This window comes from Cucumis sativus, chromosome 4, assembly GCF_000004075.3.
Source record: "Cucumis sativus cultivar 9930 chromosome 4, Cucumber_9930_V3, whole genome shotgun sequence".
Lineage (NCBI taxonomy): Eukaryota > Viridiplantae > Streptophyta > Magnoliopsida > Cucurbitales > Cucurbitaceae > Cucumis > Cucumis sativus.
Genome location: NC_026658.2, coordinates 19,786,436 through 19,857,480, shown reverse-complemented (window position 1 = coordinate 19,857,480; position 71,045 = coordinate 19,786,436). Strand labels below are relative to the sequence as shown.

Sequence of the window (71,045 nt, the reverse complement as noted above, 5' to 3'; positions counted from 1 at the left end):
TGGCTTCTTAATTGTTTTGTTTGACACAATGCTTCATGCAGCAAAAATGTAATTCCGTTGGATCAAACTCAGCCGCCTCGCAGTCGAAGATCAATAATAATTTTGGCTTCTACAAGGTCTTTGATTAAGAGAAGTTTAATTTATTATTTTGCTAATTTGAAATGAAGGATGTTAGATATGTATTGTACTTAATTATGTGATTTTCTATTGTTAATGTTTTATGTTTATAGTTTCAATCAAAACCAAATACAAATGTTGGTTCTGCAACATACACAGCACCGGAGGTTCTACGTGGGAGAGAATATGATGGAAAGGTACAATAATGCTTAATTATGCACTCTGAGAACGATAGATTAAGAAATAGATAGCCTTAAATTCAAACATATATCTTAGAAATGGCTCTTATTGGCTTTTACTCCTGTGATTTGTTTTGAGTAAATGTGTATTTCATTGAATAATTTCTAGTAATACAAAGTGTAAATATACACAAAATAATGCAACAACATATAAGGAATGAATAAATACAGTAATATAGTCGAAGATTATGGTTAAATTACTCTAAACTCCAATTGTATTTTAGATGGCGGATGTATGGTCATGTGCAGTTACTCTGTATGTTATGTTGGTTGCTGCATATCCTTTTGATGACTCGGACGATTCTGGAAACTCTGAGAAAACTATTAAGGTCCATTTCTTCCTCTCTTTCTGTATATATAATAAATAATTAGTTCAGTAAAAGTGATCTCATCATCTTTTTCACTTTTATTTGGTTCTTTTGTAGCGAATAATGTCTGGAGACTACAAAATCCCAGACCATATTCACTTATCTGAAGACTGCCAACACCTACTCTCTCGCATGTTTATTCCAGATCCCTCAATGGTATTTTTCTACATGACAAATTTATATGTGTGTGTGTTAATTCTCATTTCTTCTACACAATTAGTTATTCTAATTCACTTTGTGTTAATTTTGTTTGATGATATTTTTTAATCCAAGCTTCCAAGACCCCTACCACATACATGCAAACAAACCTATTGAAATTTAGTCCCAAACATATAAAAAACATTTTCACTTTATCTTATGCTCAATACTATAGTAAAAACAAAAGAAAAAACTTGGAAAGTTAACTATTACTGCAGCTACTATATGAGAAACATTTTGAATAACTGAAGTATGTCTCTTTGTTTAACTATTATTATGAGACGTTGGATTATACTGCTTCTCTTCAATGTAATGTAACTCTTACACTTGCTCAATAAAATACGACAGAGAATTTCGATAAAAAAGATCACGACTCACTCCTGGTTTTCAAACAACAACTTACAATCAAAACAAATAGAACCAACCTTAGAATTGGATAATCCAAACTTCTCTCATCAAAGTGTGAAAGAAATCAGGAACATCGTGATAGAAGCAAGTAATCAGTTGGCCCCATGAGATCATCCACAGCCATCATGGCCTACGTACTGATAAAAAAAATAAGAGAACATCACTGCACAGAGTTTGAGAGAAGTGGAGGAAAGATGAAGAAGCTGAGTTTGTTGTATGAAAAGACTGGAAGAAATTCTTTGGCAAGTTGGTAGAAAAGATTTTATCACAATTTAGACACCAATGATCATGGTATGCCGTCTTTTATATTATTGTTGAACTTGATTACTCTTATGATCTGACGATAGTATTAAATAATTATTGTTCTCCAAAACTACAGTCATAATTAGCATAAGACATTATTGTCAGACATTCAAGTTCTAAATGTGTTCATATATTGCTGGGGATTATCTTTGAATTAAGTCTAAGCTACAAATTACTTCTTTATTAGCTTTGGTTTTGTAAAGTATTGGAAGATGTTTTGAGTTCACTTCTCTGTCTGTGTTTATTTGCAAGAAGATTGAGTTAGTTTGTATGTGGGAGTTCCCTATATGAATCTACTGTTTGAACATCATATTCATACTCCTTAGTTATATTTATTCTAATATATTGGAAAAATACGTACCTTTATGCTCATAGGTTTGTCGACTAGTTGATTTTTCTTTTCGTCCTAAGTTCTAAAATCTCATGATTTTTTCCTTTGTTTTTGTTTAATTTCCAAGTCATCCTTTATTTCTTACAAGATAATATTTTTAATTTAGTATCTAAAATCTAAAGATGTGTATTTTCATCTCATTCATTTTCTTCTCTTAAATACTCAATTTCATCCTTCCTTAATTTTTAAATATAGTTATAATTTGTTAATTATAATTTCATCTCATTGAGTTTGGTCGAATAGTATTCATATATGATCTTTGTCCTTAAAGGTTAGAGCTTCAATCTCTCGTCCTAGTTAGTAAAAAATTTGTTATAATTGAAACTAAACTTTCTCTCTTCTTTTTATAGATTGAAAATTATTCACAACATGATTGTACAAAATTAATGAACTTAATATTAATATCAAATGTCATAATTAAGCTTAAAGTCTAATTTATTACAACAACAATCCAGAACCAGCCTCAAAACGAACCCAAAATCATTGAACGAGCTCAAATGGCCCAGAAACCACTAAAATTGGCCTCCAATGCTTCAACATTGGACAAAACCAACTTGAACAATTGCGTCATGCATACATGCATCATCTTTGGAAAAATATTGATGAGCGTCAACACTCATCTATTTTTTGGGCAAAAAATTAGATGAAATGCATAGCCTAGTGTCATTACCCATCCCAAACCTCCTCGATTCTTGGTTTGAGAGACAGTGTGAAACCATTAGATGTCCTTCTCTACTCAACATACCTGTTGTCCCTAACCTCTAATACATTTACTTGAATAACTTGCGGAAACAAAATAACACAGCTCTAAAGAAAGATGTACTTAAACAACTCAAGTGTAATCCAATATTATAACTGATTGGGAACTATGTCATGGACTTAGATTCAATAGTTTTGTTCGTAAAAGTTACTATAGCAAGACTTCACTAAGTCAGGTCACTGCGCTAATGCACTATCAAAACTTTCAGTATTGCTTGCTTTTAATTTTGGTTGATGAGTCATGGGTCATAATCACAACATGCGAAATACTTCACTATGCACCTCTTCATCGTATTATACTTAAGTCCTCGTCGAGTATAAGTTTTCCTACGGCTCGTCCAAGTGTAAGCGAACAGTAGGTTTATCTAGGTGATCCAGAGTCGAACATAGAGAATTGTTATAGATGTTAGTTTTAGCTTCCACTTATTGTTTAGGCTTTATGGCTGTTAAATTAAAGGAATGTAACACTAACTACAACTACTTATTTACAGCTCGAGACTCATACGCAGAGAGTAAATTAAGCTAAGAGAGAATGAGTTAAACTAACTTGTATGCAGATGACCGGTGAAGGAAATTCTATGTACTATTAAATGCTTAGGTGTTGCGATAACCTTAACGTGCTATATTTGCATAATGGGCACATGATTAAGGCGGTCTTCTCTTGAAGTGTTTAAGCGTCACATTGTTCGCCTTTGGGAACACAAATGACTATGCTTGCTTAGATAAATTATACCTAGAGATTGAGACTCATAATACTTATACGGCTTCTCGCTTAAGGACGACAACCTCTCAGTGCCTATTGTCTGCACTAGTTCACTTTTTGGAATACAAATGTTGGAAGCTACCTTGCTAAGGTGAAGTTTGTTACCAAACTCCTCCTTGCATGCATTATTCTTATCCTTGCTACTTACCCTTCAAGGCAGTTGGTGACTTACATTGGCCAAGTGATGAACATACCTCAACTAATGCGATAAGGTTTAGTTAGAATAGCCCGCTGCAGAACCAACCCGAGAAAAACCAGCAGAATCCAAACAAACCAAAACAACTTATCTTCCAGTTAAATTATATAAATAAATAAAAGAAATGGGAGCAACAAAACATAACAATACTTAAACGTCATTCGTGTTTTCTATGCAATATGTATATGACATGAACAGTAGAACGAACAGATGGAAAACATGTAGACTATTATTGAGAATCCGCTTTGTATATAATCTGTGTTTGGAGGTATAATTGCTTTATGGCGGTTTTGTGTTTTTGGGTTTTGAGTAGATTTTGCAGAGTTGTTGATGACAGATAAGGGAATAATGGAGGTGGAGCTGAAATGATAAGAGCACTTTATTTATGAACATGCTCACCAAGATTATATATTAACTGCATTTTTCTCCATTAATTACTTATGAGTACGGAACTTATTTGTAAGTATATGATCAAACATAAATTTTCAAAGGTGCACATGAAGAGAAGCATTAAGCATTTGCAAGAGTAAATATTCCTTCAAATATGGGACTGTTATCACTTCCTGTGATTACATCTGATACACACCCATTCCTGCTGTCTGAATCAGAAAGACCCGATTCATATAATAAATTAGAGATGTAATTCCAATTGTCCTTCGTCGTATAATATATTGCCCTTCTTCTCGTATCTCAGTATATGCCTACAAAACACAACAATACATGAACTTCAAAATATATATATCTACAAAAAAGGGTTTAGGAAGCAAATGAAATTGTTGTTTTATTCACTTTACTGCTATCTCATTTTTTTAATAATTTAAATTTCATTTCTACAGATTCAAAAACTAAAATAAAAGTTTAAAAAGTTAAGAAAGCAAATGAAATGGAAAAGAAAAACTATCAATTTTGCTGACCGTATTGTCGGAAGTCGATCGATTCCAAGGGTTGGACCATGCTGCCATCCAATCGCAATGTTGGCCATTATTATTTACACCACGATATACGACAGCAGCAGAAGAACCTGTGGCTGTTCCGGAAGTTTCGACATGAAGGAAGCCACCCCATTGACCATTTTCAATCCGAGTTGGATAAGGACCAGGTCCAATATGACCATGCCAACTATGATCGGTAACAAAAAATCTATGGGATCGCCAGTAGCATTGTAAATTAAGCAAAGAGTGGAGACTCCAGTTCCCCATTGTTTTTTCAATCCTTCCACATAATCTCTCGAGCATTTTTATCTTTATCCAAGTGCGAGTACATGTGCTCTATCTTGACGTCTTATTGTCTTTCCTTCATATTCAGGCATGCCTTTTAGAGTTTCATCAGTGATCGGATTGCCAAACACATTGTATGCTATCTTCAAATAAAAAAAAATTATTAGATATATGGTAGACAATAAAGTTTGTAATGTAAGTCCAAAATGGATAAATAAAATTTTAACCTAACCCAAACTAACCATGTTATTTTACTATATGATGTAACTTATTAGGTAAATATTTTTCAGTTTCTTTTATTCATGTAAATTTTTCTAATATATATAGGATAAATGAAATTAAAAATGACACACATATATAGAGAGAGTGAGACAAGTGTTTAAATCTTACCCATGTTTTGTGTTACATATTTATAATGGGCGTACCCACACCAAATAAAAATATTTAAAGAGATAGTTGCAAATTTAGTCATTAGATGTAAAATAATTAAGTATATAGCAATATTTTAAAAATTTTGCAAATATAATAAAATTTGTCAAAGTCTATCAACGATACAAGTCTATCAGTGATAGTTTTGTTTTATTTGCAATTTTTTTAAAATGTTGTTATATCCTTAATTATTATTTCTAAAATGGTTATCAATTATCGCTACCCATATTTAAACCTAAATGAAGAAGAAAGATAAACAAAGTTATATATTTTTAAAATATAAATGTGGTCTGTATGTCGCAGTTTAGTAACTTTAAATTGAAGGATTTTTAAAAATAGAAAATTTGTAAACTATTTTTTTTTTTTTTTTTGAAAAGATAAGTTGGGTCATGACCCCATAGCACCCTTATCATTCCCGGTTCATTAAATATCATCATATTAGAACAGAAGGCGGGAGAGTACAAGGGCTAGAGACAAGCCCAGTAGTTGTACAAAAACATTTAAATTTAAAGCAATAGTACTAGTGTTGTAATTTTTAAAGAAATCAGAACTACTAGCCTATAAGCCAGTGGGATTTTTGACATCTTCCCAAATCTCTCGAGTAGTTCTATCCTTGTTCTGGAAGATCTTGTTATTTCTTTCCATCCATATGGTCCATTACGCAGCAGCAATCAAATTGAAAATGATGATGCATTTTTGCTTTTTTGATTTGTGTTGCATATGTTTTGGCATAATGAAGATATATTAGTGAAATGGTTATGCCAATTGATCATATTTTTTATTTTGTCCCAGATCACCTTTGTGACATCACAATTGATGAATATGTGCTTAATGTCTTCTGAAAGCTTTTTATAGAGGTAGCACCAATTTGGATTTAGGCAACAATTTGGTAGTCTTCTTTGGAACTACTAGCCTATGCTCCTTAGTGGTCTTCTAGGGTGAATATCCCAATCATGAAGATGTTGATTTCACATATCTTTCACATTTCCATTTTGAAGATTTCAAAGGGCGAAGAGATGAGCCTTGTATATGGAGAGCGAAGATTTTTCATTCCAATAGTCATTCCAGAAGGAAATTTTATCTCCATTGTTGAGTTGCCATTTGACATTTGCCAAAAACCAGTCAATCCCTTTGATAATAGATCTCTAAGGCGCCTTTAAGCTGCTGTATTTTCCTTTTGTAGGAAATCCACTAAAAGTGTCCTTTGTGTATTTGGCAGAAATCAGGTTTTTCCATAGAGGTTGATTTTCAGAGATGAAAAGCCAAAGCCATTTGCTAATGAAAATATCATTAACTTTTTTATTTTGTTACACGTGCTGTAATTATTTTGGTGTTTTGTTATATTTATGAAAATTAACATTTTTTATTGGTTATAAAAATTGGTAATATATAAATAAAATTTTGAGAAATTGCATAAGGTGCCGTTTTGAAAATATGATATAGCAAATATAGCACATTGTTTTAGAATTTTGCAAATATGGCAAATTTTCACTTATAAAAAACTCTCCATCTTAAATTTGTTATCATTCTTAAATTACCCTTCAATAACTTATTTATCTTCATCTTTTTATTGTCCTACTCATTATTTATTTATTCTCACACTTTTAAGGCCCTAACTATTTATTTATTTTTATACGAGAAAAATTATTTGTTCCTTTTGTTTTAATCTTGATGTTAGAATTTTAATAGAACAATAATTGCAATATGGAATATAATGGTTGTCGATCAGAGTAATTTAACTTCATTTGTGATTTTATTTTTTTTTACTTTTTTCGATGTGTATTTTGAGTTAAATATGATTTCAAATGATTTTGTTTTATTTTTTAACATTAATTTTGTTTTTGTTTTACTTTGTCTCAGTTTTATATACTAGTGTTGTGATATACTTATATTATATGTATTAATTGATTGATATACTTACTACGTAATTTTTATTTTTTTCAAAATTTATACGGTTCATTATAATATTATTAAATATATGAATTATATAACTCAGTGTATCATTGTCAAAGTATATCAACAATATATTGTTAAAGCATATCAGAAAGTGAATTATTATCAAGTATATGAATCAAGTTTACAAGTGTATATCAATAGTATATCAAGTGTATAAGTAGGACTTTAAGCATATCAAATGTAGTTAATCAAGGGGCACTTGCAAAAATGACAAAATAAGTTACAATAATTAAGTTCATAGCGCACATACTTTATTATTTGCGAAAATGGCAAAAACGAAGCCCAACCCACACATCAAGAGGTAAAATGTCACAAATGTCCTCGTTACTAATATGTGTTTGATATACCTTATACATGTCTCATATACCTAATACAACACCTTGATACAACTGATACTTCTTGATACACCTGATACATTTGATTGATACATTTGATGCACCTGATACTCTTTGATACGCTCAATACCTTTTGATACACACCTTAAACATTACTAATATATGTTTGATACACATGATACATTGCAGATACATTTAGTATTCTTCACTTATACAACAGATTGATTAAATAAACTTGATATGCTTAAAGTCCTACTTATACACTTGATATACTATTGTTATACACTTGTAAACTTGATTCAATATACTTGATAAATATTCACTTTACTGATATGCTTTAACAATACATTGTTGATATACTTGATAATGATACACTGGGTTACAACATTCATATACTTAATAATACTCTAATAAACTACATAAAATTTGAAAAAACGAAAATCATGTAGTAAGTATATTAACCAATTATTACATATAATATAAGTATATCACAACACTTATATATGAAACTAAGACAAAGTAAAACCAAAAAATAAAACAAAATCATTTGGAATCAGATTCAACTCAAAATACACATTGAAGAAAGTAAAAACAAAAAATCACAAATGAAGTTAAATTACTCCGATCAACAACCATTATATTATATTTCATATTGCAATTATTGTACTATTAATATTTTAAAATTAAGATTAAGACAGAAAGAATAAATAATTTTTCTAGTATAAGAATAAACAAATAATTATAGTCTTAAAAAGTGGGAGAATAAATAAATAATGAGTAGCACATTAAAAGGAGTAAGAGAAATAAGTTATTGAATGGTAGTTTAGAAATAATAATAAATTTAAGATAGAGAAGTGAAAATTTTGCCATATTTGCAAAATTCTAAAACAATGTGCTATAATTGCTATATCATATTATCAAAATGTTATCCTATGCAATTTTCCTTTAATCAATCAAATGTATAAGTGAAGAATACTAAAACGAGGAGTATTATGTGTGTATCAAGATATTTCAGGTGTTTATCAAAAGGTATCGAACGTATCAAAGAGTATCAGCTGCATCAAGTGTATCTATCAAATGTATCAGGTGTATCAAAAAGTATCAAGTGTATTTAAGGGGTATTAGATGTATCAAACGTGTATAAGGTGTATCAAATGTATATCAGTAACGAGAGCATTTGTGACATTCTATCTCTTGATGTGTGAATTGGACTTTGTTTTTGCCATTTTTGCAAATTATAAATTATGTGTGCTATGAACTTAATTATTATAACTTGTTTTGCCATATTTGCAAGTGCCACTAAAATTTTGAGTTATATGATTAATTAATGCCTTTAAATATTTGCTTGTATGATATCTTTTAATATTAACTTAAAAATTAAAATTCACCAAATTTTATATACCTTACACACCTCTCAATATTCAAAAAAAACTAAAAATTTTGAATTAGGGTAAGAGGACTCGAGTTGCGAATTTCATTATACACTACAATTTTGAAAATAAAAGTAAAGAGTGAGTCAAGAACATAGCTACCCAAGATGAAATTTACTTTTTTCGTGTAGTAAGACGGTTACAAATATTTTCTGGCAGTTTGAAGTTAGAGGTTCCTTAACCAAATTTAGTTGCTGAATATCTTTTGTACCGTTTGCATATTCTTTTGTTTCTTTTCTTTATACCACACTAATTTGCAAAACTTCCATTCAACTAAATGCTTAAACAATTCTTTTACTTGATTACGTTTAGAAACTCAACCTTCAAATACATATTTATTAATCTCAATTTTAAAGAAACATTCGTCAAATTTGAATGCTTTAGGAACTCAGCTCCAACATACTTACTTATAACTCATTTCTAAACTCGAAACTCACGTCTCATAAGTCATTTATAAATCTAGTATTTTTAAAATATTTTTTCTCAAAGCATGCTATAAAATATAATTTAGTAGCTTAGGAATTCGTTTAAAACTCATATTTGTCACTCACAAACTGTTGGCCTAGGTCCTTGGTGTATAGGTTTACCGTATTTCCTCTTCACCCGCTAAAATAAACCATAACGGGGAATTAAAACCCTAAGTTTGCTAATTCCATGACGGAAAAAGTATGGCACACAAAAGATGTCATTTCAATTTCTAACTTAAATTTCAAAATTCACAGTTCTATTTCAGCAGCTCCTAACTTTCTCAATTCTTAACTAAATTAAGTAGAATTTATATTAAACTCTTCATTTTCAAGTTCTCTAAAACATACCTGAAGGAACAAAGACCTAAAACTAAACGGATTTGCCCAGAATTTCCCCGAACCAGTGACAGGTCCAAAGTATGCATTTTCAAACATTCTTTAGCTTCCTCTTGCAATTTCACCTATTTCCAATCAAATCATTTTCATCTCAAACGTTCGTCATAGAAATTGTGAGCAATTGAATCAACTTTCTAACCTGACCAATTAGAGCTTTTAACTCCACTTCTACAGGCTAATCAAAGTAAGTTCTCAGCTTCGCCTGTAAATTAACCAGGGGTCTGTCTTCTCCTTCAATTTTTATCAACTTCTCATCAGCTTCAGCTCAAGAATGCTTCAGTAAAGTTGTTAGAAATTGAAATACCTTTCTAACTCGACCAATTTTGACTTCTAACTCTACTTCTATAGCTTGAAATCACCAAAACACCAGGATGCTATCAAGGAATCCGAGAAACTGATATGCTTGCTTTCTTTCCCTCTTCACTTCAGCTTCCCGAGCTTCAATCTCTAAAATTTTCCAATATTATAGAAGGAAACATAGCTTAGGTTTACGGTATGAGATCGGACTTTTAGATGATGAAGATGATGACTTCAATGTCGACATAGAAACTAACTCAGTAGAGCAAACAGAAATTGCAAGTTTGATTTTACAATTTTCGTGTGATTATGTGAATATTTGATGTTACATTCAGAATTGTTTATTTAAATGAACAGTTTAAATGTATATATTATTCCATTTTCCACGAACTTGTTTGGTTGAAGTCAATGTAAAGCATCGTATCACCCATCAAAGAGAGAAAGAAAGAAAGAAGTAGTTGTGAGAGGGGAGATTGGTATTGGAACAAATTACAAAACCAAGTAAAAACAAATAGAAAAGAACAAAAAAATAGTCAAAATTTGATGACATGGGAATTGGAACAAGACAAGTGAAAAACAGAAACAAAAAAGAAAAATAGTAAACAATTAATGGTAGAGAGGTAGGCCATTTGTTGATTTCTGGGGAAGGCCAATATTTTGTATTTTGAAGCTATATTGCTATTGATTTCTGATCTGTTTTGTTTCTTGTTGGTTTAGAAATGGAGAAGTACGAAGTGGTTAAGGATTTGGGTGCTGGAAGTTTTGGTGTTACTAAACTTTTGAAGAACAAACACACCAAAGAGCTTGTTGTGATGAAGTTCATAGAACGTGGTCCTAAGGTTTAATTTTCTTTCCTTTTACCCTTTTCAAGTCAAACCTAATTAGTTTTAATTTCTTTGTTTCTAACTATAATTAACATGGAGGATTTTAATTTGATGGTTTTATTGTGTATTCATAGGTTGATAGTAATGTGGGAAGAGAGATTATTGACCATAGATTGCTTCAGCATCCAACTGTAATTGGTTTTAAGGAGGCAAGTTTCCTTACTTATTTGTTTATTTTTGGGTTTAAAGGATTACTTAATTATAATATCCAATATCATGTTTGGGTTTGTTGTTTGTTATGTATGTCAAAATTTAAATTCCACTTATTGAGAGGAAGGTGAGTTGAAGTTGAAATTGAAGTTGGGTTTTAATTAAGAATTATGCAGGTTGTTTTAGGGGCGACGCATTTGGGTATCGCGATGGAATACGCTGCTGGGGGAGAGCTTTTCGACAAAATTTGCAATTATGGACGTTTTCACGAAGATGCGGTGTAATATCTCTCTCATACTCTATCATCATTTGGCCCTTTATACTCCCCAATTCCTTTACATTCAATTCTTAAATTACCCATCAATCCATCCAAAAAGCTCATGTCCAACTTATGCATGTTTATTTCACCATTTTTTTCTAAGTTTAAAAGCTATCACCAATAGTAACTATATCTCTAGTATTAGTGATAGCTATTGATAACTGCTATTAGTTGTAATATTGATATCTGCTATCAAAGATAACTTTTATATTTTCTATCATTATGAGTGCTTTCTCAAGTTGAAGGCTATCATTAATACTAGTTATCAATGTTAGCAATTGATACCTACTATAAGTATATATACATATTCACGGAGGGTACAACCAATTAAAAAGAGCGCTTAGTTTTGGTATATTGGAATATTGATTCTTCTAGATTTCAGATAATTGAGTCACCTATTACACACTTGTCGCTTCTTAGATACTCCCACTTGGAAGGTAACTCTAATTTGACATCCATTACATCACACAAACTTCAAGCTAGATGAGATCCTCTCCTAGACTCTCCATTAATGAGCATTAAGATCAAACACAAACTAAGCAATCGATCTAATCTCCACCGTCTAACTCATTAATTTATCGAAGATACTTAAGTTAGAAAAATGTTTCTTGATTAGAATCTCAAATCGATTTTACAACCTAACTTAACCCTCTTGCTACTAGCTAGGCCATCTTCCCCTAAACCATTACGTACTACATGAATTTATCAAAATCATTCACACAAGCAAGATTGAAGAAGACATTCAAGGTAAGGTAAGCATTCAGATTTCATAATGTTCAACACAAGAATCTCAAAGAAAATAAAGGAAGAAAATCAGTACTCTGAATCCAAACTAAGCTATACTTCTTAGCCACGCAATGTCAAATCATAGGGTTGCATGAGCTGCTGAGACGCTTACATGCGTGCATCACTTCCGTCAATGTTTGGAGCGCCGCAGTGCCACAAGGGAGCCCCACACGGCACCTTGGACTATGCATCCAAGACATCCCTCTGGGGAAAAAGCATTGTGTCACACTAAGTTGGCTGATCAACCCCTTGGACTTCGAATATCTACAAAATCAAAGGGAAAAAAGCGATGACTACATAACAAATTGACAACACAAGTACAATTGACGTCCCTTTGTGCTATATGGTGTAATAGTATTATATCATTCAATAGACTACGTGCTCTGACATTTTAACTTCTAGATTAAAAGCAGTGGATTGGAAACTTAAAACCTCTTTTATCTCTAGAGGATAGCTTTAAGAATGTTGAAGGGTTCTTAAGCATTAAGGGGTGCACCATGAACAAGGAGTGGGGTCCAATACCCTAGAAAAAGAATTGCTAGCTTTGTGAGACTGTTTTAACTCTGTGGTCTTATTTGTTACAGGCAAGGTATTTCTTCCAGCAATTGATTACTGGAGTCAATTATTGCCATTCAATGGTAGAATCAAAAACATACTAAGCCTCATATATATGTGGTTTTTCTTGTTTATACCATATTTTGTTTGACACGATGCTTTGCAGGAAATATGTCATAGAGATTTGAAGCTCGACTATATCCTTTTAGAAGAAAGCAAAGTCCCACGGTTGAAGATCTGTCATTTTGGCTATTCCAAGGTCTTTCATTAATTATGGGAATTTGATTTGCTCATTCCAAGTTAATATGTTGTTTCTTTCATATTTTCTCTGTACTAGCTCGCTACTTAATTATGTGTCGTTGTTCTGTCAATTTGTTACGTAGTCATCTCTTGTGGGTTCTCCATCATACGCTGCACCGGAGGTTCTATCTCAAGAACACTATGATGGAAAGGTATAGAATTTTATCCACATTTCAGATAATCCAACAATCAAACAACTGCAATTAGTGGAAAAAGTTTTTTAAAAAAAGATTATATATGTTAGTTCAAACTCTAAAATGCCTTTATTGGCTTCTGTTTGGCCATGTTTTAGATAGCAAACATATGGTCATGTGGAGTTATTCTGCATGTTATGTTGGTGGGTGCATATCCTTTTGAAGACCAAGATGGTCCTAGAAACTTTCAGAAAATTATTCAGGTCCAGTACAGTACAGTACTTGCCCTGTTGTACTTGTATAGTATAATTTCTGTTAAGTGATCGTCTTTCTCACATTTGTTTTTTCTTTTTTGTTCTGCAGCGAATAAAGGCTGCACAGTACAAAATACCAGTCAATGTTCGCATATCTCAAGAATGTGGACACCTACTCTCTCGCATCTTTGTTCGAAACCCATCAAAGGTATTTTTATATATTTGCCAAAAACTAATATGCTTTTGTCGTTTCCTTAATGACTTCGAGTTCTATTCTATACAAAATCACCTCCATCCATTTTGTAGGCTTTGTATTTTTTATATTCTGAACTATAAATTCAAAAATGGTAACATGGTAGTTGTAGGTAGGGGCTTACTTAGATGAGCCTTCATAAATGCTATACAAATAATAATTAATTAGATTAAGGACAGTCTCTTTACTGGGAAATTTGGGATTCTCTTCATTCTACAAAGAGATTTCATCTTCTTTTTATTTCATTTCATTCTAAAATGAATACACACACCACTTACTTTTGGTTAGTTATGAGAAAACTTCAGTTTTTAAATGTGGTATAGTCATCTCCTTTGAACTTAATATATACTTTCATTAAAGATGTTGGGTTACATTGTTTGTCTTCCATGTATTTCTCAATTCTCAACATAATACCACAGAGAATTTCACTCAAAGAGATCTTGAGTCACCCATGGTTCCTAAAGAATTTGCCAAGGGAACTGACACAATCAGCCCAAGCGATCTATTGTCAGAGAAACAATACACCAGCCTTCACTCTTCAAAGTATTGAAGAAATCATGAAGATCGTGGGGGAGGCGAGAAACCCACTCCCTTCTTCGTCAACCATCAACAGCTTCAGAAGTGGTATTGAAGAGGACGATGAAGAAGGTGAGGGAGAGAGCTGGAATTGGAATTGAAACAAGACAAAATAATAATAATACTAATGATAATAAAGTTAGAATGTTTGAGGTCTGATAAACATAAGCATATGGGGCTTGATTATTGTGTGCAGATATGGATAATTATGAAGCTGTTAAGGAGTTGGGGGCTGGAAATATCGGTGTTGCTAGACTTTTGAGACATAAACACACCAAACAACTTGTTGCCATGAAGTACATAGAACGTGGTCCTAAGGTTAATTCTATTCATTTATTTTCTTCGCTTTCAAAAGTAAATTTTTTTAATGCTTATTTGTATTGGTAGATTGATGAGAATGTGGCAAGAGAGATTATAAACCATCGATCGCTTCAACATCCAAATATAATTCGTTTCAAGAAGGCAAGTTTCTCTTAGGATTTTCTTTAATCTATCATCATCATGTAATTGGCAAAGTTTTGGTGACATTTGTGCAGCAAAATGTGTGTGTGGCTTTGTTGTAATATCCATGTAAAATGTTTGATTCTCATCCGTGAGAAATGGATGGAGTTGTTGGTATTAAATGCATCAAATTTTATTCAGGTTAAAAGGCAGGGGAACTGAAAAATGGATTTGAAGTTGACGTTGAACTTGCAGGTTGTTTTAACTCCGACGCATTTGGCGATAATGATGGAATATGCTGCTGGAGGAGAACTTTTTGAAAGAATTTCCAAAGCTGGACGATTTAGTGAAGATGAGGTCTGTTATCTACTCTCTCTCTCGTACTCTATGAATATTTGGAGATACTCTCCAAGGTTGAGATTGAAAAACTTAATAACTCAAAACCTTTGATATCTCTTGAAACTGACTTCGATCGGTGTATGGAGCCTGGAGGCCTTGGCTTTGTGAAATTGGTTAATTAACTTTTTGATCTTACATTTTACAGGCAAGATATTTCTTTCAGCAGTTGATTTCAGGAGTTGATTATTGTCATTCCATGGTAGAATAAAAAACATTCAAAGCCTCATGCGGTTTGATTTCTTGTTCATAAATATTTGTGCGATATTTTATGGGACACAATCGTTTGCAGCAAATATGTCATAGGGATTTGAAGCTGGAAAACACCCTTTTAGATGGAAGCCAAGCCCCACGCTTGAAGATCTGTGATTTTGGCTTCTCCAAGGTATTTGAGTTTGACAATTTCATTTGCTCATTTCAATTAATTAACATATAGGTTATTTCTTTCATATTTCTTTATTTTCATGCTATTACATTGTTAGTCTGTTTTCTGTAGTCGTCTGTGTTGCATTCAAGACCAAAATCAACTATTGGTACTCCAGCATACATAGCGCCAGAAATTCTATCAGGACCAGAGTATGATGGAAAGGTGATTATATATGCAAAAGGAAAGCTGAATAACATTTCATATTATATTTCTGTTGCAAGATACATTCAGCTAGATGACTGAATACATTTTGAACAATGAACACTGCATTATGCTAATGTAGCAAGAGTTGCATGCAGTTTGTTTCCTTATTTAAGCAAATATAAAATAATTAATGTTGTTAGTGTATGATATCATTAGAACAATTAAAAGAACAGATTCTCTTCATTCCAACTTTAAACTCTGAAATGACGTCTACTTTTATTGTTTTCTGTTGGGTCGTATTTAGTTAGCAGATGTATGGTCATGTGGAGTTACTCTGTATGTTATGGTGGTTGGTGCATATCCTTTTGAAGACCAGAACGATCCTAGAAACTACCGGAAACTTATTCAGGTCCCTTACTTCCCCTATTCTCTACTAATTTCAGTAAAGTAAACATCTCTTAACCTCACTTCCTTTTTCTTTTGTCCTTCTGCAGCGAATAATGTCTGTACAGTATAAAATACCAGACTATGTTTACGTATCTCAAGATTGTCGACACCTTCTCTCTCGTATCTTTGTCCAAAATCCTTCAAGGGTATTTTTCTATCACAAACTAAAATCTTTTCTTCATATCCTTAATTACATAGAGAGTTCTACTTAATACAAAGTTATCTTCATTATGTATAATGTGAGTTTTATTTTCATTATCTGAGTTCATTTTTAAGGTTCATGATCTAGACACAAGTAATAATTACACAAAGACCCATCTCTCTAGCACTAGGTAATTAATTAATCTAGTTTTTGTAGGAAACAAGCCAAGAAAAGATTTGGTAGCAGCTAGTTTAGAGTTTCAAAATGTTAGAAAGAAAACAAGTGACGCTTTAATTTCAACAATTCAAATGATTATTCCTATTGATAGGCTCGAAATTCAAGATTTGATTGATCTTCAATTATAAAATATATATGTTGAAATCCTTTTTATCTAGATAGTTTGACTTGAATCCTACTCTCAGTTCAAGTAACACCTAAATAAATGAATTTCTTTGTTATGGATTCTCTTCATTCTGCAAAGAGATTCCGTGTGCTTGGGTCTCTTTATTTCATTCTAAAATGAATTCTTATCTTCATTGAGATGTTGAGTAATACCGCTTCTTTTCCATTTAATTCATACACTCTTGGTGTAAAACGACAGAGGATTTCAGTAAAAGAGATCAAGAGTCATCCATGGTTCTTAAAGAACTTGCCAAGAGAATTAACAGAATCAGCCCAAGCCATCTATTACAATAGCGATAACCCAAGCTTCTCTGTTCAAAGTTTTGATGAAATCATGAAAATCTTGGGGGAAGCGAAAACCCCGCTCCCACCATCGACAACTGCCAAAGGCTTCAGATGGGGAACTGAAGAAAAGGATGATGAAATGCAAGAAGAAGAGGAGGAAGAAGAAGATGATGAAGACGATGAGTATGTTAAGAGGGTGAAAGAAGTTCATGCGAGTGGAGAATACTTAGTTAGAAACAGAACATAACATGGAGTCGTGCGTTGTTATAATATTGTGGTTCGTTGTTGTTATGTACACATAGTCGTGTTAAAGTGTCAGTCAATGTTGACATGTTTATATATATGTGGTTGTGATGGATGGGGTCTTTTGCAATATAGTTATAGAGACTTGATTGCCACAATGGTTTGATTAGTTAGGACACCCATAGAGCCAATGATGTAGGCGATTTTCTTGCGAATAATGTGTGACAGATAGTGCCACACTATGTAAAAGAAATGTGAATTATGTAGGATATGTCCCCAGATTCATTTCAGGTTATTTAGTTGAATGTTTTGATGCTTCAAAATTGGTGTTCAACGCCATAACAGAGGAAGAATTAAAAAGTTGTATTGCGTCGTCTAGTCTGAGTTTCAAAGTCTTGAATTGAATGCGGCTTCCACAAAGCACACGAAGGATGAAAAGATTTGGCCTCAACATTTCTTCACAATGGATGTGCTTAAATATTTCTACTTATGGATCTAACTTGTGCTTAACATTAAAGATTGAATATTAATTAGTATTCCATTTATAATTTTCTTTCGCTCTTGTTCTATTTTTCCTTGCAAAATACTAAGTTGGCATGGTGAAAAGCAGTTAAAAAGTGCTTTATTTTCCTTCAATTTTAGTCTTCATTTTACTTAATATTGTTAGATTTGATACTGTTTGCCTAGTAAACACTACAACATATTTGACTTTTAATGTCAGTTAAAAACTGACATTACAGATTTTCAAAGTCCAATGGATGGCCGGCATCAAAGAAAGTATTATAGGGATCTTCAAATATTTCTCTCTCAGTCAAATCTACTTTGCGTTAATACTTGTGGAATAAATCATGAGGACACCAGTGAACAACATGATTGTTTGGTTAGTGAAATGGAGATGAACGAATAACGTGGTTGAATTGCACATCTTTTTGTCTATTCGATATTATATTGTCTCAAAAAAATTATTTATCTTATTTATATTTTGCTGTTGAAAACAATTATTTTTTTATGGTTATGGATTTACATTTCAAGATATTTGTGGTTTTATAATTGAATTATCCAAAAAAAATAAATAAATGAAATTAATGTTTAGTTTGAAGTAACTAAAAATTGAATTAATGTTTCGTTTGAAATAACTAAAAAATTAAAAAATTAATAATTTCAAGATAATGTGTGATTGATTTTAAAATATATTTAAGAAAAAAGATTCAAAATCCGTGTATTTGTTTATGATATTAATTCATAAGGTTTAAAAGTCTTTTATGGTAATTTAACTTAAGTATAAACATTTTTAGTATATGACAGATCAAATACAATTTTTCATATAACATTTACAATGAGGTCAAATCAAACAGGTAAGGATTTAAATTTTAAACTCATTTTAAAAAAAGAAATGCTTTTTTTAAGAATTGCATTCTAAAAAACGTTTTTTTTCATAAGCAATCCAAATAGACCATGAAAAAATCTATTAACAATTTCTTAAATATATATTATAGACATGTAGGTAAAAATAAACATACAACGATACAATTTAAAATAATAAAAAGATAAATATAAAGATACATATTTTCAAAATTTATTAGAAATACTTGGAAAATTCAAATTTGTCTGTATTTTCATAATCTAAACATATAACTATATTTCAAAATTGCCATATATTAATTGAATTTCTTAAATATAGATTAAGGATGGATAGAAAATATACCAATAAAGATATAATTTAAAATAACAAAAACATAAAAAAATAAAGAAATATATTTTCAAAACTTATTAGAAATACATTATTTGGGAAAATCAGTATTTTCGCAATCTAATTAAAATATATATATTATAGATTAATTAATTATATAATTCAGAAATCTTATTAATTTGTGAAATATATTTATTAATTGATATGAGTTTTAGTTATGGAAGAATGAGATAACTAATTGAGAATTTGAATTTTGATAGTTAGATTTTAACAAATTAATGTTTCTAAAATATATTTACCAAATCCACCCACCTTTTCCCTTGATGGATCCATTAAAATATTACTTACAACCTAAATTCGCTCGTCCACCATTTGCTAAAAATCTTATTATCGCCAGTTTTTTCTATATTTTCAATAGCCACTTCCAAATTTGTCATTCCTACAAATATCTCCTCTGTATCTATATAATTATCCCCCTTTGTATCTATATTATTATCATAAAATAGTGAGAAAAAAGTATGATGGTTTTTCTTTCGATACTCGAATTTTCATGTAAATATATGTGTTATTTGTCTCAACTTTCACTACTATATCATAGAGACAATGATAGGAAACACAATTTCATAGCTTTTCTCGTTGTCTGCACCGCCAGAAACCACCCAAAACCATCACTTGTCGTTAGAGCTACACGTGTCGACCCATCTTGTTCAGATGTTGTTGCTCGACCTAGTTGTGCCACCTTTGCCTTCATTTGTGGCCTGTAGTGTCCCTCACGTGCCGATTCATGCGTTGTCACTTAGTTTCGATCGGCCACCATCGCTTTTGTATTCAAATATGTGTGCCCTGCATTCAATAAAAACAAATTTACATTTTTGCTTTTTCTCGACTTTCTATTGCACCATTTTACTACTTTCATACTTTTTCAAAATTCTTAATACTATATGTGAATTCATTTTACGTATAACAATTGCACTTAAAGTGGATAAAGTGCAATTTATTTATATAATCAACCACCCTATAACATACTTTAACTGTCACAAAATGTGTGAGTTGAGCATGCATAAAAATAAAATAGAGATTTGTGAATGTGTGGTTGCTGAAATTAGTCATTGGAATCGGTCGCATGAAGGTGCTTGTCGAAGTCTAAAATCGATTGTTAGACGTACGGTTGTTAGATGTGTCAACGAAGATGAATGCTCGCTCCAGTAATTGATCGTCGAAGTTGTCATTGGAGCAATTGTTGAAGCTCGAAATTGGTCATCGAAGTGGTTGTCGGTGCCTCAAATTAGTCGTTGGGAGTTGTCATTAGAGTGATTGTCGAAGTCGAAGGCCAAAATTGATCGTCAAGGTTGTCGTTGAAGCCCAAAATTGGTTGCTAGAGTTGGACATGTAAAAGTGATTGTCGAAGTTGATTCCATAGGGTGGGAACAATACTTGCTGACCATGGTCAATAAATGGAGCATTAAAAGCATTAAAAAATACCAACTCTGCTCCACTAACATTTAAAGATGGCGGTATAAATAATGAGTTGATATATTACAACAATTAACGCAACTCATGTTGGTAAGCAGACTAAAAAATCCTAACTAGAAGGAGTTTACCGAATATAAAAAAGAAAATAAAAGAAAAAACCTCTTGGATTCCTTTTGTTGATCTAAGAGCGGGTTTTTTAAAAACAAAGAAACTTTCTATGTTATTGATTTATGGGCGGGTTTTATAAAACCAAAAAAAATTGCTTTATACATTATTTTGTTAATTTAAAAAGTAAAGTAAAGACCTTTTGTCAGCATTAGTTGACTTGAGATTGAGATTGAAGATGATCTGATGCCCAAACATTGTTCAGTATTTCAAAGTTATTCTTCTCATTGCTATTAATTTTTGATTGAATAGTAATGGAGAAGTACGAAATTATTAAGGATTTGGGTGCGGGAAGTTTTGGTGTTGCTAAACTTTGCAGGGATAAAGACAGCTCAGAGCTTGTGGCGATAAAGTTCATAGAACGTGGTCCTACGGTTAAATTGATCTCTTCATGATCTGATCCTATTTAGTTCATTATTGCATTTCAAATGATTGATTGATTTTCTTTTTGATGATCTATGCTCTGTTTATGTATCCACAGATCGACGAGAATGTAGAAAGAGAGATTATTAATCATCGATCGCTTCGACATCCAAATATCGTTCGTTTCAAGGAGGTAAGTTGTTTGTTCGTTAATTTCTTTATTTACTTCTTCTAATAATCTTGGTATTTAATTTGGTTATATATATGATTAGTAAAAAAAGTTTATATATAGTATGAAAAGGAGAAGAACAAATTAAGGATGGATTTGGATGTTTTTTAACTTTTGGTAGGTTATATTAACACCAACCCATTTGGCTTTGGTGATGGAATATGCTTCTGGTGGAGAACTTTTCGAAAGAATTTGCAAATGGGGCCGTTTTACAGAAGATGAGGTACACTATTCCTATTGTTTCAGTACTCTTTTATCTTCACTCTCTTTATTAATTACTATGAATTGCTGCCTCTCAGCTGCCTTTATTTTTCACTACTTTTTTCCTTAGGAGAGTAAGATGTGATTTCAGAACCTTGACTGTATTTCTGCTAATTTTGATTAAATCCATTCAAATCGCTTTTACAATCCATGTTTTTTTCATGCAACTTTTCAAATCAATGTTCATTTTTAGATTGGTGTGATTTTAGATTTAACGTTGAGAAAATTATCATTTTAGTCGACCGTGACAGCATATCTTAGTTTAAAACACACATTATATCAGTACTACGTAGGTTTTAAACCGATATCGTAGTTTGTGTTATTAAGGGTCTATAGTGTCGGTTGTCTTTAATGTCGGTTTAAAACTGTCTTTTAGATGACAAAAATTATAATAACAGTGGTTTTGGACGGATAACTGACATTGAATATCATCTTCAATGTTGATTTTTCACTTGCTTTTTATCAGTAACTGTCCAATATTTAATGTCTAATATCATTTCGTTATTGATAAAATATAAAAGGGATAGTTGCAAAATCGAGATTCTGCTGATAATCCACGACAACTACATATGTACGTACATTTGGTATTCATTTTGTTTTTTTATTTGTAGACTATGACTAAGGATTCAACTTCTCTATTTGAGAAAATGAAAACTATAGTAATAAATTGAATTTTAAAACATTGATTTGGTTAAGAATTAGTGGTGGGACTAGGACCTGACTACCATAGAGAAGAATTAGTAGATTTTTGAGATTGTAGTTTAATGAAGTGCTCTTTTGATCATCATATTTATTACAGGCAAGGTATTACTTTCGACAGCTGATTTTTGGAGTCAATTATATTCATTCCATGGTAGGTCTAAAAGATGCAAATATACTACACCTCAAATTGTTTGTCGTTTAAAGATGTTAATTATATCATACTTTTGTCTGATACAAAATGTGTTTTATGCAGCAAATATGTCATAGAGATCTGAAGCTAGACAATATCCTTTTAGATGGAATGAAATCCCCATGCTTGAAGATATGTGATTTTGGCTACTCTAAGGTTTCATTAACATATATATATATATATATATGAGAATTTTATTAATTTGCTCCTATCAAATGAAATGAATATGTTCTTATACTTGTGCTCTTGTATATGTCAATTTGTTTTAAGTAGTCGTTTCTATTGCATTCAAAACCACAAATAAAATGTTGTCTTTGCTTTGCAACATACTAAGCCTCATATGGTCGTTTATTGTTTAAAACTAATGTTATAAATATTTTCGTTTGATACAAACTGTGTTTTATGCAGCGAATATCTCATAGAGATTTGAAGTTGAAGTTAATCATTCTACATGAAAGAAAATCCTCAGAAATGAAGAATTGTGATTCTGACTGCTTCAAGGTCTTTAAATATATATATGACTTTTATTAATTTGCTCATTTTAGATCATGAACATGTTCTTATACTTATGCTCAGCTTGTATTGTCCATTTGTCTAAGTTGTCATATCCATGTTACGTACATTGCATTCAAAACCAAATACAAATTAATGTTGTTCTGCAACATATATATACTAAGTCTCATATGATGACTTCTTGTTTAAAAGGTTCAAATTATATTTTGTTTGACACAATATGCTTTATGCAGCAAATATTTAAAGGAAATATATTGCTACAAAGTACCCTTTCAGATGGAAGCCTAGCCGTAAAGTTGAAGGTCTGTGATTTTGGCTTTTCCAAGGACTTTGAATAAGAGAATTTTATTAATTTTCTCATTCGACCGAACATGTTGTTATACAAATGATTTTGCATTGTAAATAGTTTTGCATTTAAATCCAAATACGTTTTTTCTCTCCAATACTTAGCCTCATATGGCTTTTTGTTTAAAAATCTAATACCATATTTTGTTTGACACAATGCTTTGTGCAGAAAATAACATGGAATAAAGATTCGATGCTAGATAGTATCCTTTTAGATGGATGCCCTGCCCCACAGTCTTTGAAGGTATGTGATTTTGGTTTATCTAAAGTTTTTTAGCTAAGAAAATTTTAAAGTCGATCAGTTACCCATACCATACCCATGTGATCAGTTTGAAAATGTTTTGAAGTAAATGTGAAGATAAAAAAATATCCTATCCACACCTATGTGCAAGGTTATTGATTATAGTAATAGCTGTTAAGACGATCTGTCACACCCCGCCTCGTGCACCTATTTACTCGACCTGAGATGTGGCGTGAAGTCAACCGATGTCATTTTTCTTCTGAACAACATCAATTGACCCTAACTACTACTATTTTACAATGCTAAACAACTTAGGTAAATTAAAACTTATGCTGCGGAAATTAAGGGAAACAACTTGAAACACTTTTATACTTTTAACCGGTAAATGCCATTGATTACAAATTTTACTTACTGACAAAACAAAAATTAAACAACTTAAACTTAATACAAAACCATGTAGATGATAAGATTAAAACTGACCCTTAAGGACTGTTTGGGAAAAGGAAAGGAAAGGAAAGGAAATCATTTCCTTGTTTGACCCATGGATTAAAGTAATGCCCTTAATCCTCTTATTCCTTCTCTTTCTTCATTTATTACTCTACTTTTCCCCGTTAATCCTTTCATTTTCCAATATAATCCTTCTCTTTCTTCTCTTTCCTCATTTATTTCTTATTTTTCCTCATTTATTTATTCTTCTCTCCAAATTAATCATCTTATTTCTTCTATTTCTCAAACAAATTAATCCCGCTCTCTTCTTCTTCATTCTCTGTGTGTCAAACAAATTAATCATCTTCTCTAGTACATTGCTTATCGTTCTCATGAAGAAAAAAAAATTAATAAATGAAAGAAAAAATATTAAAAATGAAAGAAAAATAAATTGGTAGAACCATCGATAAAATATAATTTTTTATTGTATAAGATTGATGATACAAACTTAAAATACAAATTTCTTTGTGTATTCTATTTACTGTACAATTTGAAGAAACATACTTTACATAAATGAAAAAAAAAATAATACAATTGGTTTGTATTGTGTATTATGCGTACGGTCCAAATTTTTTTATACAAAATCAATTTAAAAATTAACACATATTTGCTTTGTGTTGGGGTTAAGTAGAAATGAAGTATAAACATTATTTTAATACAATTTTTCGTCGTTTTAGAAAATAGTACAAACAAAATAAATAAGTTTAGACAAATGCAAAAAAAAAAAAAAAAAATTAATACAAGTAAAAAAAATTATATTAGGCGTACGTTACAAATTATATTAGGTGTACGTTACAAAGATTACTACAAAATAAATAACTTTACTTTTGAAAGTATATTAGGTGTACTTTACAAGTAAAAAAAATATTTATACAAAATCAATACAAATTTTTGGTGAACGCTTGGATTATGGTACAACCTATCTAAAAAAATAAATTTGAATATAATTTTTGGTTGTAGGGTTTTACCGTATGAACAATTTATACAAATGCAAAAAATATTAGCACATTTTTCATTTTGTATTGGGTTCGCGAAAAAAAAAAAAACAATAATTTCATTCCTGGAAAAAAATAATTATGTATTTTTTCTCATTTGGGGTTAATGTACAAATAAAAGAAAATACAAATTTTTTGTCATAATCCTTCCCACATAATCCTTCTTCCAAACAAGGATTATAATAATCCTCTAGAATCCTTTCACTTAATCCTTTCCCCAAACAAGGATTATAATAATTCTTTCCTCGACTTAATCCCCTTTTTCTTATTTATTTTTCTCCTTTATTCCTTTGATCATTCCCCCAAACGACCCCTTAATAACTAAACTATCAACAACTTCGCACAGCAGTCTGAAGACAACGGTCAAGTTCTCGAATCACGAACTCTACCTGGAAAGTAGAAAACGTTTTGAAAGGGTGAGCTAAAAAGTCCAGTGAGTGATGGTTTTATAAAACAGACTTTTAAAGCAAACATACTTTAAACATTTTATAAACATAACATATAATCTTTATGAAATATCTTTAAACTGAACATCTTCTAACATTCAAATACTCATTTACCTTTGTATACTCAATACCCAAAAAAACTTAAACAAGATAGCAGAGCACCTTCGGTCATACTATCCAATTAAACCTTGAATAGCATAGCACCTTTGGTCATATTATTCCTATCTGAACTTGGTGGTAGCGGTTAAATGGTCAACATAACCCTATACCCTTGAAAAACCTGAACATCTTCTAACCCTATTCCTATTGTCATCTCTTTAAACTGAACATCTTCTAACCCTATTCCTATCTGAACTTGGTGGTAGCGATAAGCTTGTCCATTTCCTCTTGTCATGAAATAATGGGATACGACTCCAATTAATTCTCTTTTATTTTAAACATCAAACTTTACTTAAAATTTTTCAAATCATCAAAACAGCCCCAAAACGCCTCGAAAAACCTCTTTGAATCCAAAACGCATGTCCAACATGCCATGCTAATTTCTTAGGCTCGACCACTAACCTCTACTGCCCAAAACCTCATTCTCGGCTAGAACTCTACTTCTTCTTTAGAGCTTAATAACTTAAAATCCAGAACTGATCAAATAAAAATACTTTCTTCTACAAACTTGTTGCAACACGTCTTAATATTCTTACCTCAAACTTTCAGCTTCAAATTTCAATGGATGAACTCTACAACCCTCTAGAAGTACACGTTGTTCAAAATCATTCGTATTCTGACCTTCCTTGCTTTCTACGACCGAAACTCCCGTCACTCAAATTAAACGAGCAGCCCCATCTTATTCAAAATGCACGGGTGTAGTATGAGAAAAATGAATTTGAGGTAACCTAATTATAGAGTCCATTGCATGAATTTACGTTGACATCTCATCCTTGCTTAAATCCACCTTAAACCTTATTAAGACACTTCCTTCTTACTTTTACAACTCAAGACGCATGCTAACAAGGCTTTGAAACTTCACTAAATCATTAAACCAATTGCCTTAATCATGCCACATTAATATCCAAAACGCATAGCTAGCTTCCAAGATCATCTCGCCTAGCTTCTCGCCCAGACTACATAACCCGACTTAGGAAAGTTATAACTTAAAATTCGTAACTGTTTTGATAAAACTTCATTCCACAAAGTTTCTCTAAATTGCATTAGCTTTCTGCCCTCCAAATTTTAGAGCAAAACACCAAAATATGCGTTCTGTAGCCTTCTAGGAGAGCATCTTACCAGATTCACTCGCGAGCTGACCTTCTCACCTTCTCTTATGTATCCAAAATGCCAACTTTCTCATATCTGAAACGCCCAGCAACCTTCCTCAATAAACTAGACTCAAATTCTGAACTTTCAAGACCAATTTGAGTATAAATGCCCAAGTGAGTTGTGAGAAACTCTTTTATGAAGTTAGCTAGAACGCCCAACCTCTTCGATCCTTCTTTCTCGCCAACCTTAAACACTAAAAAATGCTTTCTATCCTTTAGAAAATGCCTAAAGTACTATTCTTTGATACTGCACCAAAAATTTTCTTTCTTTCTAACCTCTTAAACTCTTTGGAAAATCTACACTACCTAAAGTTTGGGTCTTACACAATCGTAAGTAAATAACAACACAGAGGAATTTGTTAACCAAGTTTGGCAATACCACCTACGTCCAGAGAACTTGCTGCTCAGATAAGAAATATTATTAAGGTTCAATAAAGTAACTAGTTTGTTTATAGTTAGAAGATTAACACTTCAAAAAAAAAAAAAAACTACATAATTAAGTTGAAACTGAAACTTAATTTAAACAAGCTCCCTGCATATGTGGTTGATACTTTATTGAAGATAACTCACTCCCCCTGGGTTGGTTGTGTACTGCTTCTCAGTGCATGATCTTCATCATCCTTCTTATCACAGGTGCAGTATATACAAACAGGTGAAATACTAACTTGGTCCCAGATTCTTCAATAGTTCATTAATATGAAGGTAAAATATCTACCTTCTTAAAATCACAAGTCGAGAGAGAATACCTTAGAGTTGATGTTTCTTCATAAATGCACCCTTCGAATGAAGTCCAAGACTTGACTATTTAAAGATCTTCAAACCAAATCTTCATTAGGAGTAAATTAATAACTTGGATAAAAGATTCCTAATAAATAGGAAGATCTTTTTATCTTTATTGTTGGTGATATATAATTAAATTTGCTTTCAACCACAAGTTTAAGCTTTTGGATGAATTGGTGATTTAATATGGTATCAGAGCTTGTCGTCCCCAATTAAATCAATTTCCACTTGTTGGGCCTTTCAAATGTTTCAAGCCCACAAGTGAGGGGGAGTGTTGGTGATATATAATTAAAATTGCCTTCAACCACCAGCTTAAGCTTTTGGATGAATTGGTGGTTTAATATGCTATCAGGCAGGTGATCCAGGGAGGTCCTGTGTTCAAGCCCCTGCATTGTCGTTTCCTCCCCAATTAAAAAATCGATTTTCACTTGTTGGGCCCTTTCAAATATTTGTGTTGGTGATATATAAATAATTAAATTTGCCTTCAACCACTATCGTTTCCTCCCCAATTAAAAAATCGATTTTCACTTGTTGGGCCCTTTCAAATATTTGTGTTGGTGATATATAAATAATTAAATTTGCCTTCAACCACTAGCTTAAACTTTTGGATGAATTGGTGATTTAACATGTGGTATCAGAGCCCATTAAACCCAAACGAGTATTCGGTCTTCGGTCCAAGATAGGTGAAACCAAAGAGGCACCATCTTGAGAGGGCATGTTGGAGAAGTTGAGAGATATTTGATTGTTTTTCTAATCTTCTTCACCCCTTCCCAAGTCAATAACTAGAATGAAAAAAATGGGAATACCAACGCATCCGGGAATAAACGATTGATCTCGATTAATAGACCCGCTAAAGCCCCGAACCATATAGTACTTACTACCGGTGCCACGGAGAGATATGTTTTTAGATCTCGCATTGAAAACCCTCCTACTTTATAGTAATTTGTAATACATAATGATAGTAATTTGTAATAAATAATGATAGGTAATTCACATTGGAAAAACCAAGGGGACTCATACTCCATATAATGTAGATGGGCTACTCCTCTCGTTGCCAATTGGTTTTGAGATGGAACCCCACACTACCAAATTTAACCCAACAGAAATCCCCTCAAGGATTTAAAAAAATATCACAAAGGAATAAACTTATTTTCAACATATTTCTTTTGACAAAATTACCCAACATGTTTGTTCCTCACATACTAAGCCTGATATGGCTTCTTGTTTTAAAATGTTATGTCATATTTTGTCAGCCACAATGCTTTATACAACAAATACGTGATAGAGATATGACAATAAACAATGTCCTTTCAGATGGAAGTCTAACCCCGCAAATGAAGGTATGTGATTTTGGTTCCTCTAAGGTCTTTGATTGAGGGAATTTTATTAATTTTCTCATTTTAAATAAACATGTCCTTATGCTTGTGCTCTCGATCTCATTGTCAATTTGTTCCGAGTAATTGCATTCAAAACCAAAAAGAAAAATAAGTATCATATCTATGGCTTCTTGTTTACACCATACTTTGTCTGACACAATGCTACTTTATGCAGCGAATATATCGTACATGTTTGATGCTAAACAAGAACCTTTCAGATAAAACCCTAGCTGAGAAGCTGAAGACATTTGATTTTGGCTTCTCCAAGGTCTTTGATTAAGAGAATTTCATTATTTAATATGCCGATTTTAAATGCAAGTTTCCGTATAATATTGTGTGCTCTTCTATTGTCAATTTGTGGTAAGTAATTGCATTAACAATTTAATATACAAATTTGATATTGTGAGATTCTAAGCCTCTTGATAAGGCGTCTTGTTTAAATATGTTCTCTACCATCCATTCTTTCTCTGACACGATGCTTTTACACAGCAAACATGTACTAAATATATGTCGATGCTGAACATTATCCTTTCAGATGGAAGTACAAGTACAACGTCGAAATTATTAAAGGTAACTTAGTATGTGATTTTGGGCTCTATCTTTGATTAAGGGAATTTTGTTAATTTGCTCATTTTAGATAAACATGTCCTTGTACTTACACTCTTCTATTGTACTTCCATTGAAAACAAAAATCAAATGTTTGTTTTGAAAAATACTATATGTATATTATGGCTTCTTGTTTAAAAATGTGTTATGCACCCTATTATTCATAGTTATAGATGCAGGGGTAAAAAGGGGATTGATCAAGTGACAGCATAGCCACTGGGAGACATGGGAGGAATATCTGTTGGGGGACCCACTCCCGAGAGAATTGGAGTACTTAAGGAATGTTTTGAGATTGTTGAAGATTAGGTCACTTTTGGGAAAAGCTGTGGAATGCTTTTTGGGCGGAGAACCATCTTCTTGAAATTGCTGGGGGAGCTTTCTTATTTTCTTTCCTTTATTACTACTTGTTTTGCTTGCTGTTATCATTCTCCCTGGTTTAAGTAAGCATTGTGAAAACTACCCTCTTTTCTATTTTCAATATATATCATCACAGGGTACCTATCTTTGTTTTCTCTAGTATTGTTGGGATTTTCTAAGTGGTAGGTAATGAAGTCCTAACATATTAGTTATTAGAGCCGCCAAAAATCCTTGAGAGGACACGAGGAATGGCATAGAAAGAATTGGAGGAAATGATGGAGATGAGCGAGAAAAAGATCATGGATTTGAAAGAGTTGATACACGTGTGGAAAAACTATCGGATGAAGTGACGGAAAGAGTTATGATATATATATTTATATTTATGCCATATGTTCTTTATTGTAAGTCTACTCCCGACGACCTCCACCGCTTCCTTCATCACATGATTTGGGGTCGAGTGATGATCTTCCAATTGCTCTTCGTAAAGGTAAAAGCAAATGTACTTACCCCGTTTCTTTCTTTACTTCCTATCACCAGCTATCTCCATCCACATATGCTTTTATTACGTCTCTTAAGTCCACATCTATTCCTAATTCTATTCATGAAGCTTTATCTCATCCTGGCTGCCGAAATGCAATGATTGAGGAGATGACTGCTTTAGATGATAATGGTACTTGAGATTTGGTATCTTGTCCTGCAGGAAAGAAGGCCATTGGTTGTAAATGGGTGTTTCCTGTCAAGATGAATCATGATGGAACAGTGGCTCGATTGAAGGCTCGCCTTGTTGGAAAAGGTTATGCTCAGATCTATGGAACTAATTATTCGGATACATTCTCTCAAGTTGCCAAATTAACTTCCATTTGCCTATTTCTTTCCATGGCTGCTACCCAAAAATGGTCTTTCCATCAACTTGACATTAAGAATGCTTTTCTTTACGGTGATCTTCAAGAGAAAGTTTATATGGAACAACCACCTGGGTTTGTTGCTCAGGGGGAGAGTGATAAAGTATGTCGCCTTCGAAAATCTTTGTATGGTTTGAAACAGAGTCCTCGTGCGTGGTTTGGTAAGTTTAGTCAAACTCTTGTATGCTTTGGTATGAAGAAGAGTACATCTAATCATTCGGTTTTCTATCATCAGTCTGATAATGGTATAGTTCTACTATTTGTATATGTTGATGATATTGTTATTATTGAAAATGATGCATTGGGTATTTCGTCTCTCAAAAATTTCCTTAAGGGTCAGTTTTATACAAAAAATTTAGGCCAATTGAAATATTTTTTGGGCATTGAAGTTATGAGAAGCAAGAAAAGTATTCATTTGTCTCAACGAAAATATGTACTTGATTTGTTGTCCGAGACAGGAAAATTAGGAGCCAAACCAAGTGGCACTCCGATGATGTCAAATCAGCAACTTGTTAAAGGAGGAGAATTATGTAAAGATCCTGATAGATATAGGAGATTAGTTGGGAAGTTGAACTACTTAACAGTGACTCAACCAGACATTGCTTATTCTGTAAGTATTGTAAGTCAATTCATGTATTCCCCTACAATGGATCATTGGGCTGTAGTAGAGCAGATTTTGTGTTATCTAAAAGTTGCTCCTGGACGTGGGATCTTATACAAAGATCATGGACATACAAGAGTTGAATGTTTTTTTGATGCTGATTGGGCGGGGTCTCGTGAGGATAGGAGATTAACTTTTGGATATTGTGTCTTTGTAGGTGGAAACTTAGTATCATGGAAGAGTAAGAAACAAAATGTTGTTTCTCGTTCGAGTGTTGGGTCTGAATATAGAGCTATGACATAATTTGTGTGTGAAATAGTATGGATTCACCAACTATTATCTGAGATAGGTTTAAGTATTACCATGCCAGCTAAATTATGGTGTAATAATCAAGTTGCACTTCATATTGCATCTAATCCAGTATTTCATGAGCGAACTAAACATATTAAGGTGGATTGTCACTTCATTCGTGAGAAAATCCAAGATGGGTTGGTGTCCACAAGATATGTGAAGACTAGAGAACAATTGGGAGATATTCTAACTAAAGCTTTAAATGGAGCAATGATAAGCTATCTGTGCAACAAGCTGGACATGATCGACATATTTGCTCCAGCTTGAGGGGGAGTGTTATGATATATTTATTTATATTTATATCATATGTCCTTTATTGTAATTGTACATAGTGTCTAGGGTTTATTTTATTCTCTATATAAATATGTAACACTCATTTGACTCAAGATGAATAAGAAATAGACTTCTCTAAATTCTAGATTACAGAAAGTAGTATGACCAAGTGTAGAGAAGAATCTTATGTGTTCAATGGGTCTGGGTTGAAACGGAAAGGTAAGATGGAGGAAGTTGATGTGACGTCCGGTGTCATTGGGGGTCCTCCAAATAGAAGCAAGTATAAGAAGTTGGAGATGCTTGTTTACCGGCATGAATCTAGAATCTTAGGTTAATAGGGCCCAACATTATTTTTAGATCAATGAGCTAAACGAAGTGGAGAAGGTAAAGGTGGTTGTTAGTTTCGCCCAAGACAAAGTGGATTGGTTTTGATGGAGCAATAATCAAAAGAAAATCATATCCTGGAAAGATCTAAAAGCAAGAATGTTTGAACATTTTAAGGTTCCGAGAGAAGGAAGCCTGGGTGCCTGCCTCATACGCATTCAACAGGATATTGTGTCTTCCATATATAGACTATGGAAGAAGTTCTTGAATTACTCCACGCCCTTGTCGGAGATGGTAGAAAGTGTTCTGATGGATGCATTTATAACCTGTTTAGAACCAAAATTGCAAGTAGAGATGAAAAGTCGTCAACCCCTAACAACGTTAGAGGACTATATGAGAGGCCCAGTTTGAGAATGATAGAACTGTATGAGAGACACCCAATTGCTAAACGAATTCAGCGTTCGTAGGCCAAGTACTTTTGAGGCCCAAGCCCAAACTATGAAAGACGGGGAAGCAAATATGAAAAAAAGGGGGAAGGCGAACTGAGTATCCTATAGGCAAATTTTTATTTCGATCAAGGGCATTACACGAGAGGAGAACCGATGGTGAGATGTTTGCCAGACAATGAGTTGAGTTTAGGGGAAGATTGGACAAGGGGTTATGCTTTCCCTGTAACAAAGTTACTCCTAGGGGCACAAATGCAAGATCAAAGAGAATTGTGAGTTGATATTATTCATTATGAATGAAGAAGACAGGTGAGACGGAAGTCAAGGAGGAGACACAACCGGAGGTGGTGGAGATGAAAACTCTGGAGGTGATGAGAGAAACAAAAACTACACTTCAAACCATCCTAGGATTTATGTCCAAAGGAATGATGAAATTAAAGGGATCAGTGAGGGGCAAGGAAGTATTCATCCTAATTGGTAGTGGAGTGACGCATAATTTCATCCATCAAGGAGTTATCAAGGTGTTAAACCTACCACTAAAAAGGGCGACTTAAGTTTGGAGTAACGATTGGGGATGGGTCAGCGTTAGAAGTGTTGTTTTTTCTATTGTGCTCTATAATAATTTTATGGATAATTGGTTTATAGTTAAATATTTAATAAAAGTTATTGTTCTTAGTATTATTCAATTGCATGTTATTGTGTAATAATATCTATGACTATGTTATTATATTCTAAATGTCCCAAGTCTATTATTATTGTGGGAACAATAATAAATTTAGTATGAGTTATAATTGATAACCACATAATGATCATAGGGACATTTTTTTTAAAATAGCAAAGTAAATTAAAATATTTACAAGCTATAGCAAAATTTTTAGATTCTATCAATGATAGAGTTCTACCGCTGGCTATCAATGTCACTGATAGAAGGATATCACTGGCTATCAAACGTTTGTTATTGATAAAATATGAAATTTTGCTATAGTTTGTAAATATTTTGTTAAATTTGCTATTTTTGACAATTCTTCGTGATTAGATTATATATGTAAAGACATAAATTATAACCATATTTTCTTATTAGAGAATTAGAATTGGACTTACCTTTTTTTTTTAGATTATTACATGGACCATAAATAATCTCAAATAATTGATTGTTTTGATCCTTAGACGTGAGATTATCATAGCATCAAGTATAATAATTAATCTATCCTGATGCAATCAAACGTTATTTTTAATCGGACAATTATAAAGGTTGTACTCAAATACATGCGTTATGAATTATGTAGTGGACAATGATTAATCAAAGTGGAATTTATCCCTCTTGTTATGGAGAGATATCTCTAGGCTCCTCGATTAAGCATGACTGTGAAAATGCATGAGCATGCTATAAATGAATTAATAACGGTATTAATGTCATTTATTATTTCAATATGCTTATTGGTCGAGAAAGCATTTGAATTAGATTAGGTGACTTTGTCCATGCCTTATATTCAATTATAGATATTGCTGGTAAACTCAGGGCGTGATAAAAGGATTAAGGCAATAATTATATTAGGTTATGTTGGATCATCGATTTAATTTAATATGGGTAGCCATAATGCCTTGTTAGAGACCGATTATGACTTATGGATCATAAAACGAGTTATGGGTCTATTGCTATATTAAATTAACCTAATGGGGTAGCACACGAAAGAACTAGGTTGAATTTGTCTTTGGACTGGTTAATCAATAAGCCAATTGAAGAGTTGGAAGCTTAGTAGGAAACTATAAATAAGACCTTAGGTGTCTTATTTGATAGACACGCAAACGACAAAAATTTGTTCTACATAGAGAGAATAGAGAGAGTTGAAATTTCCACTCTAAGAAGTTCTAGCAGACCCGAATTCGACCTCGAATTCCTAGTACGTGTGTGGATACTGCCAAAGAATGCTAGTGATTTTGCAACATTTTGGTAATATGAATTTGGAGGATTGTTCTTATCAGAACAGAGGCAATTCAAATTTGGAGAGTTACTCACATTGAAATAGAGGTATGTTTATTCGTGATTTAATTATTTATGTTTTAGGGTTATTGATTTTTTTTTTATGTTAATTTCGTTGTGTTCATTATCCAACAACAAGAAAGAGGAATAAGCAAACAAATTGAAATCAAACTACTCGAAGTGACTATTGTGGCAGACTTCCTAGAAATAGCATTGGGTAGGATTGATATTGTGTTGGGGTTAGGGTTCATGGGCGTTCATTGGCTGTCGATGACTATAACCTTCATGGTCGGAAACACTTTGAGTCATTCTAAAGAGGGACTCGTCACTAGCAAAGTCATAATGCTCATGGAAGATGTCAGCCAAGACCTGGGAAGTGGAAGACCAAGGATTCTTGTTGGAATTTTAGAACGTGGAAATTGAAGATAACAAAAATGAAAGTGATAGTGAAGAGAAAGGAGAGGAGGAGTCTGAATTATCCATGATTCGGAAATTGTTAAAGAGATATAGAGATATTTTTGCAAAGAAGTTGCCTCCTCAAAGGACAGTAGACCATAGGATACTGATAGTGGATCGATAGAAACCCATCAATGTCAGACCGTAGAAGTAAGGCCACATCCAAAAGGAAGAAATTGAAAGACTAGTTAATAAAATGTTGCAAGCAGAAATCATCAGACCTAGTCAAAGCCCCTACTCAAGCCATGTATTACTAGTTAAGAAAAGGGATGGAGGGTCGTGTTTCTATGTAGACTATCACAAATTAAATCAGGTGACCGTTACGGACAAATTTCTCATTCTCGTGATTGAAGAACTCCTTGATGAATTACACGGTGCAATAATTTTTTCTAAGTTGGATTTACGCTCTGGATATCACCAAATTAGAACGAGGGAGGAGGATATTGAGAAGATAACTTTTCGCACACACAAAGGACATTACAAATTCATAGTTATGCCTTTCCAATTAACCAATTCACTGGCCACCTTTCAGTCACTGATGAACCAAGTTTTCAGACCTTTCCTGAGACGTTTAGTGTTGTTGCATGGTTTTTGACAATATCCTAAACTATAGCACGGATATTACTAAACATGAAAGGCACTTGGGTGGTGTTTAGTATTTTGAAAGATAACAAATTGTTTGGCAATGAGAAGAAAAATGTGTCATTGTGCACTCCCAAATTCAGTACATGGGCCATTAGATATCTAGTAAAGGAGTAGAGGTCGACGGTGAAAAGGTGAGAGTGATGGTTAATTGGCCACAACCAAGAGACGTATCCGAGTTGAGGGGATTTTTGGACTTCACAGGTTATTACAGAAGGATTGTAAAAAGTTATGGGATATTGCCACACCCCTTACCAAGCTAAGAAAAAATGGGTTGAAATGGGATGAAAGGGCCACTGAAGCATTTGAATAGTTAAAGCAAGCTAAGCAATCATATTCGTTCCCATTTTGGCTCTCTCAGATTTCATTACCTCTCACTATTGGAAAATTATATTTGATGCTAGGGCCCAGAAGCTGAAGATGTATTATTTTGATTTCTCTAAGGCCTTTGATTTAAAGAATTTCATTATTTTTCTGATATATTTGAAATGAAAACACGTTCTTAGACTTATGTTCTTCTATCGCCAGTAATTTGTTGCTAGTAATTGTGTTTAAAATCAAGTAAAACTGTTAGTTCTACAATATAATAAGCCTCACATAGCATTTTGTTTAAAAATATTATACCATATTTTGTTTGACATAATTATGGTTTATGCAGCAAATATGTAATCGAGATTCGATGCTTTCAGATGGACGTCCAACCCTGCAATTGAATGTATGTAACTTTGGCAGCTTTAGAATTTCATTATTTTCCTAACTTAAAATGGAGGTGCTTTCTTCTGTCCTGTCAATTTGTTGGGAGTAATTAATCGCAGTCAAAAGATATTGTTGGAATAAATGGTTATGATTCTTCATGAATGGATGTATCATGGGTGGATGCATCATTTCATGAAAAGTTGGAATAAATGGTTATGTTTCTTCGTGAATGGATGCATCATTTCATGAAAAGTTAAATCATTTCATGAAAAGTGTCATTAACTAAAGGACATGACTTTTTGAATGGCCACAAAAAGTCTATAAATAAGTCATTTTGGTTGAGAGAAAAGTATATAGAAAAAATCATTTGTCTTCGATAAACAAATTTCTCTCCATATCCACAATCTTGACGTTCGGTAGATTCACAAGGTTTCGTTCGTAGATCTTCTATACGGGGTGCTACACTTAGAAGAAAGTTGATCTATTCTATCGTGGGAGGTAATTACTCTAAATTCTCAAGCACTAGGGTGAGTAAATTTGTCTTAAGGAGACAACGTGAATTCGTTGAGCTCAGATCTATATTTGTGTATGATTTTTCTGTTCGCTGTGATAATAATATACCTAGCAATTGATAATCTGTATAACAGATATACATATTAAATTTTAATTAAGAAGCATGATAAATTGCTTATTTTTTAAAAATGTTATACCATATTTTGTTTAACACGTACGCATTTCTTTATGCAGCGAACTATATGTAAGAAAGATCAATTGATACTAGACAATGTCAATACACTTTCAGTTTCAGATGGAAGTCGAACGTCAACACCAGAGTTGAAGTTGAAGGTGTGTGCTTTTGGCTTCTCTAAGGTTTTTGATTAAGAGAATGTTCTTTATTAATTTAAACATTTGAGATGAACATGTACATGTTCTTAATTATAGTACTTGTGCTTTTCTATTGTGAAGTAATTATTTATTATTTTGTGAGTATAGTTGCAGCCAAAACCAAATACAAATGTTGGTTCTCCAACATACACAGCACCAGAGGTTTTAAGTGGACGAAGTTGTGATGGAAAGGTATTTTAGAACAATTAATTTTCAATTATAATAGATTTATAGACTCTCAATAATTCAAACACCTACGAAATGACTTAGCCTATTGTGTTTAGACTGCAGATGTGTGGTCATGTGGCGTCACTCTTCATGCTATGTTGTTTGCTGCGTATCCTTTCGATGATCCAGACGATTCCGAAAACTCTGAGAAAACTTTTAATGTCCATTACTTCCTGATCTCTTGTTCTATAATAATTTATTTCGTAAACTCATCATCTTTTTCACTTTTATTTATTTTGTTCTCTTACAGCGAATAATGTCCGAAGGCTACAAAATACCAGACTGTGTGCACATATCTAAAGATTGTCAACACCTACTCTCCCGCATATTTGTTCGAAATCCCTCAAAGGTATTTTTCCTATGACAAACTAGCTATTATATATTATGATGTTGGGTTGCATCAGTTTTGTTCAATGTGATTCTTACAATATGCTCAACGAAATATATACGACAGAGAATTTCTGTAAAAGAGATCATGAATCACCCGTGGTTTTCAAAGAACATACAATCGGAAGCAAGTGAAGAATTGTTTTTCCAGAGGGATAATCCAACCTTGTCTCATCAAAGTGTGGAAGAAATCATGAAGATTGTGAGGGAGGCAAGAAAGCAGCTTGCCCCATTATCCACAACCATCATGGGCTATGAATCGAACACCGAAGAGGATCACGACCCAATGTTGAAAGAAGAAGAGGAGGATTAGTACGTATGAAAAGATTGTCAAAGAAGTTCTTGCCAATTGAAAAACTACTAGACCATTACAGAACAAAACATAGTATTGAGTTTTTTGTGTTGTCTTTGTATTATTGAAGTATATAGGTGTTATGTTTATAGTAGTAAAAAATAATCATTATTCTCAAACAGAACGGTTTTAAAAAGCATTCACATTATATTATTCTTTTCTTTCTTCTTTGTTGAACCCTTTACAGTAATACAAATTTAATAATTAGTAGTTGACATCGGTCTTAAATTGAAATTAAAGACATAAATTCATCAATTCAGAGGATGTCACGCGTTTTTATCGTTACCGTTGTATCAAGTTAATTATTTTAATCTAATTAAATATTATTGGGCTAAAGTTCAAATTGAGTCTGAAAATAATTTTAATTTAGCCTAAATGCTAAGAATGTCCAAATCCATGTTATTAGACTTAGAGGGTATGATTTATGAACTAACTAAGCCCAAGCTCATAAAGCCCATCCCCCAACAACCAGAAGATTTCCTAACTCCTCATGATAATGCATCAAAACGTATAGTTTCTACCGTAAATTCATAAAAATAAGAGAATACAACTTGATTAAGTCTTCATGCACGTTTTACCCTATTTTGAGTGTTTTATCGTATGATTATAAAGAAAAGAAGAGACATTGAATTGAAGAGGAGTGCGTGCAAAGGCTACGCAACAGGATCATTGTTTCACAATTAACACCCCTAGGCGAGGAACCACATCATTACGTGATTTTCATATGCACAAAGATCATATAATTTTTGCTTTCTTTTAATCCATGATTCATTGCATTTTATCATATATTTAAACAAAAATCAATAGGTTAGGTTAGCTTGCCATTGAATTTAGATGAACATTGCTCTAACCAACCTACAATTGTACGGAAGGAATGGCTCAATTAGGCCCTTGAAAATTGGTCATTTTATCTAAGATTTTTTTTATCTTAGTGCAGTTAAGAGGATTCAAATATGTATATTTTTCATCTCGTTGAATTGGAATAATTAGTTAATTTGGAACAATTTATTTGGCTTTTCTAATTAAATTTGTCAAGGTGTAGGTGACAAATTAAGTTTAAATAATGATAATCTGATCAACAAATATTTTGAATAGGAAAACTCCATAGTGACTAAAGTTAGGTTTTCTCATATTGATTATTTTCATAATCCGATTGACGGTTGCTTTCTTACAAAAAATAAGATATTAATGCTCTTAAACCATAAATATTTACGATCATATAGAATGTTTTGAAATGTATAAGAAAAATGCAAGGTGATAATCAAAAGAATGTATAAAAGATGCTACATAAATAAAGCATGCAGAAAATGATGTTGCAACATTGTTCGAGTTCTAAGCTACAAGATGTTGGAGTGTCTTCATACTCTGAACCAATATATGGCCCCATTTTATGCTGACACACTGCTAAGTAAGTAACATCACTCATATGCTGAAAACTTGAAATAACAACATAGTTTGCATGCTATGAACCAACAAAGAGTGGTCAGAACATGTCAAATTAATCACTTCCACGATGCAAAAAGTGCATAAATTTGTTATATCACAGTCTACAACGTATTGATCTATAGCCTCGATGTTATAGCATTAAAGAAAAACCAACACGTTGCAGACGAAGTGATGCATGGATCCTTCTAACCAACATTATCCTAAGCATTGTCACATGGTCATTACACCAAGTGGATCCCACTTATTTTCTATTAAAAGACCCAAGCTCTACACCAATGAGAAAAAGATAAATTCTAACAAAAGGTAGCTTCTTGGAGATCTTCAGAAGGCCTCCTGTTCATAATTCAAAGTTGCAGCATCACAAATGTTGCAACACATTTAGTTCTCTGAACTCTTAACTTTTACTCATTTTTTTCTGTTAAAATTATTTTCATCATTACTATTTGTGGCTAATTTTCTGGTGCAAGGTTTGACTAAAGTCACCATGTTGTAGCAGATTATCAGTATTAATTGAATATCTCTTTAACTCCAATGTGCATCTTTTATGCTTTAAAAGCTCTGACTCTAGGTGTTTTTATCCATCTGGCCAATTGAGGTGAAACTACATCACATGAATCTTTGGAAAAAATGTGAAAATATTTAAAACAACTGAGAATGTAACATTAATACACAGGGTTTCATTCACTAAAAGTGTAAGCATAGATTAATAGTACTTATTAGAGAGAATAAAGTCACTCATAAGATATAAGGAAAATAGCGAACGCATTGAGTTAGCATGGATGACCTCTAGAGACTCCAACTAATTCAATGTGCTGGACTGCATAGGAAGATGTGTAAGGTTTTTCTCGCCAAAAAACGTATTGCTATGTAAAAAATTATTATGTTTGATGTTTTAGCTGTGAAAATATAGGGAATCTAATAGTCAAGTGTAAGACCTCCAATTATTCACACATATCAAAGGAGGGGTAGAAAAGTAAATGGACAAATTATTAATGAGGAAGGAAAAAGAGGAGGAGATCGTGCGTGTGGGGCCCAGGCACAGAAATAAGAGAAAGATGAGAGGAGGAATATAAATAGGTTCTTTTAGGTCAAGGGGAGGTACGTTTTATTTTATCCTTAAGTTGGTGGCTGCTTAACCTAGGAGAATATCCAGTTTTTCCTAGAGGAAGTTGGGTTTGTCTTTATTGTTCTTTGTTTCTTGAATCTTTATGATTTCTGTACTCATTTTGGCTATATATAAATAAAGATAACAGAGGGTTGCCTCTGTTTTTTGCCATTGTAAGGGAGAAACAGTGAAGTAATCAAGTAGAATCCTTACATATTGGTATCAAAGCCTCCACACTTGGGGTGATCACACGTCTGATGGCTCAAAGACAGATAGAAGAACGGGTAGAAGGAACTGAAAAGGAAATTATGAGTCTGAAGGAGATGATGCTGGAAATGAAGAAATCGATGGATCGAATGACAGGACGAGCTAAGAGAAAACCATGGTGCTAAGAAAAAAGAAGAAGCAGGGACTACGGACGACATCAGGTTGAAACTGAAGGGAAAACTGGAAGAGGCCGGAACCGCAGTCGAGTCGGGAGGAAGCAACGCAGACCGAAGTAAGTACAAAAAATTAGAAATGCCACTGTTTACAGAGGTGAACCCTGAATCCTGGGCTTACCGAGCAGAACATTTCTTTGATATAAATGACTTACCGGAAGCTGAGAAGGTCAAAGTAGCAATCGTGAGTTTTGGACTGGAAGAGGTAGACTGGTTTAGGTGGAGTCATCATAGAAAGAGGGTGGAATCCTGGGAGGACTTGAAGGAGAGGATGTTTGATTTTTTTTTAATGATACAGGACAGCAGAGCTTGGGGGCAAGATTAATCCGTATTAAGCAAGAAGGCTCATACAGCGAGTACGTTAAGAAGTTTGTTACATACTCAGCCCCCCTCCCGGACATGGCAGAAAGTGTTCTGCTGGATGCGTTTTTAACGGGTCTGGAACCAGCACTGCAAGCGGAAGTAATCAGCAGACACCCTCAAACTTTAGAGGAATGTATGAAGGAAGCTCAGCTGGTGAATGATAGGAATATAGCATTAAAACTGGCGATGGAAGAGTTGGATATAGTTGAGCCCAAAAGAAATGAGAACAGCAGCAAATTTCAAGGAAAAAATGAGAAGACAGAAAGTAAAAAGACAGAGTTTGTCATGAAGCAGGTAACTATTCCATTGAAAAATGATTACCAGAAAAAAGATCCCCCAGTTAAACAGCTGTCGGATACGAAATTTAGAGCAAGGCTGGATAAAGGGCTTTGTTTCAGATGTAATGAAAAGTACTCCCCAGGCCATCGATGTAAAGGTCGAGAAAAAAGAGAGTTGATGCTCCTTATACTAAATGAGGAAGAAGACCACGAAAGCGAAGCAAATACAAAGGATGAGGCAAGCGAAATAATAGAACTGAATCATCTGGAATTGAATATGGAAACTCGTATTGAATTGAGGTTGATCACGGGAGTTACGTCCAAGGGAACGATGAAACTAAAAGGACATGTGAACGGAAAGGAAGTAGTCATTCTGATTGACAGCGGGGCGACCAATAACTTCATCAACCAAGTGTTGGTAGATGAACTACAACTGAGCATCGACCCGGGGACTCATTTTGGAGTTACCATTGGGAATGGCAACCGATGTGAAGGAAGTGGGATCTGCAAGAGGGTAAAAGTGAAGTTGAAAGAGTTAACGATCGTAGCAGATTTCCTGGCGGTAGAGTTAGGAAAGGTAGACTTGGTGCTGGGGATGCAATGGCTAGATTCGACAGGGACCATGAAAGTTCACTGGCCATCCCTAACCATGACGTTTTGGACGAAGGGTAGAAGAATAATCCTAAAAGGTGACCCTTCTCTAACGAAGTCAGAATGTTCGTTGAGAACCTTAGAGAAAACTTGGCAATCTGGGGACCAAGGATTTCTCTTGGAATTCCAAAATTATGAAGTGGACTATGAAGGAGAATCAGAAACATAAGCAGAATTGAAAGGAAAGGAGGAAAGATTACCCATGGTTCAACTACTGCTCGAGCAATATGCAAACATCTTTAGGTTGTCCACGGGTTTACCGCCAAAGAGAGCCATAGACCATCGCATTCTGACCGTGGCCGATCAGAAACCAATTAATGTAAGACCATATAAGTATGGCCATGTACAAAAGGAAGAGATTGAAAAATTGGTGTTAGAAATGTTACAAGCTGGGGTGATTCGTCCAAGTCGCAGCCATATTCGAGCCCGGTCCTCTTAGTGAAGAAAAAAGATGGGGGTGGAGATTCTATGTAGATTACCGGAAACTCAATCAAGTAACGGTGGCTGACAAATTTCCAATCCCCGTGGAACTCTTAGATGAACTTCATGGTGCGACAGTTTTCTCAAAGTTAGACCTTAAATCTGGATACCACCAGATTAGGATGAGGGAGGAAGATGTGGAGAAAACAGCTTTCCGCACGCATGAAGGACATTATGAGTTCTTGGTGATGCCTTTCGGCCTTACGAATGCTCCTGCCACCTTCCAATCTCTCATGAACGAGGTGTTCAAACCATTCCTTCGAAGGTGTGTCCTGGTTTTTTTTTATGACATTCTAGTTTATAGTGTGGACATAGATGAGCACATGAAACATTTAGGAATGGTTTTTGCTATTTTGAGGGACCATGAATTGTTTGCAAATAGTACTAAATGTGTCATTGCTCATTCCCAAGTTCAATATTTGGGTCATCTGATTTCCAGCAGAGGAGTGGAGGCTGATGAGGAAAAGATTCGCAGTATGGTAAATTGGCCACGGCCGAAAGATATAACTGGGCTGAGGGGATTCCTTGGACTGACTGGGTATTATAGAAGATTTGTGAAAAGCTATGGAGAAATAGCTGCACCCTTAACCAAATTACTTCAGAAAAATGCATTCCATTGGAATGAGGAAGCCACAATAGCGTTTGACCAGCTGAAGCTAGCAATGACAACCTTACCGGTGTTAGCATTGCCGGATTGGTCTCAGCCCTTCACAATCGAAACTGATGCTTCAGGAGTAGGTTTAGGTGCAGTTTTATCACAAGATGGTCATCCCATCGCATTCTTCAGCCAGAAACTGTCCCCAAGGGCCCAGGGTAAGTCGATCTATGAAAGGGAATTGATGGCGGTTGTCCTTTCGGTGCAAAAATGGAGACATTATCTCCTGGGCAGAAGGTTCACAATTGTTTCAGATCAGAAGGCTTTGAAATTTCTGTTGGAACAGAGGGAAGTTCAGCCTCAATTCCAAGTTGGCTTACAAAACTTTTGGGATATGACTTTGAGATTTTATATCAGCCGGGTCTGCAGAATAAGGTTGCAGATGCTCTCTCAAGGAAGGACCATTCGGTGGAGTTAAATACAATGACAACCACAGGCATAGTTGATATAGAGATAATAGAGAAGGAAGTTGAAATGGATCAAGAACTTCAGAAAATTATTGCCGAACTTAAAGGAGAGGTGGATCAAGGTGGGAAATACCAGTGGAACAATGGCAGGCTGCTATATAAAGGAAGGATGGTGCTGCCGCGAAATTCTTCCCTCATTCCGAGTCTTCTACACACGTTCCATGATTCCATATTAGGAGGGCACTCGGGATTCTTGAGAACCTACAAAAGAATGAGAGGGGAACTATTTTGGAAAGGAATGAAGGCTGATATCAAGAGATATGTAGAAGAATGTGACACTTGTCAACGTAATAAGTTCGAAGCTACCAAGCCTGCGGGAGTTCTGCAACCCATTCCTATCCCCGACAAGATATTGGAGGATTGGACCATGGATTTTATTGAAGGGCTGCCAATAGCAGGAGGTTACAACGTGATTATGGTAGTCGTCGACCGCCTAAGTAAGTACTCCTACTTCTTGCCTCTGAAACACCCGTACACAGCCAAGCAAGTGGCTTCAATTTTTTTGGAAAAAGTGGTCAGCAAACATGGAATACCCAAGTCCATTATTACCGACCGTGATAAGATCTTCCTTAGCAATTTCTGGAAGGAGTTGTTCACTACCATGGGCACCATTTTGAAGAGAAGCACGGCATTCCATCCCCAAACCGATGGACAAACCGAGAGAGTAAACAGATGCCTAGAGACCTATTTGAGATGCTTTTGCAATGAGCAACCAGAAGAAATGGGATAAACTGATCCCTTGGGCGGAATTATGGTATAACACAACCTTCCACGCATCCACCAAAACTACTCCTTACCAATCTGTTTTTGGAAGAACTCCCCCGCCATTGCTGTCATATGGATGGAAGCAATCTCCTAACAATGACGTAGAAGTCATGTTGAAGGAGAGAGATTTAGCACTCAATGCACTGAAAGAAAACCTATGCATAGCTCAAAATAGAATGAAGAAAATGGCAGACCGAAACCGCAGGGAGCTCAAATTCAAAATTGGTGATGAAGTGTATTTGAAACTACGACCCTATCGACAAAGATCACTAGCTCGGAAGAAATGTGAAAAGCTATCCTCAAAATTTTATGGGCCGTATGAGGTTATTGAAGAGATAGGAGAGGTCGCTTATCGATTGCAACTACCGCCAGAGGCCGCCATTCACAATGTCTTTCACGTGTCTCAACTGAAACTGAAGTTGGGAAAACAACATGTAGTCCAGCAACAACAGCCTATACTAACTGAGGATTTTGAACTACAATTGTGGCCGGAAAACGTGCTGGGAATAAGGTGGAACAAGGAGCTAGGAGGCAATGAGTGGTTGGTCAAATGGAAGAACTTGCCAGACAGTGAAGCCACGTGGGAATCAGTCTACCTATTGAACCAGCAGTTTCCTCAGTTTCACCTTGAGGACAAGGTGAACTTAGAGCCCGGGGTATTGTAAGACCTCCAATTATTCACACATATCAAAGGAGGGGTAGAAAAGTAAATGGACAAATTATTAATGAGGAAGGAAAAAGAGGAGGAGATCGTGCGTGTGGGGCCCAGGCACAAAAATAAGAGAAAGATGAGAGAAGGAATATAAATAAGTTCTTTTAGGTCTAGGGGAGGTATTTTATTTTTTTTATCCTTAAGTTGGCGGCTGCTTAGCCTAGGAGAATATCCAGTCTTTCCCTAGAGGAAGCTGGGTTTGTCTTTATTGTTCTTTGTTTCTTGAATCTTTATGATTTCTGTACTCATTTTGGCTATATATAAATAAAGATAATAGAGGGCTGCCTCTGTTTTTTGCCATTGTAAGGGAGAAACAGTGAAGTAATCAAGTAGAATCCTTACATCAAGTTTTCACATTTGTCATTTGATATCAACACCATTTCTCAGCAAACTTTTTACCTTTGACATACTGTAACTCATTATGGTTCTTGTTCATAGAAGTTGTGGCATTAAAACACTGGAATCAAATCTATTTGCAAGTCCCAAATCACATCTATTTGTAAGTCCCAAGCATCCTCGTGGAAATGATCTTGAAATATTCCAAGTACTACTTGCTATTGTATTGATTTATATTTGGATTAGTGGAATAAGTGGACATAAAACTTCATATTAACCGTACAACACAGGCAATATTTTCACAGAAAATAGTTTTGAACAGCCAAGGAAAGCCCACTTATACCTTAATAAGAAAGGATGTTTAGTGCATGCATATTATTTTAAACTCTTGTACTCTGCTACTGAGAATAAAGCTCTAAATTGGTAGAGAACGGGAGTAACTAATGAAGCCATCTACAACTTAAAAGTTGGGAGGGAATTCTATAACAAATCTATCTATGTACATATTTAATTAAAATATGGTTACCATTCGGTTTTCTTGAACTAAACCTTCCTGCTGCTATCCGGCTGGAAGATTTGGACTTCTCACTTCAGTTACTTGATGCTTCAAACTTGCGTCATAATCCATTGTAATTATTCTCACTCATCAACATTGAGTATAAACACAAGGTTTGCACACAAAAAAAATCTTTCCACCTACTATGAACTGTATCCCAATAACATATGCTTCTTCAATCATACAATTGAGTGACAAGCAAAAATGCAAAACCATCGACTTACACAACCACAGAAGACCCCCATAACCGGATTATGTGAAAGACTGATCTTTCAAGTCTGCAAAAATACGACTGCAGTGTGCTAGTATAATATTAACAGACTGTACACACGAAGACAACAATGAGAGCATATGCAATAATCTAAGCACACAAAACCGAATGAATAGTAATTGGAGAACTGAGTTCTAATTGACCAAGTATTCTCCGCTTGCATGAACTTCTTTCACCCTCTTATCATACTCGTCTTCTTCTTCCTCTTTTTCCACCTCTCCATCAACATCCTCGTTACTTTCTTCATCATCTTCTGTTGTCCATCCGAAACCTTTCACAGTTCTTGACGATGGCGGTGGGTTTCTAGCCTCCCCCACAATTTTCATTATTTCATCCACGCCTTGGAGAGAGAAGCTCGGGTTGTCTCTCTTGTAGTAAGCTGCTTGAGCCGATTCAGTCAATTCTCTTGGCAAGTTCTTCAAAAACCATGGATGATTTTTTATCTCCATTAAAGTAATTCTCTGTTAAACCAAAGAAAGGTACTCAATATCCAAAGGAAAGTAAACAAAGTCAGGGGTGATTGTCCCTATTGGCATGGAGACTTGAAACACAACATAATACTGAAGATTGGAAATATGAACGAAAAAATGACTAATTTTGAAAAGTTGAGATGTTTTCATCGGTCCCAGGAGAAATGTTCACTTTCAGCTACTCCCACAAAAACAACAATTATAGATAAATAAATGATAATGATACATAAATAAATATAAGTAATTATAAAAGAAATACAATCAACTCCTAAGTAATTCAAGGTACTTGGGCGCTTCCGACGTGGAGTATTCTAATTCAAACCTATAAAGGCACTAAACAATTGCCCATTCCTTTGTTAACCCATTCCCAACAAATTCCTAACGAAATTACTAATATACACTAATACTCAAATAATTCTTAATTCTCTCCAAATAGCATTCCTATCACAAACAAAGGGTAATTGGCGTGCTTCAGTGAATTGATGGTCATGGGTTTCATTGCTCCTACCAGAATGCCACAATTAAGGCATATCTCTGACATTTGGAACTGTGGAATTCTTTTCTGCAGTCTACCATTAGTAGTTAGTCTTTTACATGCAGCAGTTCACAAAAGGAACTTGATTCAGGATAAAAAAATCCACAACTATCGTACTTCCAAATCAGATGATCTTCACTCTTATTGATAACCTCGTCTTTCAAACTAGTTGAAAAGCTAAGTTCAATCCATTTCGCAATCAAATAAATTAACTATAACCACTTTTTTTTCATGTCTGATAGGTACGGCACTCACTTTTGTAGTTGTTATATTAAACCAACAAAAAACATTAGATCACATTAAATAGATTTCTTTTTGTACACGATCTTTTGATCAATGTTATAATGCTTAGGTCAAGTTAGCTAAAAAGCTGAGAAAGTTACATGTTGACCCTTTTTGTAAGAATTTAAGTTGCAAGACCATTGACTCAGGAACTTTCATGATTCTCAAATCTCCAAAAGCCCTCTTAACTTGATTTTCTATTTCTTTCAGAGAATCTTTCAAGCCAAATCTTCAAGCTACTTTCTATTGGACTCCATTAAATAGCTTACACTAGAAATCTCCGACTATTATCAACGAAATGCATACCTTTGAAATAATCAATAATTTGGAATTTTCCTTCCAATTTAACAGACAAATTATCAAATTAAGTTTTCGCTCCTACAGATCCATCAGCAAGCTATAAAAGCTTTTCTTAAAAAACCAAGTGATGTTTCGTCCAAATATGCAAATCCTCTGTCTTCAAAATTGAAATTTATCCACTAAGAAAATCAGAAAGAGAAGCTCGTCTATCATATTTGACTATGTGAAACTAGAATAACCGAGAGTAATATAAGGAAAAAAAGAGCTCTCCTATCAATCACTGTTTTTGTTCTCCCTCATTAGACTCATCTTAAATCCATCAAACTGGAATGAAGTCTCCTTACACCCTTTTATAAGACAGCTTGTAATGATGTTAGAGTCCCCTGCCAAATGTATTCCCTTTAGGATAGGGGTGGCTGCAAACTTTGGAGAATCAGCCAACTATAGCTAGTATACTAGACATTGATGGTTTTTTTTTCTTTGAAGAAACCGAACTTTCATTGAGAATAAATAAAACAATATACAAGGTCATATAAAAAAAAAACCACAATAGAACCACTCAACTACCTAGAAGAACGGGCAAACAATTACAAAAAGTCCGATCCGACAAACTCCACCCACAAAAGGCATTAAACCTCACTCCTCCCAAACTGCTTTGAATACCTTTCCACCCAACTACTGTTTCTCTCAATTCACACTCCCTAAAAGGAAAAAAAGCAAACTGACAACCCCACCCCACAAGAGACAATCAAGATCCTCCTGCTGTGTACAAAACAAGGTAGCGTGTGCTGGATAAAATACCCAGTGTTTACCATATAAGACTATCCAAACATATATGACCCAAAGCCAACCAACTCTCAGTCAGTCAAAGGATAACAAAAACCCCAAGAAGGTGAGGGAGGCATCTCAGAGGGAGACAAAATAGAGCCATTTGAGTGCAACATCTTATCAAACAAATGATACATGATCCAGGAACAATGCACAAAGCGGCTTAACCCCCAATCACCAATCCTCCCAAAAATAGGCATCAATCCCATCCCCGAGAAAGCATTTGAGAAACTGAAGAAATAATGGAAACCCTAAAGCAACAGCAATCCAAAGATGTTTACTAAAGCCTTTCAACCCACCATTTAGAGCCACTCAAATGGGTGCAGGACATGTGTCACATGTCTAGCCACAATGGTTCTATACCACTGTGTAGATTCCTTGGCATTTAGAGATATACAATTTTTCCTCCTGTTGAATCACCTGACAAGAGTTTTTGCCGTTGTCCTCTTTGTTATTTGTTTGGACGCAAAACTAGAAATGGTCCTTGCCAATCTTTATAATTGTAGGCCTTTCCACCTCAAATAAAACTAGCACAAATAATCTACAGGTTCGAACTCAGAAACGTAAAGATCCAACCCTTCATCTTGATTCAAATATTTACTAATATTTCTTAGACTATGAACTTGAATCAGATCCAACTTGAAATATACTAGCAGACATCTTCTACATGTTCCAACTCTTTGTAGTCGATAGAAGTTAGAACACTCTAAATTCACCTCCCTTAACCCCCCCCCCCCAACTCCATGGAAAAAACTAGGGTAGAGCCTTGGCAACTCCATGGAAACCATCTGAAACACGTCCATTTTTGTTATGACAAGAAAATTATTGTGTGTTGTTAAGTTTGATGAATTTATCAATATTGCAACGCATATTAGTCTACCTATACAATAATTTCATTGAGAATCAGTCTCATAATTTCGTGAAAACAGGACAACACCAAGGCAGGGAAAAAGTTTATAGAACATACTTTGATGTGAACTAGGGGATCCTGTGGTGGCATCTTTGATGACCATGACTCAATCAAAACATCATTTCAGCTGGGGAAAAAGCTATGAAATGATCTTACCGAGAGTAACTAGCTTGCTACAAACAAACAGTTAGCATTGCATCCACCAATTGGATACTATTAGATTTGATTTGATAAACATATTACTCTGTATAACCTAGAAATTGAAAGGGTTTCCTTTAGTTGAGCTTTGTAGAGTGGTTTTCTCTACCACTTGCCGTAGATTGTTTTCTTTTTTTCCCTTTTGTGTGATTATATTTCCTTCCATAGCTTCTTCTATAAAAGAAAAAACAATACAAACAAAAAATATAAATAAATAAACAAAACTCATATATCCTATCTACAGTATCGGTATCATAAAAATATAAATATAGTGCATAGGCATTGCACATTGTAGATACTTTTTAAAGCTTCTCATTATGGAGGACGTCCAACTCTGATCTCCAAAAATAATATTCAGGTTAAAGAGGGAAAAGAGGAAATAAACCAAATAAACAAATTACATAATAGATAACAACAATTTTTTCATATTAAGAAAACGAATAAATAAATAACAAATAAACAAACAAACAGCAACTAAACTTGTCATTGAAAATTACCCTTGATGGATTAGGGACAAAAATGCGAGATAGAAGGTGTCGACAATCTTGAGATATGTGAACATAATCTGGAATTTTGTACTGAACAGCCATAATGCGCTGCCAAATAAAAATTAAAAAGTTAAAAGAATTGAATTATATTTCTTTCAAAATGACTCTATGGAGGTAATATACCTGAATTGTTTTCCTAAAATTTTTAGGATCCTCCTGATCCTCAAAAGGATATGCACCAACCAACATGACATAAAGTGTTACTCCACACGACCATACATCTGCCATCTAAAACCACGATAAGGAATTCAATTTGTAAAAAATAAAAATAATAAAAAATAGTGGTGGCATTTGAGAAGAATGGATACCAATTAATTATTCTCCTACCAATAAGTATCTTACCATTTATTAAAAAAACAAAACTCTATATTGGTTACTAATTTATTATCTTTGAAAGTCATTGCTCAATATTGATGGACATGAAACCAAGTGTGTCGCTAACGTGCATAAGGCCTAAATAGTGTGTAATCCACTATTTCTTGGTTGAAAATGCAAGAGATCTTCAAGTGTATTCTGCAAATTTAAAAGGCGAAAAGAATCTTGACATACATTGAGTAGATATTTAAATAAAAATGAAATGATGATATATTTTAATTTTTCAGAATCTTAATGCCGTGCACTGCACTATTGATTGTTGAACGTAGCTAAGTTTTCACCATTATGATATCATCAACCCACTGAACAAGAAGTTCATAAGCACCTTGCCATCATACTCTCTTCGAGAAAGAACTTCCGGCGCTATATATGCTGGAGTACCAACAGTTGATTTTGGTCTCGAATGCAGCAAGGATGACTATACAAAATAAAAGAATCAAACGGATTAGTAATATACACCCAAAAAACGGATAGATGATGCCAACGTAAACAGCTTTGCATTTTAACAAACCTTAGAGTAACCAAAGTCACATATCTTCAAGCGAGGTGCTGTGCTTCCATCTAAAAGCGTATTTTCTAGCTTTAGGTCTCTATGACAAATTTGCTGCAAAGTAAAATAAATTAGATAGCCATAGTGAACTCTAGTATTGATATGGAAACTACATAAGAGGCGATCACAATCCGCATAAGGTTTTACCATTGAATGGCAATAGTTGACACCAGAAATTAGCTGCTGGAAGAAATATCTAGCCTGCAAACATGAAGATTAAAAATAGTTTAGGACCAAAAATTTGATTGTCCTAATCTCCTAAAAATTAAAATCCCTCAATTAGGGAGTCTGTGAAACCAGCAGTGTGTCACAAATCCGAAATGAATATGACCATGAATGAGAGAGTGGATAAGGAGGAAGACCTCGTCTTCACTGAAACGACCAGCATTACAAATTCTTTCAAACAGCTCTCCTCCAGCAGCATATTCCATCACAATAGCCAAATGCGTTGGGGTCAAAACAACCTGCAAATCTTAAACCAACTTCAACTTCAAATCTATATTTTATTTCATCTATTTCTTAGTCCAAAACAATCCACTTAAAACAGCTATACTATAGCTCGATCAATTTCTTACTTACGAGAATCAAATTCTTGAAACGACAAAATCAAACCCAGTTCACTGAACAATACTTTGACAATTACGTGATATTAGAGGAAATATATCTTGAAAAGGTGAAACTTACCTCCTTGAAACGAATTATATTGGGATGGCGAAGTGATCGATGGTTTATAATCTCTCTTGCCACATTCTCATCTATCTGTCAATACAATTTAAAAATATATATATACATACGTACATACATACATACATATATATATATATCCAGAAATAGTTATAAAGCATCTTATATTGTCAAAATCCCCCAATTAAAGCACCTATATAATGAACAAGAATCAGCTCAATCCGACGCCAATGTCTGGATTCCTAAATATTGGTGTCCAAAAAACTGCTGGGCAGCCCCCAAATTGTTCCAAACAGAAGATTCGTATCATTTCCTATGAATAAAACACCAAGAATAGGGAAACCCAAGTCGAAATTGGAGAGAATTGAAAAGAGATAAGAAGAAACCTTGTGACCACGTTCTATGTACTTCATAGCAACAAGCTCTTTTGTATCCTTATGCCTGAGGAGTCGGGCAACGCCGAAATTGCCAGCACCCAAATCCTTAACGACCTCATACTTGTCCATCTGAGCACAAAATCAAAGAGAAGAGGAGACCCAGAAGAAAAAACAAATGAAGAAAAGGGAATTAGGAAGAAGGAAGATTTAAGAGGCTGGTAAAGAAGAGCTAAAAATGGGGAGTAGGGTAGGGATTAGATCCAGAAAGCAAAATGTGTTCGCCATATATAGTTGGTAGGGTCAGCAAGAAAGCCATAAACGAGATAGAGGGAGAAGTGAGGCATTGCATTGGTCGATGTTACGCTTACGCTAAAATCACTTTTGAAAGAATTACAATTAGGAATGAGAATGTATCTCATGATCGATACCATAACGTTCCATTCCTTTTCCTTTCGTTTTCTTCTCTCATGTTGGAAACATGCCTTTTTGTTCTACAACAAAATTCCTTTTTTTTCTTTTTCTCAACTAATTGTTTACATGTTTATTCTAATCATATTTATAGTTTTTCGTTTGGATTTTTTAAAAAATATAACAAATATGCAAGAACAATTTCAAAAATGAAAAAGTCACACATAGTCACACACGCTTACAATATAAAATACTAAAAATGGCCCATTCAACCCAATTAATCGACCACTCACACGGGTAATATATTTGTTATACACTAAGAGATTTGGCTACACGATCATTTGTATTTTGCTACCAAATCTAAACAGTTTATTTTCAACATTCTTTTTTTCAAGATTCTTATAACGATTTTTTTTTAGGATTCTTTATTACAAGATCGTTTATATATGATTACATTTAGATTTGACTATGTACTCGTTTAGATTTGGTTCAATTTTTTTGGATTATTTGTTACACGTAATCGTGTGTCAATATAATTTTGTCGAATATAAACGATCGTGTAACAATATTCTAACGATCTTTTTCAATACCTTTTATATTTAGTACACGATCTTGAACCAAATAATACTCTAAAAAATACAAGATTTATGATTGATCGAAAACAAATACCATTATTTCAAAAAAAAATATAAAAGAAAAATCACATAGAAGAAAGAAGATGGAAAAGAAGGACAAATTTGAAATATTTAATAAAAATGGTCGACTTCATTCACTTTTTTATTTCATTACATGACTGTAAATTTATATTTATGAAAATTAACCTTTTACTAAGTTTTTCTTAAATTTTTATTTGAAATGAAATGAATATTTACAAAAGGGTCTAATTTTGAAATTACTTAACAAATAAATAAATTGGAAAATATACCATTACCAACCATATATAGAAATATATTTTTTTTTATATTCCTAAAATTGGGGTGACAATCTTGTGCAATTGTAAAGATACCTACAAGTTACTCGTGAGTAGAAACATGACATATAATAACGGTGTCGTCTTAATGCAGTATCGCGAATATAGTGATAATCTACCTCCACATGTTTTACTTGTTAGTTCGTAGTTCATGTTTTGTTGTGCCATAAGTTTACCATTAAGGTTCTAAGTAAGAATCTATGCATTAAAATTTCGGGTGCAACGCATAAGCTGGGTTGGATCGGGTTGGAGGAAAATTATGGACTAATCCAACATATCTTGGTTGGCAAAAAATGAACCATATTGAGTTGATGGGTTGATTTTTATTTTTTCATGTCTCCATAATTTAGACAAATTTTCATATTGTTTTTCAATATGGAAGGTGAACAAATTATCATTTGGGGTGCAAAGTGACATATATATATTATACATTCAAATTTTAAAGCTATAATATCCATTCAAAATGAGGTTTAGTTTTAGGTTTTAGGTTTATATATATTTATTATATACATAACCGAGTTGAGTCAAGTCAACCCGATCCCTTACATGCACAACTTGGCTATCCGACTCAATTTTTTTTCTTCAATTTTCTAATTCTACCCAACCCAACACAAAATTTAAATTCAACCCAACCCATACGGTTTGGGTTGGGTAATATGAGTTGGTCGGGTTACTGGTGTTATTTAACACCTCTAGTTAAAATGGGCAATCAACATAATTGTTGCTTGTTGCTTAAACCTAATGATATGTCTATTAAGTATAAGTTTTTCACTTTTTTGCTCAAGTGTAAGCGAAAAGAGATGTTCATTAGGTAAGCTAGAGTCAAACACATGAATTTTAAAGTAATTAGATCATAACATCTATCAAGTTCTCATACGGTAGCTATACATTATAAATCAATATTCAACTACTATTATTATATGGGTGTGATGTGAAAGGTGGCATGGTTGTAAAGGATTTCTCATGCACAACCGTATAAGGATCAAATTTTACTCTAATTTCAACTAAACAATTTAGTATTTAACATGCATAACTAACCCTTGATTAATAGAATAAAGGATAAATAGAAAAACTCACCTTTAAAGTTTTTCTATCATCGTAATCTCCTCACGAACTTGAAGTCGGTACTATCACTAATGTTGATCCGCTATTCTCCAAAGTTGAACCGAGTTTCCATACGGTGGTGGAAATAGAGATAGAGATGGAATTTAGAGGAAGAACTTTTCTTTGAGATTCTTGGAAAGAAAAAGAGTATTCGATTTATTTTGCAATTCCAAATTACAAAATAAAAAATACCAAAAGTCCAATAGTTATTCTTCCATTTGCAATAAACTCTTATATAAGCAAACTACATGCAAGAATGCATGTAATGGGCTTCATTTATCTGAACACTTGGTATTCCACTAACTATTAATGGGCTAAGTGTGTTGCATGCATAAAGCCACTTGCAAATTACATGCGATAAGCTTGTCAAATCTCAACAAGTGTTATTGATTTATCTAACTTAATTAAATTAGTATAAGGTCAATGTAGTAATTTGACATTTAAATCAAATTCAACATTTTACTTTTCAAGTCGAAAGTCAACATTTTGACTCTTTACCATTTTGTCCATCTTGACTAATTTTGACCTCCCGAGCATGAATCCGCATTCATTTTATCGAAAGTCAAATCTTATTTCACAACTTTAATCATTTTCATCAATTTCGAGCTTTCGAATATGAATCTGTATTCCTATTTTTAATATTTAAATCACATTTAAACATAAAGCTTTATCTTAAACTTATAACCGATGTCTATATATATTCATCGGTTTCTCTCTTTTTACCTAATTCGAACAATTCGTAGTTGTCCTATCACTATAAATATACTTGTGTTCATCTGATATAACCATGATTAATAAGTTAATCATTCATAGGTTGTTTGTAACCTCGACTGGGTCAAAGTATCCTTTTACCCCTGAGACTACATCTTACTCCTTAGATCCCACTGATCCACTATTGAACAATTCGTTTTAGGTCCAATCTATAAATTGAATCCTACTCAGACCAATTAGAGGGTGGGGTCCCTTGTTCAAGACTTAGATTCAGTCCTTAAGAGAACAACCTATCTACTAACCCTAAAACGGGTAGGAGTGAATTTTTTCTTGCACTTTATGTCTCAGCTATCAACCTGGTCTTACCCCTGAAATTGGAGGTTTATTGGGTCAGTGCTATTGAGCTGACCTCACTTCTGCAGATATAAGAATAATTTTGTGTGAACATAAGATCATAATTTAACTAGTTTGTTTTATAAAGTCAACGATGTTATATCTTAAAAGTGACTATTTTTATGGTTTTAGTTTTATGTTAGACTCTTTTACATAGGATGCCCTCACTTCCATGTCTCTACATGAACAATTTAAGATCACACTGTTTGTACTAACTACAAAGCAGGCCGCATCCGTTGTGTCCCTAGAATAAGGTGTACAACCTTATTCGTATACTATAGACTATTTAGGCTATATACTTGAAACTCTATTTATATTTATGTATCTACATAAAGTTCAAGTTTACTCAAAAATAGCATTGGGACCTTAGTTTATTGGTTTTAAAATTATAGTATTCCATTTTCACAAATAAGTCCTCAATAACCACTTTATTGAATAAAATATAATTTTAACTACAAACTACAAGTTATAGGACAAAAATTCCAACAGGAAAGTTGATTATACTACTACCCATGATAAAGTGAAGAGATATTTCTTTGAGGTGATATACATACCTCAAATTATAACGAGAAACCTGTTGGTGCCTTTGCCACACATGCTCACCTTTCAGGATGCATATGTTGAAGTTAATATATGATCTATGTCCAAATCCTTTTAAATGCAATGTCCATGTGTTCTTTCTTTATTTAAGCAAACAACATCTCGACACCTTAATACCACCCACAATCACATTTCTGATATGTACAAAAAGGTGAAAACCATTTAGTTGATTTTATTTCTAAAACCTTCAAAGCTTGTTTAATGAGGTCTTAGTCACTTGCTCTCTCGAGTAGTTAACTTCAATACTTAATTACTTCTCTTGAATAGAATTAGGTGTTGATTATAACTTTGATTAAATAAACTAAATATTGCAAGCATCCATATTGTTGAAAGAAATATTTTAACTTTTTATTTCAATCATAGTATAGAAAACTAACATAGTCGATGATTAAAAAAATGAGAGAATGAAAGTGAAACTACATTACATTAATAATAAAAGCTTTAGGTCTCTCGACCATGGAGTTCATAGTACAAATTTAATAAGAATAAAAGATACAAATGATAAGATATAGAGATGTGTCAAGTTGTTGAATGTAATTCCTTGCATTCTTTGGCTTCATTATCGGTGTCTTTATTATAAAGTTAGGGGAATGGGATATGAGAATTTTCTTTCTACTCTCACACTCTAAGCTCTCACCTAAAGATACAAAAGGAGAAAGGTTAGGGATGACAAGGGCGAATGAGCAAAGATCATAGATAAAGGACTTGAATTTTGCTCTCTCCGTTCTTTCACACTCAACCACACGGTATTTGACACATAGACTAAAACTTATTTATTTATGTTTTAGAAAGGGTGAAGAGTTAGATAAGTGTGAGTGTGATGGTCTGTCCATACCGATGGCCACTGTCGTTCGAGCAGACGTTGTGTGGCGTGGTAAAAAAGAAATTTTATTTTTTATTAAAAAAATGTTTATATTTATTTTGGGTAAAATAAAAATATTTTATTTATTTATTTTTCTTTACCCATTCTTTCACAAATCAATCACTGAACCCATGTGTCACTTCAACACCCCAAAACTTTGGGAAAATTTTAAGCTTTATTATTTTAGTTTAAGTTAATTAGGTTGGAGTTATCGAGGGTAATGTGTGATATTTGTGGAGAATTATTTATTTTGGTGGAAATTATGATTAATTAAATATTTATTGGAAGAATATTTAATTAATTTTCGAAATTGAGATTTTTTTTTTTTTTGTTATAGTTTTGATTTTTGGATTGATTGACATTGGTTAATTAATTTTGGTGGAGTTTAGTGAATTATGAGTAATTATATATATGTAGATATAATTAAGTTATGGAAGGAGAAGAATAATATAATTATTAAGGAAAATATATTATATTTTTGGGAAAAGAGAAAGTTGAAAAATTGCCAAAAATAGGCTAAAAAAAGAGGAGTTGAGTTTTAAGATTGATTTTGAAAAAGTAGATTTTTAGGACAAATTTGAAGTGAAATGCCCAAAGTACTCTTATTTAATTTTACTTTCCCTTTTCACTTCAACGTAAAACACAACACGTAAAGAAAAAGAAAAACTCATTTGCCGTTCTTCTCCTCTGTGAAAAGGTTGTCTGTCAACTTTTCCTCTACTACTCCAGTGTCGTTCATTCTCTCCTCTGATGAACGTCCCACGCACTGTGGTGTGTTTTAATAAATCTTTTTTTTTTGTTATTTTTTCCTCTAAATTGGGTTGTGTTATATGTATATGTATATTTGAATCTTAAATGTATAAATCAAATATAATTTTAATTGTTTCAAGTTGATTTAGGGTTGTTTCTGAGTTGTTTCAAAGAATGTTTTATTTGTGTTTTTTTTTATCTCGCAAACATCTCGTAGGCATCTCGCAAGTTCTTAAGTTCAAATGTTTAATCTCAAATGAATTATACTTGTTCTGATGTGATTTAGGGTACTTTTAACTATTGTTTTTTTGTATCTCGCAATCTCTAAACATCTTGCAATTACCAAATTTTAAATGTCCAAGGATGAATTAGTCATATACTTATTTAGGGTGCGACTATGCATGTTTTATTTAGTGTTTAGCTACTATTTTTTAATCTCGCAAAATAAGACGTCATACACTTTTTTTATGTGATATGTCAAATTCTAACTTCAAATCAATTTTTGCAAAAATTAAAAAGTATAAGGTAGTTTGAGGATGTCACATGTTTGAATTTTAGTGCGTTACGGTGGTACATGGGATGGGGTCGAAGAAAATTCAAAGAAAGTATGTTAAAAGGCATTGTTGTTAGTAAAGAAATAACACATAAAGATTTATAGGCAGAATTATATGACTTGCATAAGTTGACCCTATAGAGTTCAACATAATGATAAGATGCATATATGAGAATGAACTTAAACTCTCATCCTCCAATTACAATGGATACATTAAATGAAAATGAAGTTCATATTCATGAAGTTGAGGTTGGCTTGTGTGATAACATGATAGGGACCACTTCAGCTATATGGGAATCATATAAGTCATATGATACGAAATATGATACTTTCACATGGGAGCCAGTTGAGAGGAACAGTGAATCATTTGACATCCCACAACATAGAGATGCTCCTACAAAAGATTGCAAAAGAAAATGATCTAAAGTTCATTATAGCTATTCTAGCCAAAAGTTGAATACAAAAAGGAATGACTGGTCTAAAGAAAGCTCTACAAGTGAGGAGTTGGATGTAGTACAAATATTTTTTGCAAGAGAGATTTGTCAATGAGATTAAGTGTTTTGGCAATGAAATTTTATTTTTCAGTTTGTAGTAAAAAAAGTCTACAAAAGACGTTCTTTTTGTTAGATGCATTGACAACAAGTGTGGTTGGAGATTGCGAGCAGTGAGATTGAAGGATTCAAATATATTCAAGATTAAAATGTATGTCAAAGTTCATTTGTGTTCTCTTGAGTTTTTTAATCGTAACCATAGGCAAGAAAAATCTTGGGAGTCGATCGTCTATACAAACCATGTCGACATAATATTGGAGAATTAATAAAGTCCAAATTCACGGGAGTCGGTCATCTATACAAACCATGTGATATCATAGAAGACATGAGACAAGACTATGACATAAATATGATTTATAAAAAAGCATGGCGTGCCAGAGAAAATGTGTATGAAAGAGTGCGAGGATGTCCTAAAGTGTCATATAATCTATTACTTAGATATGATGAAGCACTCAAACTTTCAAATCTATGTACAATATTTCACATGGAACTTGAATTGAAGATTATCGTTTTTTCAAATATCTTTTTATGGTGGTTGGTTCATGTGTTGGAGGATTCTTAAATTACATTAGACCAATTATAGTCATAGATGGAACATTTCTTAAGAACAAATATTAGGAATAAAAGTAAATAAGTTTGAGAAGGGATTTTTTTGGATCAATTTCATCATGTAGAAAAGATTTTAAAGAAATATAATTTCCTTGAATGTAAGCCAACATGTACTCCTTATGATCCTAGTGTAAGTTGTTCAAAAACACGGGTGACAATGTTAACAAATCTGTGTATGTGTAGGTATGGTGGTCTTTCCACAAGGCACAACCTATTCTTGATAATTCACAAAATTTAGGGGCCAAAGAAGATTTTTTATATAGTATTTAATCTTAAGATCGCTGTTCTAAAATGGTTGTAATGGTCGCTGACTTAGGCCACTTGTATGTATGTGTGTATATATAACCTTCTATATATTTGCAGTAATAGACTAATAGTAGGATCCTCAAAATAGGTACTCCCACTGGCCACTAAGCAATAACTTTAATAAACTCATTTGTCTGTTTATGCGAAATGCAAACATGTTTTGGCGTTTGATAAGGACGTGATACTGAACATCCTGAATATTTTTCCAAACACAAACAAACGTAAAGTAAACCGAAAAGCAACAAGTGCCACATAATATAATTAATATTAAAATCCTCCAACACGATACAAACAAAATAAGTTATATCATGCTGCTTGGGGATGTGGAAAAAGGATCAAAAGGATCAAAAGGCTCAGTATATGTATATACTGGCTATCAAGTCCACCATGTGCAACAGTGACAAGCAAGAATCTACTTATCCAGCCAATCAAGGTTTCTCCACGTGGCCAACAATGCCAGCATGTCAACAGAGTTAGGACGCCAACCATTCAGGTCACAAACACATTTCCTGGTTGGCTAATACTCATCGAGGTTAGATTTTTTTTCTTTTTCTTTTTCCAAATCCTAAATGTCAGCTTCTAAATGCTGTACATTATCTTCTTCTAAACCTATAATTAAGAAAGATGAACTCCAAAAGCACTTTCTAATTACCCCTTAAACGTGGAACCAATGTCTGATTCCTTGAAATGGGACGATGATGATGATGATGATGCCTGTAACTCACGTACAGAATTCCACAACTCCAGCACCTGTCGCTCCATTTTAGCTTTCCAACTAAATAACTCCTGAAACATTTCCTGTCACAACCAACAAACAGCATCGGAGCCATATTATTTTGTGACAAAATGTCAATTGACACAATCTAAAAGCAGTTCTGTAAACTAAATACTCCAACTAGCATTTACCTGAAACATATGCACTGAAGTATTAAACTCCGATGTCGAATTTCCAGTAGCTGAAGAATCAGGGGTAATATTTGCCCCATAATCTTCTTGTTTCTCCATGTCATCTCTGCTTATGAATCCAAATTGAAAATACAAATCAGTTAGAACTGAAAAGTTGTGCACTAGTAAAAGTCACTGTGCCTGTTTACCTCTTTGTTTTAGACCATTTGTTTAGATGTTCCTGCTCTCCTTCTCTACCAATATCTTGCACTAAATTATTTCCATACAACTCAAAAGAAGCGGAAGGACGATACGAATTTTGAAATATAACATCCTGCTGCGCTTGCACACTAAAAGTATCGTCGCCCTCGAACCACGATGCAATTTCATCATCCTGAAAGTTATCAAGGTTGGTGCGCTCCAACCAATCTTCCCATTTTTTAGAAGCAGGACTTGTAAGAAGTTGCTTTGAAGGTTGTATACAACCCAAAGAACTGGTAATTTCCATTAGCTGCAGCTCAACCTTTGTTTTCCAAGTCATCAATTCACCAGAAAGTATGCCCTACAGGGTTACAAATAATGATTGTCACTTTCCTGCTTTCATTGTTTCGAATACTGGATAATAAAAGGGTTGCCAAATCACCTAATTTCCAATCAATGTAAAATCAGAACTGGCATAATGAGTTACCTGCAGACCCTTCAAACATCCAGTAATCTCATTCCTGTGTTTCTCAGCCACAGCTTCCCTTTTTATCAATTCCTCATGAATCATCTGTAATTATCATGCTAAAATTGGTCGGCCAAGAAAATAATTAAACATCAATGCTACAGCTATGGAGATTACATCATTCACCTCCATGGAGTTTAGCCGTTCTTGATCCCGAAATTTCGATGCCAATTCCTGCATATCTCTATTTATTGCAAGAGAAATAAAATGAGAATCGAGTAATGTAATAGGGCAAGAGATCTCATTAACAGCTCTAATTCTCTGGTTCCGATACCTCTTCATTTTGGTCATTTCAGCCCTAAGAAGCCTCATTTCCTCAGAAGATTGAGAATCTTGGAAGTTGGCACGAGCATGCAATGGTCTAGATTGAGGAACCCAATAAGGGTCCTGCACACCAGCTTCCTGTCTAATATTTACAAGATCAGCATTTTCAAGCCAATACTCCATTATTCCATTAGCATTGAACCACCTCCGAAATCGCTCAGCCCCACCTGGTGCTACCTTGCCATCAATGTGCTTCAGAAGGTGGTCAAGCAGGCCAGTGTCCCCAATATGCTTACGAGCTGCCATTCTCAACACTGGACGTGGAACTGGGTTTGCAAATGTTGCTCCCTCTGCCTTCATAACCTCCAACATACTTAGCTCTGCCAGCCTATACCTGGAAAATCACTTGATTTGTGACTAAAAAGGGACATCCAGTATAATTAAGATAGAAAAGAAATAGAGATTCTACCTCTCAGGTGTCCATCTATTTATTGTACTCTCATTCTTTAGCTTACAACTCCTAGAACTATTACTAACACAAGTACTTTGCCCTTGTTTTGCATGTAAAGATGCTTTCACCTCCTTGAGTCTACTAAGGCTAAGACGCTTCCTCTTCTTAAATCCGGGTATAATTGGAACTTCAGCAATTAAAGAGTTGGCTTCATCATTCAACTTATCTTCCTCAGTCATGTTGGATGAATATTGAGGTGATTTTTTCCAACATGACAAACAAATGTCAATCTTCAGTGAATGCCAAACTCTAGCGTTTCAAAATCCCCCAGCATAGAAGCTTTAAATGCCTCCTAATAGTTAGCTCAATATTCCATAAGTTTTGAGATTCCTGATTCAAATACAATCACCATATCATTGTCAATTCAAGCCGCACCGTGGAAAACAGTATTCTTAATTGCCACATCATTAAATGTTACTCCTTTTTAGATAGCAAAATAAAGCATTTCTTATCATAATAAATTAAAACTCCTTTTTTTTTTCATTTTAACCTAAATTCATACTCCTTTTCCTTTTCTAATGTATAAGTTTAGAGTTTATTTCAAAGGATCTGTCTACAAACAACTTCTAAGTAATTGAAAATTTGAAATGCTTAAATATTGGAGCTTGGATCCTGAAAAGTATGATGCAATTCGAACGAAGTCATTAATTTTCCTCTTATCTTTTATGGAAAACATAAAGAATAAAAAACTAAAGGAAAAATCAATATACAAAAATCCAGAAGGCAATCGATGCGAGCATACATCAATAAACATCAGAGCGGAACATATCCAAATTATTGAAATAGTATCAATTATATAAAAACCACAATCAGCAGATTGTATGCAGAACAAACTATTAAAAGACGTTCAAATCACAAAGAGCTTATATGCATTTTGATATGCAAAACATGAAGCTTGGAAATAGTGTTGAACATACATAAACATAAATGAGATATGTAAATATTATTAAGACTTGTTTATTTATAACTTGCTAGATAATAATCTTTTGCTCAAAAAATTACATCACACTAAATTAAGGATATTAAATAATGTTGTCACCTCACATGGTTTTCATGATCTATCCCCAAAAGGAAACACAGACAAGAAAAAGAAAGTGAAGGTCAAATATTTTCTCAACTGTATACTCAAGTCAGTAGAGCATGCAATTGTCCAAGTAAAGGTAATATCTCCAAAACTTCTAAGCCACTATAAAGGTAACAAAATACAACGATGATACACAGTTCCACCGGTTAAGACTCCTTTTTTGGGTTCGATTTCTTTTATATGCGTTCGTATATTCTTCAATTTGCTCAATAAAAGCATAGTTTCTTTCTTACCCAGGAAAAAAAATTACAAGAATCGGGGTATACCCACACACCTAAACAAACAAAATTACTTAATTAGAGTGAACAATTTTGAAAGTTTCACAAAAGAGAAATTAAATCAAGGCGCATCCGTGACTATTTTTACCACTTTAAAGTTGCAGAGTATCCATAAAATAAGGCTACTGTGTCATGAAACGAAGAAAAGAAGTAACTAATCTAGTTTACTTCTTCATTCTATTTCAAGAAACATTCAGAACACTTTAACGCAATGACCTTAACTTTACCAATAGCAAAGCGTTGAACACACTCAACGGAAAAGACAGCCTGAAAACATGGGAAAAAGTTAAAAAGAGAAAACAAACAAGAAAATCAGCGAGCCCAGTTGTTAAGTTAGTAGAATAAACAGTGTGTGAAAAAATGGGAGAGAGTAAGAAGAAAAGAGACAAAAACAAGGGGTTGCAGGAAAATGGAAGTAGAAGAAAACCTGAAAATTGAAGTGATTGGTTGTACGAGACGAGGTTTATGAGATTAGAAGCATTGGACGCAAGAACGGAGAGAAACAAGAGGTTTTTGAAAAGACGAAGCAACTGGGATGTCACAGTGCGCTACGCGATGAATTTAGTTTCAGCATATGAAAAAAAAAAAAGGGATAAATTCGAGTTTCCTAAACCCTAACCGCCAAAACCCCTCGCAATCATTGTCTTTTTAATTTATAAGGTTAAAAAATCTCTTACTCAAACACTTTCACAATTTTAGTCTCCCATTTTCGCTTTTAATAGTTTAGATTTTAAAAAATACTAGAATATTAAATCTATTTATAAAGTATAATAAAATCTAGTAAAATACAATAAAATCTAGTAAAGTACGGTTAGAATATTCAAGTTTTTTTTTATATATATTATATTATTTTAATATTTTGACCATTTTTCTTTACTTTATGTATTTTTAGAAAAATGTATGTTTACTTTTTGTTTTTTAAACAAGAAACTTGTTTTTAAAATTAGGTAGAAAAATTGAAAATGAAAAGGAGAAGCTTTAAACTAAATACATTTTGTTTTTCAAAAACAAAAAAACAAAATCAATTACCAAATACATGGTTTTTGTTTTTAATAATAAAAATTTTAAATAAAATTTAAAAACAGAAAGGAAAAAAAAAGCAAAATCAAAAAATTGAAATAGATATCAAAAGAGACTTTAGTTTTATTGAAATTTATGTCCTAAGACTTGTAGTTTGTAATTTAAAATCATATTCTAAAGCAGTTATTAAGGATTTATGAGTGAAAATGAATACTATAATCTTGAATCAAATACACTAAGATCCTAAAATTATCTAGTGCAGACATAAATATGGATGAAATTCGAGTATATAGCATAAACGGTTTATAGTATAAGAATAAGGTTGAGAGCCTTGTTCTGAAGACACTATGAATCATGCCTACTTTAATTTGAAGTTAATACAAACTATGCGACTCTAAAAGGTTCATGTAGAGACATGAAAGATGGAGCATCATATGCAAAGAGTTTACATAAGACTAGAACTGTGAAATATTCATTTTTACGTTATAACATTGTTCACTATATATAAACTATTTCGTTTATTGATGACATATGTAACTTAATTTTAATATTGAGTTAATTATGAACTTCTTCTCACATGGGATTATCCTTAGATCTGCATAGATGAGAGCAACTCATCAACGCTCGTCCAATAAACCTCTCATTTCAAGGGTAATACTGAGTAGATAGATGGAGACATAGGGTGCAAAATAGTGTTTTTAACCTAAACTACACGATGAAAATCAAACCTCAAACACTTTGAAATAAAAAGTCGTACCAATATGGTTGAGCTAAGTAAACATCGGTGTAATTTTAATTCTAAGAAAATTTCTATTTTAAATCTACAAAAGTTTTTACTTTACAAAACTAACCTCATTTTTAAAATCTACTTTTCTGACCTCTTTTTGTATTTTAAACTATTAGTTTTTATAATTTATAAAAATATTACATTTGAGAAGGAGTCTCGTACTCATGGGAGCTAAATTGATTCTTAGTAATATTTCATTCTCAAGGGAAGCAGCCTAGTGTATCACACTTAGAGGACCCTAAGTAAACATTCACTAACTTGCGTGTTTTGTATATCATTGTGTTAGCAGTAGATTTACATATTATAAATATAACATTATACAAATTATAAATATAACGTTATATTCGTCTTTTTCTCTTCTTCTGCAGTTTTTTTTTCAAGTTGTTATTTGGTTCAAAATAGTGTACTAAATATAAAAGATCCATTTTCTTTTAATTTTTTTCAAACGGTTATTTGGTTGTTTCAAATATAAAAAGTTGTGAAAAAATGATTGACATATTGGATAGCCAAATCTAAAGGATTGTATACCAAAAGCCAAATCTAAACGATTTTATACTAAAATAGCCAAATGTAAACGATTAGGTAGAAAGAATCTTTAAAAAATCATTTAGATTTAGGTAACTAAATTTAAACCAAATCTAAACGATTAGATCTAACGATCGTGTAGCAAAATAGTCAAATCTAAATTATCGAATAAAGAATCTTTAAAAAAACCATTGAAACGATATTGTTTCAAATATAAACGATCGCGTACCAAAAAATCGTTGATATTTGACTACCCAAATTTAAACGATCAAATCTAAACAATCGTGTACCAAAAAATTATAAAAAATAACGTTTATATTTGGTTACACAATCGTTTAGATTTGACTATCTAAATTTAAACGATCAAATTTAAATGATCGTATACCAATTTTTTTTTCAAAAAATCGTTTAGAAAGTTAGTCAGAATATGAAATTTTTTCTTAAGGTTAGAGGTTGAAGATGACCTTTGATCGTCGTTATTTGCGTGAGAAATCAATAGACCAAAAGGTTTGACTATCTAAATATGGTTTGATTTTCAGGTCAAGAAGAGATTGGACAATTCTACAAACCCAAGAATTTCAGCTTCATTTACAAAGGTTAAGTTCAAAAGCTAAGTTTTCAAGTGATAAATTAGGATAAACCCATGAAAAAGATGTTTGCTTGAGTAAGATTCTCAACATGATTTTACTAAGATAAGTATAGTTGATTGTTAAGAAAGACTAGGGTCTTGTTGTATAGTGTATAAGCTAAAGAACATGGTTTACTTGAGAGACTAAAGCAAAGAAAATGTGTTCAACATGTTTTTAGTAAAGAAAAGTAGAGAAAACAATGATTTTATAATGAGTCATTTTAAACAAGATTTGTTCTAAGCATAGTATTTTTTTAAGCTTTATAAGCTTGAGTTTGAGTTAACGTAAGTTTTACGAGCACTTCAAACCAAGAGTATAGCATGAGTTAACTTGAATTCTAAGAATGTAAGTTGAATCATGTTATAGCTTATATCTGACATACCTAGAAATTTATTATTACCATACGAGGGAATTTCGTATGCATAGATGTTTACTGTGATAGGGGCTTTAATTGATGCAGGGTCTTCCTATCACGGAGACTTGTTAGAGGTAAAGGCCACATTGGATGCTTAGTTATCCATCTTAGAATAGCTATATTGAGAGGAGGGTACCCTTGGTGCCTAGTTTTCTATCTCAAAGGTATATAAAGATAAGGATCTTTTTGGATGCCTAGTTATCCATCTAAAAATTAATAGTGACATACATTTCGAGATAATTAAATGTTACCCTTTTTCCAACATGATGGTAGTTGTTTGTATCTAGTAATCTCTACCACAGCAGAGTTAGGTGGAAACTACAACTCATTGAGACTGTCATTGTCTATGTCAAGTAATCTTTACCACAAAGTGGTTAGATGAGTTGGAAAGCCAAGTAGAAAACTCATTAAGACCGTCATCATCTATATCAAGTAATCTCTACTACAATGAGGTTAGATGAGTTGTTGAGTTCAGTAGCAAAATAATTAAGTAAAAGAGCAAATGATATTGAGATAATGTTTTAAGAGCTTAAATATTGACAAATGTTTATAAATGTTTTATAAATTCTGGGAAATAAAGTTAAGATTATTCTTGTTTATCTAAAGTTGTCACTCATTGGCCTTTCCAGTTCACTCTTTCAAATGTCTTCATTTCAAAGGTAAAGATTGTGATTCCAGAGCTGAGCTTACAGTTGCCAATCGTTCACTTTGTTCAGCTGGTTTAGGTTAACAATGTCCTCGATGGACTTATGTGTTGAATGTCTAAATAGAGTTTTTGAGTTACGTTAAAACTTGTTTCAATTAAGTTGTTTAAAAATTAAAAGTTTTGTTCCAATGTGCATTATAAAGTTTTCCTCTGTGTTTCTCTAAAGTGTTTTACTAAAATACTGTCGTAAGAATCTCTCTAGTTAAGGTTTAAGTTTTTAGAAGGTCGATATGTGTCGTAAGAGAGTCGGCATATGCTAGCTTGACATCTCTTCTTGTTGCTAGAGAAGTTTCTAGGAAGGGGCTATGACATGTGATCCAAAGATGCTTACCATAGAGACATATGAGTGGAGGCATCTTATGCAATGAGATTGTATAAGGATTGGACCATGAAATAGTCACTTTTATATTATAACATCACTAATTGAATAAAACTGGTTATTTTGATTATTGATGACCTAGGTAACTCGATTTTATTCTTGAGCTAACTATGAACTCTTGCTCACGTGGAATTATCCTTAAATTTGCATAGGTGAGGGTAGTTCATTAGCATCGACCCAATAAATCTCCCATTTCAGGGGTAAGACCGGGTGCATAGCTGAGGACGTAAGGTGCAAGATGAAATTCTCTCATGTTCGCTTTCAAGGTTAGCTAATAGGTTGTTCTTTAAGTGCAGACTCTAGGTCTTGAACAAAGAGGTCATGCTCTCTCATTGGCTCAAGAGGGATTTAGTTTATAGATTGGACATTAAACCAATTGTTCATTAGATGACCAGGTTAGGCTTAAGAAATAAAATGTAATATTGAGATAAAATGGCAAGTTGACCGAACCGAAATTACAAACAACCTGTGAATGGTCGACTTACAATTATTGTTATATATATCAAGTGGACACAAATATATCTAAAGTGATCAAGAGAGTACATTTACAGGCTATAGTGGATAGTCCTGATTAGTTAATGAATGTTGATTAACTGATTAACTTGATTAAAAGAGTCTAACTAGTTAATCTTGGATCATTGGAGCTCATGATTTATAGGTCAATTAAGTCTCTATACTAGCTTGTTATGGAATTAAACTTAGAGCGGAGTGATTAAAAGTTAAAATAGTTTGAATTAGTCGAGAAAATGAATCGTTAATATAAATAATTATTACAAATTAAGAGAGAAATGGTATTTAAATAAGATTTAAATATCAAAAATTAAAATAGAAATTTGAATTAGGTCAATTGGATTGTTGGGATATACGGTAGAAAATAATGATGTGATATTAAAGTTAATTAAATATAATATATAATTATTGTTTTTATTTAATTAAAATAATTTTAAATTATGGAAAAATTTTAAAAATAGAAGAATTGACAAACTATTTGCGCCCCGTAGCAAAATTTTAATCCAAGCTCAAATAAATAACCAAAATTTTAACTCAAGCCCAAAGTATCCATTGTTTTTTGCTTCTAAATATTTTTCATCTTCTTCTATTTATGTAAATTTTCCTTAAAATTAATTAATTAGATTAATTAATATAATTATATAATTGAATAATCAAATTTAGAAAATTAATTGAATTTTTTAGATTCATTTTCAAAAGTGAAAAAGTGGTAGCATTTTGAGTAAGCACCTTGCTTGAGAAAGGTGTTGTGTTCTCATCTTCTTCCACCAAATCCACTATCCAAATGCTTGTTAAGTGTCTAATTGGTTTGCAAATATGATTTGCATGTACTTTGCTATTTAGTGCAAAATTTGATTGATGAAACTTGTTCAATTTTTGGTTACTCATAAAATTGGTCACCTTTTTTATCCCACGATCAAGTTGTAAGCTTAAGAATAGTAGAAAAGAATCATGTGGTTTTTCACAATTTGATTTCATCCAAACTTTAAGGAGTTTTTTTAGATTCAAAGTTGAGGGTTCAAAGATCCTATTTTTCTCCAATTTTCTTAACAAACTTGATCCTCAAAATTTATGAAATCTAAGTGTTTTAGTTTGATTCTCTTCCATTAGAATGTTAATCATTTCAAGAGAGAAAGTTACATATGCATTGAGGAAAATAGGGCTCTAGTTGATTAGAGATCCAAAAATCTAGGTTCAATAGACAAATTAGCTGGATAATTCATAGTTGACACACTTCAAAACTTATAGTTTCTTTCCATTTCTTTGATGTTCTAGAGTGTGTTATCTGTTGATTTTAAGGTTATATTGATATTTCTTTTACATAAGGAGTAATGATAGAATACTCTTAATCAATATTACCTATATGAAAGTAGAAGTGGGGTCGCTTCCATATATTCGCAAAGCTCTTGGTGTTGAAGCTGTCCTAGGAATTCCTTCAATAAAGACATAGTTTGATGCGTTTCGTGG

The 71,045-nt window shown here is 33.3% G+C and overlaps 6 protein-coding genes across 15 annotated transcripts in view; 3 read left to right on the top strand and 3 right to left on the bottom strand.

Annotated features, from left to right (window-relative positions):
- LOC101210281 (serine/threonine-protein kinase SRK2F) overlaps positions 1–1,943 on the top strand; it is a 5,055-nt gene extending 3,112 nt beyond the window's left edge. The window contains exons 8-12 of the mRNA XM_031883803.1: positions 42–116; positions 231–314; positions 581–685; positions 782–880; positions 1,271–1,943. Of these exons, the coding sequence (XP_031739663.1) occupies positions 42–116; positions 231–314; positions 581–685; positions 782–880; positions 1,271–1,438 (531 nt within the window). The 3' untranslated portion in view covers positions 1,439–1,943. The remainder of the gene's footprint in view (positions 1–41; positions 117–230; positions 315–580; positions 686–781; positions 881–1,270) is intronic.
- Positions 1,944–4,146: 2,203 nt separating this feature from the next.
- Positions 4,147–4,963, bottom strand: LOC116403303 (23 kDa jasmonate-induced protein-like). Its single transcript, XM_031883951.1, has 2 exons — positions 4,657–4,963; positions 4,147–4,443 (listed from the first exon to the last, which is right to left on the bottom strand). Exons 1-2 carry the CDS (start codon positions 4,939–4,941, stop codon positions 4,312–4,314), a joined length of 417 nt encoding a protein of 138 aa, XP_031739811.1. The 5' UTR covers positions 4,942–4,963; the 3' UTR covers positions 4,147–4,311.
- A 5,969-nt stretch (positions 4,964–10,932) lies between these two features.
- LOC101209783 (serine/threonine-protein kinase SRK2A) lies at positions 10,933–17,964 on the top strand. Of its 2 annotated transcripts, XM_004144324.3 has the most exons (18): positions 10,933–11,108; positions 11,228–11,302; positions 11,480–11,581; positions 12,993–13,046; positions 13,130–13,222; positions 13,347–13,415; positions 13,556–13,660; positions 13,761–13,859; positions 14,324–14,552; positions 14,677–14,798; positions 14,868–14,942; positions 15,177–15,278; positions 15,466–15,519; positions 15,610–15,702; positions 15,814–15,906; positions 16,193–16,297; positions 16,383–16,481; positions 17,079–17,964. In XM_004144324.3, the coding sequence occupies exons 1-18, from the start codon at positions 10,989–10,991 to the stop codon at positions 17,409–17,411; spliced, it is 2,022 nt and encodes a 673-aa protein (XP_004144372.3). In that variant the 5' UTR covers positions 10,933–10,988; the 3' UTR covers positions 17,412–17,964. The 2 variants fall into 2 exon arrangements, with proteins under 2 accessions (XP_004144372.3, XP_031739620.1); XM_031883760.1 differs by lacking the exons at positions 11,228–11,302; positions 11,480–11,581; positions 12,993–13,046; ... (4 more) ...; positions 14,324–14,552; positions 14,677–14,798 and having other exon boundaries at positions 10,939–11,108.
- Positions 17,965–20,889: 2,925 nt separating this feature from the next.
- Positions 20,890–38,674, top strand: LOC101209540 (serine/threonine-protein kinase SRK2G). 4 transcript variants are annotated; one of them, XM_011655575.2, is made up of 17 exons: positions 20,890–21,109; positions 21,217–21,291; positions 21,449–21,550; positions 22,388–22,441; positions 22,544–22,636; positions 22,889–22,981; positions 23,227–23,295; positions 23,508–23,582; positions 28,850–28,936; positions 29,148–29,240; positions 29,462–29,542; positions 36,570–36,626; positions 37,355–37,453; positions 37,601–37,684; positions 37,777–37,881; positions 37,971–38,069; positions 38,175–38,674. In XM_011655575.2, the coding sequence occupies exons 1-17, from the start codon at positions 20,990–20,992 to the stop codon at positions 38,418–38,420; spliced, it is 1,632 nt and encodes a 543-aa protein (XP_011653877.1). In that variant the 5' UTR covers positions 20,890–20,989; the 3' UTR covers positions 38,421–38,674. The 4 variants fall into 4 exon arrangements, with proteins under 4 accessions (XP_011653877.1, XP_031739575.1, XP_031739576.1 ...); XM_031883716.1 differs by having other exon boundaries at positions 21,035–21,109; positions 22,388–22,392; positions 22,587–22,636; XM_011655577.2 differs by lacking the exon at positions 22,544–22,636 and adding an exon at positions 22,110–22,159 and having other exon boundaries at positions 21,042–21,109; positions 22,388–22,392.
- An 8,095-nt stretch (positions 38,675–46,769) lies between these two features.
- On the bottom strand, positions 46,770–53,514 carry LOC101204472 (serine/threonine-protein kinase SRK2A). Of its 2 annotated transcripts, XR_004216119.1 has the most exons (10): positions 53,051–53,514; positions 52,665–52,739; positions 52,343–52,444; positions 52,128–52,181; positions 51,942–52,034; positions 51,756–51,848; positions 51,179–51,283; positions 51,005–51,103; positions 50,367–50,681; positions 47,313–47,445 (listed from the first exon to the last, which is right to left on the bottom strand). XR_004216119.1 is itself a non-coding variant. In XM_004144306.3 (9 exons), exons 1-9 carry the CDS (start codon positions 53,168–53,170, stop codon positions 47,119–47,121), a joined length of 1,068 nt encoding a protein of 355 aa, XP_004144354.1. In that variant the 5' UTR covers positions 53,171–53,513; the 3' UTR covers positions 46,770–47,118. The 2 variants fall into 2 exon arrangements, 1 of the variants encoding a protein (XP_004144354.1); XM_004144306.3 differs by lacking the exon at positions 50,367–50,681 and having other exon boundaries at positions 46,770–47,445; positions 53,051–53,513.
- Positions 53,515–61,085: 7,571 nt separating this feature from the next.
- LOC101204228 (protein DYAD) lies at positions 61,086–65,298 on the bottom strand. 5 transcript variants are annotated; one of them, XM_011655568.1, is made up of 8 exons: positions 65,035–65,298; positions 63,204–63,575; positions 62,745–63,128; positions 62,588–62,654; positions 62,432–62,515; positions 61,953–62,305; positions 61,765–61,870; positions 61,086–61,656 (listed from the first exon to the last, which is right to left on the bottom strand). In XM_011655568.1, the coding sequence occupies exons 2-8, from the start codon at positions 63,422–63,424 to the stop codon at positions 61,507–61,509; spliced, it is 1,365 nt and encodes a 454-aa protein (XP_011653870.1). In that variant the 5' UTR covers positions 63,425–63,575; positions 65,035–65,298; the 3' UTR covers positions 61,086–61,506. The 5 variants fall into 5 exon arrangements, with proteins under 5 accessions (XP_011653870.1, XP_011653872.1, XP_031740679.1 ...); XM_011655570.2 differs by having other exon boundaries at positions 62,597–62,654; XM_031884819.1 differs by lacking the exon at positions 65,035–65,298 and adding an exon at positions 64,835–65,011.
- Between the last annotated feature and the right edge of the window lie 5,747 nt (positions 65,299–71,045).

Coding starts and splice junctions, on each gene's coding strand:
- LOC101204228 (XM_011655568.1), bottom strand. CDS start 63,424: ATGACTGAGGAAGATAAGTTGAATGATGAAGCCAACTCTTTAATTGCT. Junction 61,871..61,952: donor AAATGGTCTAAAACAAAGAG/GTAAACAGGCAC, acceptor ATTCATAAGCAG/AGATGACATGGAGAAACAAG. Junction 61,657..61,764: donor CTTCAGTGCATATGTTTCAG/GTAAATGCTAGT, acceptor TGGTTGTGACAG/GAAATGTTTCAGGAGTTATT.
- LOC116403303 (XM_031883951.1), bottom strand. CDS start 4,941: ATGGGGAACTGGAGTCTCCACTCTTTGCTTAATTTACAATGCTACTGG. Junction 4,444..4,656: donor GATCGACTTCCGACAATACG/GTCAGCAAAATT, acceptor TGTGTTTTGTAG/GCATATACTGAGATACGAGA.
- LOC101204472 (XM_004144306.3), bottom strand. CDS start 53,170: ATGGACAAGTATGAGGTCGTTAAGGATTTGGGTGCTGGCAATTTCGGC. Junction 51,284..51,755: donor GAAGAGAGTATGATGGCAAG/GTGCTTATGAAC, acceptor TCGTGGTTTTAG/ATGGCAGATGTATGGTCGTG. Junction 47,446..51,004: donor TTGTCCCTAATCCATCAAGG/GTAATTTTCAAT, acceptor TTGGTTTAACAG/AGAATTACTTTAATGGAGAT.
- LOC101209540 (XM_011655575.2), top strand. CDS start 20,990: ATGGAGAAGTACGAAATTATTAAGGATTTGGGTGCGGGAAGTTTTGGT. Junction 22,982..23,226: donor GTGATTCTGACTGCTTCAAG/GTCTTTAAATAT, acceptor TGCTTTATGCAG/CAAATATTTAAAGGAAATAT. Junction 38,070..38,174: donor TTGTTCGAAATCCCTCAAAG/GTATTTTTCCTA, acceptor TATATACGACAG/AGAATTTCTGTAAAAGAGAT.
- LOC101209783 (XM_004144324.3), top strand. CDS start 10,989: ATGGAGAAGTACGAAGTGGTTAAGGATTTGGGTGCTGGAAGTTTTGGT. Junction 15,279..15,465: donor GACGATTTAGTGAAGATGAG/GTCTGTTATCTA, acceptor TACATTTTACAG/GCAAGATATTTCTTTCAGCA. Junction 16,298..16,382: donor ACTACCGGAAACTTATTCAG/GTCCCTTACTTC, acceptor GTCCTTCTGCAG/CGAATAATGTCTGTACAGTA.